The 70,578-nt window shown below is 43.9% G+C and overlaps 3 protein-coding genes and 1 non-coding gene across 6 annotated transcripts; 2 read left to right on the plus strand and 2 right to left on the minus strand.

The window, feature by feature from the left end:
- The first annotated feature begins 5,459 nt into the window (after positions 1-5,459).
- MAK16 (MAK16 homolog) lies at positions 5,460-17,441 on the plus strand. The gene is made up of 10 exons (XM_060085841.1): positions 5,460-5,527; positions 7,891-7,940; positions 8,033-8,142; positions 8,244-8,308; positions 8,495-8,646; positions 9,391-9,445; positions 12,966-13,040; positions 13,767-13,880; positions 14,638-14,703; positions 14,865-17,441. Exons 1-10 carry the CDS (start codon positions 5,513-5,515, stop codon positions 15,057-15,059), a joined length of 897 nt encoding a protein of 298 aa, XP_059941824.1. The 5' UTR covers positions 5,460-5,512; the 3' UTR covers positions 15,060-17,441.
- TTI2 (TELO2 interacting protein 2) lies at positions 15,496-29,630 on the minus strand. Of its 2 annotated transcripts, none has more exons than XM_060085840.1 (7): positions 28,599-29,630; positions 27,112-27,298; positions 26,502-26,594; positions 18,700-18,887; positions 18,481-18,624; positions 16,631-16,793; positions 15,496-15,709 (listed from the first exon to the last, which is right to left on the minus strand). In XM_060085840.1, the coding sequence occupies exons 1-7, from the start codon at positions 29,243-29,245 to the stop codon at positions 15,605-15,607; spliced, it is 1,527 nt and encodes a 508-aa protein (XP_059941823.1). In that variant the 5' UTR covers positions 29,246-29,630; the 3' UTR covers positions 15,496-15,604. The 2 variants fall into 2 exon arrangements, with proteins under 2 accessions (XP_059941823.1, XP_059941822.1); XM_060085839.1 differs by having other exon boundaries at positions 26,496-26,594.
- Positions 29,631-29,989: 359 nt separating this feature from the next.
- Positions 29,990-30,093, plus strand: LOC132481404 (small nucleolar RNA U13). Its single transcript, XR_009530825.1, has one exon. It is a non-coding gene; the product is annotated as a small nucleolar RNA U13 (small nucleolar RNA).
- Positions 30,094-44,925: 14,832 nt separating this feature from the next.
- RNF122 (ring finger protein 122) lies at positions 44,926-61,264 on the minus strand. Of its 2 annotated transcripts, none has more exons than XM_060085899.1 (6): positions 60,826-61,264; positions 53,642-53,798; positions 48,432-48,477; positions 48,072-48,113; positions 46,308-46,387; positions 44,926-46,038 (listed from the first exon to the last, which is right to left on the minus strand). In XM_060085899.1, the coding sequence occupies exons 1-6, from the start codon at positions 60,848-60,850 to the stop codon at positions 45,924-45,926; spliced, it is 465 nt and encodes a 154-aa protein (XP_059941882.1). In that variant the 5' UTR covers positions 60,851-61,264; the 3' UTR covers positions 44,926-45,923. The 2 variants fall into 2 exon arrangements, with proteins under 2 accessions (XP_059941882.1, XP_059941880.1); XM_060085897.1 differs by having other exon boundaries at positions 46,308-46,390.
- Between the last annotated feature and the right edge of the window lie 9,314 nt (positions 61,265-70,578).

A 70,578-nucleotide genomic window follows, 5' to 3' on the forward strand; every position in this document is an offset into this window, starting at 1 on the left:
ATCTTCTAAAATGTCCATGTTTATAATATACCATAAATTACATAATTTTAACTAAATTTACAATGAAAATTCCTAGGTATCAGTTTAATAATGTGTGATGGAGCACACAGTTTTCCAAAATTATTTTAGGGAGGACCCCAGAAAAAAATGTCAACATTACAGCTCTAAGGTGATCTCACCAGGTTCATGGTTTTAATGAGCTCCAAATGTATATCTATAGTGCTAGTTCTCCCCTGAATCCAGAGGTGTATACTAACTGCCTTTTCAGCATTTTCACTTGGATATCTAATTTGACATTTTGAACTTAACAAGTCCAAAACTGACCACCCACCAAATTTGCACACTTCCCAGCACACTCTGGTCACCTAGCTAGCTGCTCAGACCCCAAATGGCAGAGTCATCATTGACTCTTCGCTTTCTCTCACATTCCACATCCAATCCATCTGCAAATCTTGTGAACCATACCTTAAAAATATATCCTACTTCCTTCTAACTACCTAAATTCAACCACTGTTAACATTTGGTGCCATTTGCTTGGCCATTCTTTCTCTGTTGGTCTATGTGTGTGTTTGTGCGTATGTCTGTATACATACACACACACACACACACCCCTACACATACATATTTTTTTCTCTTTCTTTTAGATCCTTTGCATTTCCATATACACTTCACCATCAGCTTGTCAAATTCTATAAGCATCTTACTGGGATTATGATTTAGAAGGCACCAGATCTATAGATCAAACAGTGGAGAACAGATTTCTTAATGATAGTGAAACATTCAAGTCTTGAACATGATATATCTCTCCACTAAAAAAATCGTCTCGATAAAGTTTTTGAAGTAGAAATCTGGTGTCGGGATTTTTGAAAGCCTCCAGTGTGTTTTACTGTGAAAGCGAGGCTGACTACACTTGTGCCTAATTTGGCCCCAGTCTGCTCCCCAGTCTCATGTCCTTTCTCTCTCCCCTTTTCTCACCACCCTCTGGCCCACACGTTCCCCTTGCTACTCCTTGATCACTCCAAGCATCTTATCTCTGGGACTTTGCATTTGCTCTTTATTTGCCTTAACAGATATTCATATGTTTTCATATGACTTATTCCCTCACTTCACTGAGGTTCCCTAGATATCATTTCCTCCGAATCCTTCTCTGATTACCCATCCTAAAAGAGCATCACCCTTTCCATCTCTGTTCACTGACCTAGCTTTATTATTTTTTTATAACATTACCACTGCCTGACATCACATCATATAATTTGTTTATTTGCTTACTATCTGTCTCCTCGCTACCAAGTAAGCTCCATGAGGGCATAGATCCTTTTTTTTTTTTTCACTGCTGCATCTCCAGCACCTAGAACTGTATCTGGCACATAGCAGGTACTTCAAATTATTTGATGAATTAACTAAAGGCTTTTGGAAGGAGAGAAGTGAAAGAAAACATTTACTTCTCACTTAATAGGCTTTAGAAAATAAACTAGCCTGCATTCTTGTATTACTTGTAATTATTTTTTAAAAAATATTTCTCACTTTGAGGATGTTTCTACATTCTGCATTTCCATTTGAAGTCCTCACTCTTTAGGAGGAAAACTTGTTAAGAGCCATTTCTAAGGTTGGTTGCAAGTCAAGATTATTTACAAAACCGTTACAACTAAAAAACAAACTCAGTAAGTTGCAGAATACAAAATCAATATACAAAAACTTATTGCATTTCTATACACTAATAATGAACTATCAAAAAGAGAAATTAAGAAAACAATCCCATCTACAATTGCATCAAAAAGAATAAAATACCTAGGAATAAATTTAACCAAGGAAGTGAAAGATCAGTACACTAAAACTGTAAGACATTAATGAAAGAAACTGAAGAAAATGCAAATAAATGCAAAGATAGTCTGTGCTTATGTATTAGAATTAATATTGTTTAAGTGTCCATACTACCCAAAGCAATCTACAAATTCAGTGCAATCCCTATCAAAATTCCAATGGCATTTTTCAGAGAAATAGAACAATCCTAAAATTTGTATGGAACCACAAAGACCCCAAATAGCCAAAACAATCTTGAGAAAGAAGAACAATGCTGGAGGCATCATGTTCCCTGATTTCAAACTATATTATGAAGTTATAGTAAGAAAAAGACAGTATGTTATTGGCATGAAAACAAACACACAGATCATTGGAACAGAATACAAAACCCAGAAATAATCCATGCTTATACGGTCAATTAACCTACAACAAAGAGCGAAGAACATACAATGAAAAAAGGACTATCTCTTCAATAAATAGTGCTGGGAAAAACAGGACAGCCACATTCAAAAGAGTAAAACTGGACGACTATCTTACACCATACACAAAAATCAACCCAAAATGGATTAAAGACTTGAATGTAAGACCTAAAACCAAAAAGCTCCAAGAAGAAAACGTAGGTGGTAAGTTCGTTGTCATCAGTCTTGGCGATGATTTTTCAGATCTGACACCAAAAGGAAAGGTAACAGGAGCAAAAACAAACAAGTGAGACTACACTAAACTAAAAAGCTTCTGCACAGCAAAGGAAACCATCAACAAAATGAAAAGGCGGCCTACTAAATGGGAAAACATACTTGCAAATCATGTTTGATAGGGGGTTAAAATCCAAAATATATTTTAAAAAACTCATACAACTCAATAGCAAATAAAACCCACAAACAATCTGATTAAAAAATGGGCAGAAGATCTGAATAGACATTTTTCCAAAGAAGACACACAAGAAGGCCAACAGGTACATGAAAAGATGCTCAACATCACTAATCATCAGGGAAATGGAAATCAAAGCCACAATGAAATACCCTCTCACCCACACAAGTGTTGGTGAAAATGTGGAGAAAAGGGAACCCTCTTGCACTGTTGGTGGGAATGTAAATTGGTGCAGCCACTGTGGAGAACAATATGGAAGTTCCTCCAAAAATTAAAAATAGAACCACCATGTGATCCAGTAATTCCATTTCTGGGTATTTATCCAAAGAAAATGAATACACTAACTCAAAAAGATGTATGCACTCCCATATTCATTGCAGTATTGTTTACAATAGCCAAGATATGGAAACAACTGAAGTGTCTATCGATGGATGAATTTAAAAAGAAAATGTAGTATATATGTACAATGGAGTATTACTCAGCCATAAAAAATGAAACCCTACCATTTGCAACAACATGGATGGACCTTGAGAGCATTACGCTAAGTTAAATAAGTCAGAGAAAGACAAATACCCTACGATCTCACTTACATATGGAACCTCAAAACAAAACAACAGAGCCCATACAGAGAACAGATTGGTGGTGGCCAGAGGGGAGGGGTGGGATGGGGGCAAAATGCTCCAAGGGGGACAAAAGGCACAAACTTTCAGTTATAAAATAACTAAGTCATGGGGAGATTATATATATACATATGTCATGGGGATATATATATATATAACATATAATCAGCATGGTGACTGTAGTTAATCATACTGTTGCAAACTTCAAAGTTGCTGAGAGTAGTTTTTTTTAAAAAAATCAGAATTAGTCTGTATTCTAAAACACACACACACAATCTGTACCAATTAAATACAATAAAGTTGAAAGGGGATATAAGTTAGGTTTTCTTTTTTTAAACAGACAATAGTAAAATACTACAGCCAACTCACTATACACAAAAATCATGAACGGCAGCTTTGCATTAAAATCTCCAATATCTTACTCATAACATTTCATGTAATGTTATATGTCAATTACACCTCAATTTAAAAACATTATTTACGGGACTCACCTGTTGGTGGTGAGCAGGGACGGAGTGTTATGAAAATCATACTGAAAACATACACTATTTCCCCTACTTAATTTGGGGAGTGTGCTGTAGTCCAGGTGGTGAGTCTCGTCCAGTTTTTGAGTTCTTCCACATTTTCCAAACTTCCAATCAAGTTTTAAACTTGATTTTACTAACATAAAAGGGTACGGGGTATTTATAGTATGACTTTCCTCTGGTCTCTAAACCAGCCTTGCATAAGGCAGTAGGCTAGTGAGAACCATCACACTGGTTTTTTACGAAGCAATGCAAACTATGCTTTTAACATACTGTTACCAAGTCCAAGCTCCTACTGCCCGCTGCATGGCAGGCCAATGAATCAAAAGCTGAGTTACTGAAGCAAGGAAGAGCAATTTTATTCGGCAAGCCAGCAGATGGAGAAGATAGTGGCTTTCTTTACACTAAAAGGGGAAAGGGTGTGGCTGACTGCTGCAAACTTCTTGGGGCCAGAATTCTTCGTGCTTGCAGCCGTCCACTAGGTCAGGTCAGGATGCGCCTATTAGCCTCCAATAAGGCAAACGTTATTCTCTGCTCTGCAACTTTTTATCTCTGTATGAATGGGAAAGGGTTACACCTTTAAAGGTCAGAGCCTTGAGGATGGGCTCTCCCGCATATTTCAGGCTACAGGCAACATTCTTTTAGTTATTAAGGTGCAGCAAAAGCAAGAGAATTCAAAGGTGAACGTAAAAGAAGCAGATCCAATATGGAGTCACATTTATGCTTCTCTGTTACAATAATACCTGTAGTCCTTGCATGCACCCATTTTTCTAATGGGAAACAGCTTTGCTGAAGGTTGACTGACGTGCCCCAAAACATCTAGTAAACTGAAGTTTACTGAAATTTAACCTAAATTTGGCTCCCCAAACCAGTGCTAAATCAATGCGTTCTAACAGGGTGGTTCTAATGCCTAGTTTTCATCTGCATGCAACAAAATTATACTATTTATGGTATACTAAATTATTTAATGTGATATGCAAACTAAGGGCCATCCTTATTCTGGGATTGTGCCTTTCTTACTCTACTGGTATTGAAGTGGCTTTTCTTTTGAAAAACGGTATGAGCTAGTAAAGATTTTCTTCTTCCCCTGTCAAAAGAAAAAAGCGGGGGGGGGGGGAATCTATTGTTTTTGAAATATCTGACCCAGGAATTTCAAAAGTCAGGACCCAATACCATACCAAACAAGGGGTGGGGGGAGTAAGTGCGGAAGCGAGGGTCTTAAGTCTAAAAACCCCGCGTTTGAGGTCCACAGACTCGGCGAAGGAGCGAGAACACTGCAGCCCCGCCGGCGGCGGTGCGCGCCCAGCAGAGGGAAGGCCCAGCGGGCGGGGCCGGCGGTTAACACTCAGGGACCGTCAAACCGCTCGCTGGACAGGGGCGCTCCCGGCACTCCCGGCCTCCGCCCTTCGAAATGCCGCCGGCTCCTGCGCGGGCTCCCACGGGTCCTTAGCCGGGTTTACAGTCCCAAGGGGAGCCGGGGACAAAACCTAAGCGGTCCGAGCGCATGGTGACAGTCCAGTGGCGGCGGTGACCTGCCAGCGGGTGCGGAAGTTTGACCATTAAGGAGCGCCGCGTAATACCCCTTGCAGAACTCGGAACTCTCGCGATAGGCGAGACTGGGCTTCCCGGAAGTGATTCTCCGGAAGCAGTTTTGTTGCTTCCCTGCCCTGGCCAGGCTCAGCTCGCTGAACCGCTGACAAGATGCAGTCAGATGATGTGAGTCCTCTTGCGCTGTCACCCGGGTTTTATGAAGTGTGTCCCGCTCGCTTTAGGAGACTCAGAGGCCACCTACTAAGCTGGCCCATTAGCGTCGGGTGGCTCCGGAAGCGAGGCTTCCAGAGCCCTGATTTCCGAGCGTGGGGCTCTCACGTGTCTACCCGGGCCCTTCGGGGTTAAGGGGTCAGGACACCGCCACCTCAACCCCCAGGGTCGGTGTATCCAGTCCTTGGTGCCTAGCAAGGAAGGACTTTGCGTATGGTCCCCTGGGGACTCAGGAGGCGGCGGGGGCGGAGGTGGGGGGCAGCCTGGGGGACGGTACGATGAAGTTTAAACACCAAATTTAAGCATCCTTTTCAACCATGTGCGCGGTACTTTTCAACCTGCTTTTCCTGTGTTAGGTGTTTTTTTTACGTTTGCTCCACTCTCTGCCCGCGTCAAAATTTTGGAAGCATCCTAGATTTATTCGTTTAGTTATTCGTATGAGATATATTCAAGCGCCTACCGTGTGCCAAGAGTAATTACTGGAGATTTGGTTGTTATTAAGCCAGGCAAAAGACCTCTATTTTACTGGAGCTCTGGCGGGGGAGACAGTAAACACGTGAACAAATTAAATACAGTTGAACCGTGTAATACTACTATGAAAGAAACATCGGGTTGATGAAGTAGAGAGTGATGAGAGACCACTTCGGATAGGACTGATTAGGGAAGGTTTCTCTGAATAGAAGGTATCTGAGGCGAGATCTAAAAGATGAGAAGGAACCGCCACTGAGGAGAAACCGCCACAGGGGCTGAGGGAAAAGCAATCAATCTGGGCAGTAAGAACAGTAAAGTACAAAGATCTGGAGGTAAGAGAGAAGGAATGTGGTAAAGGACATTAGTGTGACCGTGTTATAGAAATCAAGGGAAGAAAGGTAGGGAGTGAAGTTGGGTATCTTTGCAGGACAAGATCATGTAGAGTCTTGGAGGAGGTGTTTTAAGGCTTTTTAAAATGAGAAGTGACATCTGATTTACGTTTGTGAAAATGTCTCTAGTTGTGTGAAAGGCTTTCGAAGGAGAGAAAGAATGAAAGCAAGGAGACTAGAGCATGATGAAAGTAGCTTCAACTAAGGTGGGAGTGGTCATGAAAAGACATGGATGAATTAGAGATCTGTTTTATCATTGTAACCAGCAAGACTTGGTTATGGATGAAATGAAGAAGGGAAAAATCAAGGGATTTTTGGATTTGAACAAACCGTTCAGTGGTGGTTTTATTTATGGAGGTGGGGAAGACTAGGGAAGGAACCCAGTATTCTTTTGAGAGGTGTGGAACTGAGAGCTCCATTTGGACCTGTGAATGTGTTTGATGCCTTTTAGACATTCAAGTGGAGATGTCAAGTAAGCAGCTGCATGTATATACAAATCTGGTGCTCTGAAGAGAAGTCTGACCAGGAGATGATAGTTTGGGAGTCATCAACCTGGAGATGATATTTAAAGCCACAAACCAGAATTAGCTCCTACTTCTCCAGTTGCATTTCCTCTTACCTGTTTCCCACCATCCCCTGCCAAACACACATCCTGTAAAATTCCAAAAATGTTGTTCCATTCTTTAACGCTTCTTTGTGTTTTTCCCTTTAACTACTTTAGAGCCTTTCCCAATTCCTCAAGGCAGCTCACTCAAAGGCTCTCATGCTGTTACACACCTCCACTGTGGCATTTAGATTGCTGCTTTGTGATGCTTTGTTTACATCTCTTTTTCTGTAGCTAGAAAGAAAAAACTTTTTAAGGATTGTACCTTCCTTCATTCAGCACGTGCCTGAGTGCCTCCTGTGTGTCAGGACTTTGAAATGTCAGTGTCTTACATAAGTATTAAGTGTACAATAAATGCTGAATGAATATAGAGCATATGAGTTAGTGGAGGATAGCAACAGAGGATCTTCCTTGTCAATGAGATAAAATCATGGTATGTGTGGTACGTATATCCAAAAATCTAGTAGTGTGTGACAACGATGCATAATGAACACATTAAGTAAAAAAAAAAAAAAAAGTCAACTACTATATATATAATCTCATATTGTTTAAAATAGACATGTAGGCATGCTAGTTGGTAGAATATACAAATTGAAATACTACGAAATTGTATCTCTGGGCAGTAAGGTTATGGTTATCGCTAATTTGTATTTACTTTTCCTACAAGAATCTGTTATTTGTGTAAAAACACAAATAAATCAGACTATTTTACAAAGCATTTCTTTGTCCTCTCATTCTTCAAAGACTCGTTTCCTCAGTAAAGCAGGGTGCTGCCCTAGCGCATGGTTCTCTTGGATTAATATGGCACCTGTTAGGTAAGAGCAGTTGAAATGGGTTTCTACTTTGTCTTGCAGGTTATCTGGGATACACTAGGAAACAAGCAATTTTGTTCCTTCAAAATAAGGTGAGCCTAGATTTTCAACTTGGATATAGATTCCGTCAGTTGCCCTCTTGGCATCCCATCTTATACTCTTTGCTCTTTTCCTCTCATTCCAGAACCAAGACTCAGAGTTTTTGCAGAAATGAATACAGCCTGACTGGACTGTGTAATCGGTCGTCCTGTCCCCTGGCAAACAGTCAGTACGCCACTATCAAAGAAGAGAAAGGTAACTCCTCGGTTTTAACTTGCAAGAGAAGTACTCAGCAGCTTTTAAAAGGATATTCTTTAGTCTCTCCGTAAATAATAATGAAACTATTTATCCTGCAGGACAGTGCTACTTGTATATGAAGGTTATAGAGCGAGCAGCTTTCCCTAGGCGTCTCTGGGAACGGGTAAGACTTAGGACATAAAATCATGACGACCACTGATCAAGAGCAGAAAGGCCACATGCTTTTCTCACTTCCTTGACCACATCTACCTTAAATTCTTGGAGCCATCCTTATTAGGCCCCATAAGTGTCGTTAACAGTGAAGACTTAATATTACCCTTGCCCTTCAAGCTTCCTTTCTGTTTAACAGGTCCGGCTGCATAAAAACTATGAGAAAGCACTGGAGCAAATAGATGAAAATCTAATTTACTGGCCCCGTTTCATTCGACACAAATGTAAGCAGAGATTCACCAAGATCACCCAGTACCTAATTCGAATTAGAAAACTTACACTAAAGCGACAGTAAGTATTGATTGTTCATTTATTTGTTTTTAAATTACCTTTCTATGCATCTTATTATGAAGCTGAGATATTGTGAAACCTCTAGTAATGTTTTCTGTTAAGTTCAACTTTGGGTAATTTTTTATGACATGCTAAGCAGAAGTAGCTTTACCACAGATTAAAGTTGTGCCCTTTAATTTTGCAGGATTTTAAAAATAGTAGAGTACAACTTGATTATCAGCTTCAGAAAATTGTCTTTTTAACCCTGAGGGAATCCTAAAATTAGGGAGTTGAAAATGATCTAAAAAATGTGAAATGGAGTGTAAGAACTTTACTCTGGGTTCACTGAAAACTTATTTTTTTAAGTGATATGAAATCCACAGAACTAATTGCATGCCATCTTTAAGGAGTGATAGGCCCCAATTCATTGTGACCTGTAGAGAAAGCTAGAGATGTCAATCTTCTGTAGAAAATTATTTTTTCCTAGCTTGCGGAAGCATTAATCTTTAACACCGTAAACACCCTCAGAAGTTTCAGGATGCCTAAAGAAACAAAAACAGCCACATATATGAACAATGTCAAATATATGTAAAAATGCCTGACTTCTTATAGCGTTAACTATCTAGAAAATTTTATGTAATCTTGCTATATTTAGCTGAGCCCTACAAAATCAATTCCAATCCTTTTTTTCTTCTATCTTTTATTTTAAAGGGACGTGTAGAACATGTACTTGGGTTTTCTGATCATGTGTTTTATTTCCCATAGGAGGAAACTTGTTCCTTTGAGTAAGAAGGTGGAACGGAGGGAAAAAAGAAGAGAGGTAACTTATTCTGATAATCATAGGTTCTGTATTTTCATTGAGGGTAGGGCTGTGTAGTCAGGGTTCATGAGAACGATTCAGTCACTGCTGTCTGTGAACTGTTTGGGCCCTAGATTATGGACAACAGTATTAGTTGCATATGCTATCTGATATTCCATATCTGAAGATTTTGACTTTCAGGGCAGGTTAAAATGTGGGTACTTTGGGGGTATGTGTAACGGAGAACAGAAAAAATACCTTAAATAGAGATCCACAACTCCTTGTCTGAAATTCTTGAGGTCAGATTTAGAATTCTGGTATGTTGCCAATCTTATGTTTTACATATTACCCTCAGCCAGCTTTGAGCATTCTCATTAAACACACTAGTAGTTGTGCAGTGAAATATAACAATGTTTCAGTAGATGAATCCACACTAGATGGAATTTAAAAAATGTTTTTTTAAGGCACCTCATGTCGGTTCAGGTCATATTAGGCATCTAAACTGGGTTTTTGGCGTTCTGAAATTGCTGGTAAGGGATTAATTGGGATAATTTGTTTCTTTGAAGTAAACTTGTCAGCTCTGTTACTGAAGTAGTGAACAGTGATGATAATATTTTGCTATTCATGGAAAATCTAGTCAGGAAATTCCAGCCTTTGTCATAGAGAGCAGTCTGCCAGTCCACCTCATGAGACCTCACTCAGGCTGAGTATTCTTATGCTTTTAAGACCCAGGAATTAGCTTTTCCTGACAAGTTCACATTTTCAGTCATTCTGGCTATTTCCTTTGCTTACCATCCTTCCACCAACAGACATTTACCTCATCATTTGTCATATCCTATCAAGGAATAGCTTTAATAATCTTGATGCTTTTGTTTCCATTAATCACATAGAGTTTTCTGTATCTCAAACCTGTTATATCATTGGTCTCCAAACTTATGTTTTGGTGCCGAAACCCGGGATTGAATCTCCAAACTTTTTTGATCGTTCACCCCATCAATAAAATTTTTGAACATATGCTCCCCAATATATTACTTGTAAATGTTATTATACATGTATATTTGCACTAATAGGTGTATTATAAGTAAAAGTTAGTGATGTAGTGAAGTGAAGGTCTGGTTCTCAGCAGTGTAAATTTGCCTTTAAGGGCTGTTGTAAGTGATAGAGCGCTCAGAGACAGAGAGAAAGGAGGGCAGTTTTGAGTGCCTGCGTTGAGTACTTGCCGTTCATTTTTCATTCTCCACCACCAATCATGCAGACGTTTTTGTTTAAATCTGGCCAGTGAGTTTTCATCCTCCCTGAGTCAAAACAGGCATTCTTGCAAACCTTTCAGAAGAAATTAAAATCTTCTATTTTTACCAAATAAGTTTGAAGTCCTCTGAAATAGATTTGGAAGATTTTTTAATGGGTTAGAAATTTCCGTTTCCAAATTTTTTAAGGGTGTGATTGCACTTTTTATAGAAGACACATGTTTTCAGCAATGTCACATACAGATGTAATCACTTTTTAAAATGTTCTAGTCACAGAACAAGTTTTTTTTGGAAAAACAATTCTTTCAAACTCACTGTTAAGAGTTTGAAAGAACAGAGTGAGTGTATTTATTTTTTAAAACTTCTGCTACAGGGGCTTCCCTGGTGGCGCAGTGGTTAAGAATCTGCCTGCCAATGCAGGGGACACAGGTTCGAACCCTGGTCTGGGAAGATCCCACATGTGGTGGAGGAACTAAGCCCGTGCGCCACAACTACTGAGCCTGTGCTCTAGAGCCTGCGAGCCACAACTACTAAGCCGGTGCGCCTAGAGCCCGTGCTCTGCAACAAGAGAAGCTACTGCAGTGAGAAGCCCGCGCACTGCAATGAACAGTAGCCCCCACTCACCACAACTAGAGAAAGCCCACGTGCAGCAACGAAGACCCAACGCAGCCAAAAAAAAAAATACTTCTGCTACATTACATACTGCTGACAGCCATCTGTCATCTTAGAAAAGGTTGACAAATCTGGAATATTTTTCTTTTTGTGAAAAATGCATGGTTCTTTAAGTTCTACAACTCTTTTTAAAGTACTAAATCATTAAATAACCATCATACATCTTTAAAACTACTCCCTATCTTATTGCAAAGTATTCAATATCATCTATAAATCCACTTAACCAAGCAAATAGCTATAGGCTGCAGTAATCTGAATAAAGGAGTGAGACCACCACTTTCAGAGTCGTTGTGCAGTATTTTCTCCCTTGGCATATCTTGCTCACTGTAATGTGACACACAACTATTTCCTTCATGGACAGAGTCAAGGCAGCTATGTGAGTGTGCATAAAAATGTGTCATAGTTAATATCTTTAAATATATATATACAAAAAGTTATGAATATTTGCTTGCTACATCTCAGTGGATCACCCCTGAGGTGTAAGCACCCGCTTTAGAGAAAAATGTAGATCACGGTAACCTTCTAACTGCTCTGTGTGCTCCCAGTCTCCCTGCATTGTAATTGGTCCTGTGTATTGTTCATCCTAACATAGCTTCAGTGTGTAACACTAACATTCTCTATGATTTTTACTCTCAAATTAATGCACAGTCTTCGGCAAGAAAGGCAGATTGAGGTTAACATTTTTATGTTTTGTTTGTGTAAAGGTTGATACCATGTATCATTTCCTACAAAAGACCACTGAAGAGATTTTTTGATCTACTTTCTATCACATGGAATCTAACACGGTTTTAGAAAACGTAAATGGGTGAAGGTCTCTGTTTCCTTTTCACAGCTTTTATGGAGTCTGCTTCAGGACTTCTAATTTTCTGAGACACTTAAATGTATGTAGACCTACTTGCTTTGTGTATCTGTCAAAGACTTTGTAGAATTTAATTTAGAAATCTATTCGTAAGGGACCTCCCTGGTGGCGCAGTGGTTAAGACTCCGTGCTCCCAACGTAGGGGGCCCAGGTTTGATCCCTGGTCCAGGAATTAGATCCCACACACGTGCCACAACTATGGAGCCCACGAGCTGCTACTGAGACCTGGTGCAACCAAATAAATAAATTTAAAAAAAATAAAAATAAATGATCAAACTATTTTAAAAAGTCTATTCATAAAACCATAGGTATTTATTTATTTATTTATTTATTTTTGGCTGTTTTGGGTCTTCATTTCTGTGTGTGGGCTTTCTCTAGTCATAGCGAGCAGGGGCCACTCTTCATTGCGGTGTGCGGGCCTCTCACTGTCGGGGACTCTCATTGCGGATCACAGGCTCCAGACACGCAGGCTCAGTAGTTGTGGCTCACGGGCCTTGTTGCTCCGCGGCATGTGGGATTTTCCCAGACCAGGGCTCAAACCCGTGTCCCCTGCATTGGCAGGCAGATTCTCAACCACTGCACCACCAGGGAAGCCCCAATTTTTTAAAAGATATATATATCTGGTTGGACAGGCAGAAGTTCCTATTACAGTAAGAGGGAAAAGGGGATTACATCTTTCACATAAAAACTTGATTTCTCCCACTTCTTCAGGCTGAAAAATGAATCTAATGAAGTAAATGGGTTTGCTCTTTTTCTCTTACAGGAAAAGGCATTAATAGCTGCTCAGCTGGACAACGCCATTGAAAAGGAATTGCTGGAGAGACTGAAACAAGATACGGTGAGAAAGCTGGGGACTTTAGGGTACAGATTTTATTTTTTAGGTGGTAATATGCTAGGAAATGTAGGAATAGTGGGAAATGTGTTTTATTTTTAAAGATGCTAGAAAGATCTTCACCTTGATTTTATTATTGGAATAAAATAAATATCATATAGGCCCTGGCTTCCTCATTTTAGTTCCTTGATCAAGCACATAAAATACTTTAGTTACTCTTGATACTTCAGTAGAGAGACCTTTCCTTTTTTGCCATTATTCCCAACTCCCTGTCCCAAACACAACAACTCCAGATCTCTCTATAAAAGCCGTACAGTTTCGATCCTCCTGCCTATTCATCCTAGTCTTTTAAGGTTCTTTAAAATGAATTATTGTCTTGAAAAATTGTCATTTACAGAAACAACATGATAAAATTTACTTTTTCCTTACTATTTCCCCTTTATCAGCAAAATTACATTTGTTCCAATCCATGGGTTTTATAGACTACTAAGTTTTAAGTGATCTGGTATCCATCCTTCATAGAAGGTGCCTGTTTGGTATTAATCACTGATTATTTAAATGTCAAATATGGGTTTTTGAAAGACACTGCTGGCTCTAGGCCTGAAAATAATATAGTAATATTGCTAATTATTCTTGTTTAATCACTGAGGAAAATAATATACTTGTTGGACAGTGGACTTCAAGCATAAGATCCAAATGTGGTTAAAGGTGACCCATGCTTATGTTTTTTAGTATGGCGACATCTACAACTTCCCCATCCATGCCTTCGACAAGGCCCTGGAACAGCAGGAGGCAGACAGTGGCTCTTCAGATGCTGAGGAAAAAGATGATGAAGAAGATAAAGAAGTAAGCTTTATGTTTTTGCTTTGTCAAGCAGTAATCTATGGGATGAGATCCATTTTTATATAATTGAGAGAGAATATCATTTTCATTTCCCTAACCAAAATAGGTATTTGGTTATTTTTTCCTATCATTTTTGATTAATTTGGTTCAGTAGTGGCTGCTTTGTTCTCCAGGTTCAGCCAACAAACTATTTATGCATTGACAATTTGATCTTATTTATTAGCATTCTAAAATTTTTCCTGCAAGATGACAAATGAAGAGTCCTTACTAGCTGAGGGAATGTAACATTAAGGAACCTACTGAAATTTACAAAGGGCTTAATTTTACTGTTAATATAGGGGAAGTATTTAAATGATAGTATTTTTAGGTAAAGGGCAAATTTAACAAGTAGGTTCACAATAGACTCACACAGGTACACAGGTGTAACCTTTCCTAGTAGTAAACTATTTTTTAATATTTGAAATTAATAGTTTTCGTTGAATGTGCAAAGAATTGTTTGTTCTTGTACTGTAAATTGATTTTAACCATTTAAAATGAGGATGTTTTATCTCTAATGATTTAAATCAGGCATGAGAATTGATATCCCTGAAGTGTTTTAAATTCATAAGTATTAAACTTGGAAATAAGTTGATTTTGGTTGCCTAGTAAGTAGACTCTCATTCTGTTTATGTTACTGATGCACTTATCAAAGAATAAAACCAGATGTCTAAGCTGAATTTTCATTATGTATCTTGAACATAACAGTTACATTTTACTTTAGGATATGGGAAAAAGAGAGTTTGTGGAAGATGATGAAGTTGATGAGAGTGACATAAGTGATTTTGAGGTGAGGTTCATGGTTAAAAATCTGTCCTTTGGCTTCAGACAAAAAAGGGGGAGGGGAGTTCTGGTCACACAGAGCAGATAAATTCTCTGGTTTTAGTTCTAAATAGGCAGTTTGGGGAATGAATCTAGTGTCTTTCCTATTTTTTTCCCTCCCCATATTAGGACATGGATAAATTGGATGCCAGCAGTGATGAAGATCAGGATGATAAATCCTCCAGTGAGGAAGAAGAAAAGGCCGTTGACACTAAACATAAAGGCAAAGCACCCTTGAAAGGACCTTTGAGGAGGAAAAAAGCATATGTAGAGATAGAGTATGAGCTGGAGACAGAGCCCGAGGCCAAGGCCAAAACCACGTGATTTCCCTTCAGACGTTTATAAACAGGACTGGGCATTTTGAACTTCTTCCCTTTTTTAATCTTAAGCACATACACACTTCTGGGTTTTGCTCTTTATCTTGTTTTTAACACAATATTTGTGTTTTTAATATTTATGCTACTTCTGTGGGGCAAAAAATCTGGGGGGGGGAGTGGAGAAAAGCCTAAATTGTGAACAGAGTATTTTTATAGCATTGTTACATGTGCTGAAGTAACAGCTTGAGCCCAAGAAACGTAACAGATGAGTTTGTGGGTGTAAATATTTCTAAATTTTAAATGCTACCCATCCGTTTCCTTGGTATCCTCCCCCTGCATTCCTCCCCCTCCCCCCTTTATTTAGAAATGTCCAGACTTCAATTTTTTCATGTTCTCTTTTCCCTACTTCTATGGGAGTAAAAAGGAAAGAAGGAAAAAGAAGATCTAAGTTATAATGTTTAATATAAATATACCTTTTTCCTGAAATAATTCCATTTAAAACAATTGGAACAGAAAGAAAATCTTTTCCTCTTCAGGAAAGTAATACAAGTCTTAAGTTGCATCGTAGGGAGCTCCTTCAGAAACCTGCTGCACTCTTCGGATATAGTTCCCCACCTTACTGTCTTCACAGCTTTGGGGGATTTTAGCCAGGAGACCCTGAAACAGCAAACCAAACGGTGTTTGTTTTTTGTTTGTTTGTTTGTTTGTTTGATATGTGTTCTCCTTTTACCTTGGTTGTTCTTTCTTGGTACCATACTCAAAGAAGGGAAGGACGGATGACACTAGGGCACAGTTCACAGAACAGGTGTAACTTTAGAAACGGAAATGTCCTACTGGAGCACAAAGAAGTAGCTTACTACCAGTCAGGGTGAATCAGATTAAATCTAGGGCTTGAAAAATGCCCAAGATTAAAAAGCCAAGATGAAATAATTTGAATAAACCATGCTACCCCTAAATACTTTTAGGATATTTTTCATGCTGCCTTATAACTTTCAACTGAAGATTTCTAAATGGGGTAAGAAATAAGACAATAATTTATAAATTATGTATACGTGGACACACAGCTATTATATGCTATGGCTTTGAGAAGTTAACTTCTGTGGAATATGAGACCAAAGGAAGAATTCCCACGTGGATAAATAAGCATGTGGAAAACACAGTTGCCTCTGAAAAACTGGAAACATTTCTGGTAACTGAATTGCTTACTCTACCTAAATTATTACTCCTTGGTGGTTTATAGCCCATTATTTCAACCTCTTTTTTTTTCATTCAGACCACTAGAACAGAACTTAAATTTTACAAATTCTTGATCGTGATCCTTTTGCCCATTCTCTGTCCTGGTTCCAGAAACATTCACTGATCCTCTTGCCTTTTGGTCTAAATAGTTCTAAATAGCTTTAAAGGAAGAATAAGGTATTAATCAAACTCCATTGAAGGCTAGAAGGCTCAGAGGTAGAGACTCGAACCCCCCACGTTCATTTACAGACTTGGTCAGGCACGTAAACGTAAATTAGAATCACAGGAATTACCTGAGGATGAAGAAGCCTGTCAGAAACCAAGTCGCAGACTGTCCCTTACCTTCACCTGTCCTTGAGAGCAGCGGTCCAGGAGAATCAGGCAGTCTGTGGCCTCTTCTAACAAGGCGCTCTTAACAGAGTCAGGTGTGAGGCTTGAATCCCTTGCTACATCACATATCAGTTTCAAGAGAGCCTTCAGTAAGACCACAAGTCTACAGGGAACTCTGGAATCAAGAAGAAAAATGATGTTCAGACTCCGAATCAGGATATTAAAACTGAAAGAGACTTCAAAGGCCATCTAGTAGAAAACCCTCATTTCATAAATGAAGGAACTGAAGTCAAAATTTAAGACCACAGAGCTGGAAGCAGAACCAGAGACCAGACTCCAGATTTCTGAACTTTAAGGCCCTTGTTTTTTTCTACAGCACGCTGCCCATATTAACATTCTGGCCTGCCGAGGAATACCTAGTTTCCCTCCAGAAGCATGGTCCTACCGTAAGGAAACAGCCCCTCCTGAAAAGGGAGAACTGGGACCTCCCTTACCAGGAGCCTATACTTTTGACCACAGAACAGGAAATGGCCCATAGTTCTTTAGCTTTGATGCGGTCTTAGGCCAGGAGATTAAAAATACAGTGAGGGAAGTAAGCTTGGCTTTTGAGACTTAACGTGTCAATTTGAGTTTTCTGTCACTATATTTCTGGATCCTAGATTACCACCAGTTAGGCCCAGTCTATTTACTTCTGCTTAGTGTTTCTAAAACTTTTTATGATGATGATTACACAAAATTGTAAATGCACTTAATGCCACTGAATTGTACACTTTAAAATGGTAAATTTTATGTATTTTTTAACCACAATAAAAAAAAAACTAAAAAGCCTTAAGGAAGCTGAAAAATAATTTAACTTGTAGTGTGAAAATATAAATATATTTCTGGGCAGAAATGTGACTGGGAGAAAAGTTTGCATCCCTCATCTTGATCTAAAAAACATTAAGTGTTTTCCTGTAACTTGTGTGCTGCTCAGCCCTCCACCTGTCATCACTCAACACACAATTTGCTGTTTCCCACTCCCCAGGCCCCGCCCCCTCCATAATTGACATTCATTTTCTGACGTCTACGTTTGCTTGCTGACCTCTTCTACTTGGACAGTATTAGTCTGATTCAATTTCATTCATGCATCTATTCCAGTCACTTTAAAAATATCTGTGTACTTAATACCAGGTTCTGAGTAAGTTCTGGAGTTCTTAGTGTACTAAAGTGGTCAGTCTTCCATCCTCCTGAAGCTTCTAGTTCAGTAGAGGAGAAAGACAGTAAGCAAATAAATGCAACCTCGTTACAAATGTGACTGTGGGGTACCTTATGAGGAGATGAGAGAATACGGCTCAGAACAGAGACACCCATGTGTTGCTGAGGCACTGGACTCGCTGAATTAAACATTGTTATTTCATGCAAGAGAGCCTTCTGCAGACCCGACATGTTTGGGTTCCAGCTTGCTGTTCGGGACAGCTACCTCGAGCCAGAGTTGGAATGCTAAGCAAATATATCCCAGATCAGTATTCTGATTACCACAGATGTTCAGTGTTGTGCTATGAGTGCTCCATTCTCAATCAGATTTAAGAAACATTAGGGTGAACAAAGTTAAGTATGTCTACTGTAGCACTGCTAAATGGCCTTTAAAATTCTAATATGCATTATAAATCCAGAGAAATGTACACCTGAAGGAACTGACTATATTATATCTTTTCAATGCCATTTTCACAGTTCAAAATCCAATTGGTATGGAAAAACAGGAGGTATTCAAATATATGGCACGTCCTTAATACTTTGTACTGAATGTACATCTGGGCAAGTTCTGAAGGGAGTATCGGCTGAGTTTTGCCCCTCTTAGCACACCTATCTGCTGGCTGTCATACCTGGGCCAAGTATACTGCATGAGGAGTTTTAGGGCCTCCAATATCTTCAATCTAGCCTCCTCCTCGGGTCCATCATAAACCTCCAGATAACCAATGATGACTCGCTCCAGCCTCTTCAAGTGCCGGACAGTTAAGATCCCCAACCTAAAAATGACAGAGAAAACGTGACCCCAAAGAGTGAAGTTGAGTATGGCCACGCCCAGCTGCCCCGGGACTCACCTCTTCACAAAAGCCGGTAGGTTTCTTGCGTAAGTCCTGCGTAAGAGAAGGCGGTGCTCTGGCTCCATGTGAATCAGGATCAGCTGCAGGACCTCGTCACAGTGTGTGGTGGGTCGGGCTGCATCTCCCTTCCAGTGCAGGGCTTTCTCCAGGATGGGGAATAAATCCAGCAGACACAGGAGCACAGCCTAGGAGGAAGTAATAGGAACTGTAGTAAACTAATTTGTATTCACAACACTCAGATTTTTCTAGCAACTTCCACTAACCTACCATCCTTGGGGTCCATGTCATAGAATTCTAAAACAGTCTAGTAATAAGTTTAATGTATATTACTTGACATTTTCAAACTTTTTATACATTCTTTTATCTCCATCGGACCGTCTCAAGTTAATACCTTCTCCTCAGGATGATTCTTTGCTAATCTATAAAATTGGAAGAATAGCAGAGCTAAGACTTTAATCCAAAACTTAGGAGTCTAAGTCTACTGTCAGTAAATTCCTGAGCCTAAGTGATATTTACAAGTATTTACAATAAAACCACTCCCAAACGAAATCTCAGATGATCCTATTTGTATCCACTTTGACAACCCTATCTGAAATTTCAGTGTCTAGGCACTCCCTTTTAGCTCTCCTGGGATCTTTGTTTTTTCTTTTATGTCTTTTTTCCTTTTTTTTTTTTTTTTTTAAATCACCATCTCAAGAGCCCTAACACCTTTCTGGCTGTTAGCACAGCCTGGGTTCTCAAAACCAAAAATAGTATTTAAAAAGGAAAGGTGACAGACTGAGGTGGGAGGAGGGAGACTAGGCATAAAATAAGAAACAAGGTAATTTCGACCTCTGATTTTATATAACTTGTTTCTTCTGTCTTCAGAATGTTCTCTGCACACCCCCCATGGCTGAAACTCTTTTTTTAACATCTTTACTGCAGTATAATTGCTTTATATTGTTGTGTTAGTTGCTGCTGTATAATAAAGTGAATCAGCTATACGTATAAATATATCCCCATATCCCCTTCCTCTTGCGTCTCCCTCCCATCTTCCCTATCCCACCCCTCTAGGTGGTCACAAAGCACCAAGCTGATCTCCCTGTGCTATGCGCCCGCTTCCCATTAGCTATCTATTTTACATTTGGTAGTGTATATATGTCCATGCCAGTCTCTCACTTCATCCCATCTTACCCTTCCCCCGCCCCGTGTCCTCAAGTCCATTCTATACGTCTGCGTCTTTACTGCTGTCCTGCCCCTAGGTTCTTCAGAACCTTTTTCTTTTTTTTTAAGATTCCATATATATGTGTTAGCATATGGTATTTCTTTCACTCTGTATGATTTACTTCACTCTGTATGACTTACTTCACTCTGTATGACAGACTCTGGGTCCATCCACCTCACTACAAAAAACTCAATCTCGTTTCTTTTTATGGCTGAGTAATATTCCATTGTATATATGTGCCACATCTTCTTTATCCATTCATCCTATGATGGACACTTAGGTTGCTTCCATGTCCTGGCTATTGTAAATAGAGCTGCAATTAAATTGTGGTACATGACTCTTTTTGAATTATGGTTTTCTCAGGGTATATGCCCAGTAGTGGGATTGCTGGGTCATATGGTAGTTCTATTATTAGTTTATTAAGGAACCTCCACACTGTTCTCCATAGTGGCTGTATCAATTTACATTCCCACCAACAGTGCAAGAGGGTTCCCTTTTCTCCACACCCTCTCCAGCATTTATTGTTTGTAGATTTTTTGATAATGGCCATTCTGACTGGTGTGAGGTGATAGCTCATTGTAGTTTTGATTTGCATTTCTCTAATGATTAGTGATGTTGAGTACCCTTTCATGTGTTTGTTGGCAATCTGTATATCTTCTTTGGAGAAATGTCTATTTAGGTCTTCTGCCCATTTTGGATTGGGTTGTTTGTTTTTTGCATATTGAGCTGCATGAGCTGCTTGTATATTTTAGAGATAAATTCTTTGTCAGTTGCTTCATTTGCAAATATTTTTTCCCATCCTGAGGGTTGTCTTTTCATCTTCTTTATGGTTTCCTTTGCTCTGCAAAAGCTTTTAAGTTTCATTAGGTCCCATTTGTTTGTTTTTGTTTTTATTTCTATTTCACTAGGAGGTGGGTCAAAAAGGATATTGCTGTGATTTATGTCATATACAGTGTTCTGCCTACGGTTTCCTCTAAGAGTTTTATAGTGTCTGGCCTTACCTTTAGGTGTTTAATCCATTTTGAGTTTATTTTTGTGTATGGTGTTTGGAAGTGTTCTAATTTATTCATTTACATGTAGCTATCCAGTTTTCCCAGCACCACTTACTGAAGAGGCTGTCTTTTCTCCATTGTATATTCTTGCTTTCTTTATCAAACATAAGGTGACCATATGTGTGTGGGTTTATCTCTGGGCTTTCTATCCTGTTCCATCGATCTATATTTCTGTTTTTGTGCCAGTACCATACTGTCTTGATTACTGCAGCTTTGTAGTATAGTCTGAAGTCTGGGAGCCTGATTCCTCCAGCTCCGTTTTTCTTTCTCAAGATTGCTTTGGCTATTCGGGGGCTTTTGTATTTCCATACAAATTGTGAAAATTTTTGTTCTGTGAAAAATGCCATTGGTAGTTTAATACAGATTGCATTGACTCTGTAGATTGCTTTGGGTAGTATAGTCATTTTCACAATGTTGATTCTTCCAATTCAAGAACATGATATATCTCTCCATCTGTTTGTACCATCTTTAATTTCTTTCATCAGTGTCTTATAGTTTTCTGCATACATGTCTTTTGTCTCCTTAGGTAGGTTTATTCCTAGGTATTTTATTCTTTTCGTTGCAATGGTAAATGGGGTGTTTCCTTAATTTTTCTTTCAAATTTTTCATCATTAGTGTTTTCTTAAATTTCTTAAATTTTCTTAAATTTACCAAGGCTTGATTTGTGACCCAAAATATGATCTATCCTGGAGAATGTTCCATGAGCACCTGAGAAGACAATGTATTCTGTTGTTTTTGGATGGAATGTCCTATAAATATCAATTAAATCAATCTTGCTTAATGTATCATTTAAAGCTTGTGTTTCCTTATTTATTTTCATTTTGGATGATCTGTCCATTGGTGAAAGTGAGGTGTTAAAGTCCCCTACTATTATTGTGTTACTGTCGATTTCCCCTTTTATGGCTATTAGCATTTGCCTTATGTATCGAGGCCCTCCTATGTTGGGTGCATAAATATTTACAATTGTTATATCTTCTTCTTGGGTTGATCCCTTGATCACTATGTAGTGTCCTTCTTTGTCTCTTGTAATAATCTTTATTTTAAAGTCTATTTTGTCTGATATGAGAATTGCTACTCCAGCTTTCTTTTGATTTCCATTTGCATGGAATATCTTTTTCCATCCCCTCACTTTCAGTCTGTATGTGTCCCTAGGTCTGAAGTGGGTCTCTTGTAGACAGCATATATATGGGTCTTGTTTTTGTATCCATTCAGCCAGTCTATGTCTTTTGGTTGGAGCATTTAATCCATATACATTTAAGGTAGTTATCAATATGTATGTTCCTTTTACCATTTTCTTAATTGTTTTGGGTTTGTTATTGTAGGTCTTTTCCTTCTCTTGTGTTTCCTGTCTAGAGAAGTTTCTTTAGCATTTGTTGTAAACCTGGTTTGGTGGTGCTGAATTCTCTTAGCTTTTGCTTGTCTGTAAAAGTTTTAATTTCTCCATTGAATCTGAATGAGATCCTTGCTGGGTAGAGTAATCTTGGTTATAGGTTTTTCCCTTTCATCAGTTTAAATATGTCCTGCCAGTCCCTTCTGGCTTGCAGTTTCTGCTGAAAGATCAGCTGTTAACCTTATGGGGATTCCCTTTTATGTTACTTGTTGTTTTTCCCTTGCTGCTTTTAATATTTTTTCTTTGTATTTAATTTTTGATAGTTTGATTAATATGTGTCTTGGCATGTTTCTCCTTGGATTTATCCTGTATGGGACTCTCTGCACTTCCTGGACTTGACTATTTCCTTTCCCATATTAGGGAAGTTTTCAACTATAATCTCTTCAAATATTTTCTCAGTCCTTTTTTTTCCTCTTCTTCTGGGACCCCTATAATTCGAACATTGGTGCGTTTAATATTGTCCCAGAGGCCTCTGAGACTGTCCTCAATTCTTTTCATTCTGTTTTTTTTATTCTGCTCTGCGGTAGTTATTTCCACTATTTTATTTTCCAGGTCACTTATCCTTTCTTCTGCCTCAGTTATTCTGCTATTGATTCCTTCTAGAGAATTTTTCATTTCATTTATTGTGTTGTTCATCATTGTTTGTTTGCTCTTCAGTTCTTCTAGTTCCTTGTTAAATGTTTCTTGTATTTTCTCCATTCTATTTCCAAGATTTTGGATCATCTTTACTCTGAATTCTTTTCAGGTAGACCGCCTATTTCCTCTTCATTTGTTTGATCTGGTGGGTTTTTACCTTGCTCCTTCATCTGCTATGTATTTCTCTGTCTTCTCATTTTGCTTAACTTACCATGTTTGGCATCTCCTTTTCGCAGACTGCAGGTTCATAGTTCCCGTTGTTTTTGGTGTCTGCCCCCAGTGGCTAAGGTTGGTTCAGTGGGTTGTGTAGGCTTTCTGGTGGAGGGGACTGGTGCCTGTGTTCTGCTGGATGAGACTGGATCTTGTCTTTCTGGTGGGCAGGACCGCATCCGGTGGTGTGTTTTGGGGTGTCTGTGAACTTAGTATGATTTTAGGCAGCCTCTCTGCTAATGGGTGCGGCTGTGTTCCTGTCTTCCTAGTTGTTTGGCATGGGATGTCCAGCACTGTAGCTTGCTGGTTGTTGAGTGGAGCTTGGTCTTAGCATTGAGATGGAGATCTCTGGGAGAGCTCTCCCTGATTGATATTACATGGGGCCAGGACGTCTCTGGTGGTCCAATGTCCTAAACTCAGCTCTCCCACCTCAGAGGCACACCCAGCCGGAGCACCAAGACCCTGTCAGCCACATGGCTCAGAAGAAAAGGGAGAGAAAAAATAAAGAAGGAAAAATAAAATAAAATAAAGTTATTAAAATAAAAAAAATTTTTTAATTGTTAAAAGTAAAAGAAAGAAAGAAGAGAGCAACCAAACCAAAAAACAAATCCATCAATGATAATAAGCATTAAAAACTATACAAAAGGGCTTCCCTGGTGGCGCAGTGTTTGAGAGTCCACCTGCCGATGCAGGGGACACGGGTTTGTGCCCCAGTCTGGGAAGATCCCACATGCCGCAGAGCAGCTGGGCCCGTGCGCCATGGCCACTGAGCCTGCGCGTCCGGAGCCTGTGCTCCGCAACAGGAGAGGCCACAACAGTGAGAGGCCCACGTACAGCAAAAAAAAAAAAAAAAAAACTATACCAAAAAAAAAAAAAAAAAGAAAAAACAGACAGACAGAACCCTAGGATAAATAGTAAAAGCAAAGTTATACAGACAAAACCACACAGAGAAGCATACACATACACACTCAGAAAAAGAGAAAAAGGAAAAAAGTATACATATATGTATATATTTTTAAAAAAAGGAAGAGAGTAACCAAATCAATAAACAAATCTACCAATGATAATAAACTCTAAATACTAAACTAAGATAAACATAAAACCAGAGACAAATTAGATGCAGAAAGCAAACCCCAAGTCTCCAGTTGCTCCCAAAGTCCACCACTTCAATTTTGGGATGATTTGTTGTCTATTCAGTTATTCCACAGATGCAGGGTACTTTGAGTTGATTGTGGAGATTTAATCCGCTGCTCCTGAGGCTGCTGGGAGAGATTTCCCTTTCTCTTCTTTGTTCGCACAGCTCCCGGGGTTCAGGTTTGGATTTGGCCCCGCCTCTGCGTGTAGGTCGCCTGAGGGCGTCTGTTCTTTGCTCAGACAGGACGGGGTTAAAGGAACAGCTGATTCGGGGGCTCTGGCTCACTCAGGCCAGGGGGAGGGAGGGGTACGGATGCAGGGCGAACCTGCGGCAGCAGAGGCCGGCATGATGTTGCAACAGCCTGGGGCGCGCTGTGTGCTCTCCCAGGGAAGTTGTCCCTGGATCACGGGACCCTGGCAGTGGCAGGCTGCACAGGCTCCTGGGAGGGGAGGTGTGGATAGTGACCTGTGCTTGCACACTGGCTTCTTGGTGGCTGCAGCAGCAGCGTTAGCATCTCATGCCGTGTCTGGGGTCCGCACTGATAGCTGCGGCTCGCACCCGTCCCTGGAGCTCGTTTAGGCAGTGCTCTGAATCCCTTCTCCTCGCGCACCCCGAACCAATGGTCTCTTGCCTCTTAGGCAGGTCCAGACTTTTTCCCGGACTCCCTCCCAGCTAGCTGTGGCACACTAGCCCCTTCAGGCTGTGTTCATGCAGCCAACCCCAGTCCTCTCCCCGGGATCTGACCGAAGCCCAAGCCTCAGCTCCCTGCCCCCGCCCGCCCTGGCGGGTGAGCAGACAAGCCTCTCAGGCTGGTGAGTGCTGGTCAGCACCGATCCTCTGTTCAGGAATCTCTCCGCTTTGCCCTCCACACCCCTGTTGCTGCGCTCTCCTCCATGGCTCCGAAGCTTCCCCCCTCCACCACCCGCAGTCTCCGCCCACGAAGGGGCTTCCTAGTGTGTGGAAACCTTTCCGCCTTCACAGCTCCCTCCCACTGGTGCAGGTCCCATCCCTATTCTTTTGTCTCTTGTTCTTCTTTTTTCTTTTGCCCTACCAAGGTACGTGGGGAGCTTCTTGCCTTTTGGGAGGTCTGAGGTCTTCTGCCAGTGTTCAGTAGGTGTTCTGTAGGAGTTGTTCCACATGTAGATGTATTTCTGATGTATTTGTGGGGAGGAAAGTGACCTCCACGTCTTACTCTTCCGCCAGCTTGAAGGTCTCGTCACAGCAGATGCTGTGCACCACAGCCTGCCCAGGACCCTATCGTTTACGTCTGTCCTGGTGTGATTCCAAACACCATGCCTGAAACTCTTATTCATCCTTTATAAGCAAATACCACCTCCTTACCCGATCCTCTTAAAACAACCCCAATACCACCAAACCTCGTTAGCTACCTACTGTTCAATACCCACTGCACTTCACAGAAAACTTTTAATAGATTTATTACTCTGTACTGTATTTACATATACAGTATATATATTTGCATAAATGTCTCTCCAAAGGATTTCTTAAAGTCAGAAACCCTGTCCGACTCATTCATTCTTGAAACCTACAATGGTTACTGGCACACAGTAGGTACTCAATGTCTACTGGATGAAAGAATAAATGACACAAAAAACCCAACATAAAAGGAGTTCCCAGAGTGTGTGTTGATGTAAAAGCATCCCAGAAGGAAGGACACCTAAATTAATAAAAATGGAACTTTTCTGGGAGTTCCCGGACATCCCAGTGGTTAGGGACTCGGTGCTTCCACCGCAGGGGGCTCGGGTTCAATCCCTGGTTACGGAACTAATATCCTGAAAGCTGTGTGTCCAAAAAGAGAAAAAAAAGAACCCATCTCTCTTTTGCTCATAAATAGGTGAGACTAAAAAAAATTGTTTAATTAAAAATAGAACTTTTTCAGACATAAAGCTGCCCCCAAGTGATATATAATTGACCCAGATGAAGACAAAACACTGGCTTTTCTGTGGAGACTCAAGAATGTGGACGCCTCTTGGTATTGAGACATTTTCACTAGTCATTTGCTACCCCCGTATTTTCAACTTGTCAATGGCTCTCAGTTATCACCTTTACCTTCCAAGAAGAGAAAAATGTGTACCAACTATTCTTATTCACATAGTGCCATCTACTCAAATTTGAGAGCTCAGACTCAGAGTTATGAACAAATCTTACCATTACCTGAATGAGGTGGTGCTCCCGTGTGTACAGGTGGTTGAAGAGGGCATGGTATAGGACTTGGGCCCTGTTGTACTGTAGCAAATCAGCAGCTGGCTGCAATCAAACAAATTACCCAATTAAAAGCTTCCCAAGGTTGGCAAAATGTTGATAATTTTTGAGATTGAACATGGTACACGGGATTCATTATACCACTCTCTCTACTTCTGTGTATATTTTAAAAGCTCCATAATACACAGTTTAAAAAAAAAAAAAGCAGTTTCCTTGACTAATAGCTTGCACATTTGGGTATAATCCCTTTCAGCTTCTGAATTTTTTGTTCCTTGAAAGTCAGTTGTTAATGACTCAAAGTCTGGTTCTTCAGTCTGACGATGGTCTATGTTTCTTATATACGTCACCTATGAGATACAACCTACTAGGTTGGCAGAGGAAAATACAGAGAGAAAAATATAAATTAGTGAATTGAGAGTCACATGACAGCATTAAAAGAAAGCCTGTTAATAAAAGATATAAACATAGGCAGCAGCAGAGCAGTGATGTCATGAACGAGGCATGGCCATGATGACTCAGCCTGCGCCATTGGTACAGATGACAGAGAATGGAGGCCACTTACCACGTTTAGCACAATGTGATGGAGGCAGTGGACACCCAGGATTTTGTTCTCCGTTTGATAGTCATCTGAGATGAGCAATGATGGGGGAAGTACCCTTTCCAGATGTTGGCTCAGCCAGGGTCGAGTGACCTTTTGCAGAGTCCATGAGAAAACATGTTTGGTGGCTGGGTTATTCTTCCAGGAGTCCCTAAATGGAAATATGAAACCACATTAATTAAGTGACATGGTGTCCAGTTCAAGCTAAATATATTTTCTTATACTTGAAAAAAAAATACATCCCACATAAGATAACTCTTGATGTTAACAACATACATTTTTAAGATTTAGATCAAAATAACTTACAGAACTTACACTAAATACATTTATCACCCAGGGCTCTGGGTCTAAAGAATATCCGATGAAAAGTAGCCAGTTATAACCACAGCTATGTAAAGAATTTGTGGTGATGGTGGTGGTTACAGTGAGAAAGTGTTGAGAAGGGAGAGAGGAGGAAAGGAAATGTCTTCAGTATCACTATTATTATTATTATTACCACATGGGAGCAAATGAATCAATATTCAAACAGCAACTTATAGCTTATAAAGTGAGTTTACACACATTACTCAACCAATCTTCAAATACGGTGTAACAGGTAATGTTATCTTTATATTGCAAATAATGAAACTGGTCCTATTCAGAAGCAATAAAAAGAAGCACCAGACATTCTCAAAACTAAGCCTTTTAGGGCTTCCCTGGTGGTGCAGTGGTTGAGAGTCCGCCTGCCGATGCAGGGGACACGGGTTCGTGCCCCGGTCCGGGAGGATCCCACATGCCGTGGAGTGGCTGGGTCCGTGAGCCATGGCCATTGAGCCTGTGCGTCCGGAGCCTGTGCTCCGCAATGGGAGAGGCCGCGACAGTGAGAAGCCCGCGTACCGCAAAAAAAAAAAAAAAAAAACTAAGCCTTTTACCTCCACGTTCCTGGTAAAAAGACAGTTATGTACTCACTTTTTTCTCATCGCTCCAGGGTCACAAACACAAATGTACAAAGTAGCAAGTGGAATCTCACAGAAAATACTTTAGCTAACAGCAATCTAAAGGACTTTTATTTTTTCATCCCAAACATGCTTCCATATCTAATAACTAGCGATGAGCTTCAAGATCCCTAAGTTTAAATTCAAATCGTAAGTTTAAATCTTCTCGAAGTTTAAATCTTCTCCGAATCCCCAACCCCACCTAACTGAAGAAAGTTAAGTCTAAATAAATGGGACAGAACTTCCAATTTCAGGGCAGTTGTCAGGACTGGAGAAAGCACTAGAAAATCAAGTCAGAAAACCTGGGTTCTAATGTAGAACTTGCCACTACCGAGTTAATGTCATCACAATCACAACCGTTCTGGGCTTACAACACCTTTTTGTCGCTGATGCAGAAACAAGACTCCTTTGAGCTCTAACCTTCTAAAACATTAGTCTGAAGCTTAAGTCGGTGGCCCTTACGGCAGAAGTACTCACTTATTCAAATCGGGTTTGAGAAGCCCCATGACCGCAGTAAATCTCCCTTTCTCATCTTCATTTTCTCCGTGGAGGAATCCAGCCACAGAACCACACTCAGTAACCTGAAGCAGTAAGGCAAGCACCTGTCCAGCGATGCCCTGAGATTTGGGGCTGGTCCATGGTTGCTCCAAGTTGTGTGTGACAGCAAAAATATAGATGGGTCCTGTCAAGTGACGGAGGCCTGCCTTCCATGCAGGGCAAACCAAGGAATTCTTAGCGGTCTCAACTTTCCTCAACAGCTTAAGGAAGAGTAACCCAACTGCTGCCGCTTTCTCGGCCACTTCGGAGTGACGATCACCTCCCCCTTCCGGCCCCTCGGGAGGAGCTGCATACTCCCCCAGGGCTTTTGCCACCTGCCCCAGCATCTCGGGCATTCCACGGAGCGAGGTGTCACTCCCCTCAAATAACTGATCACATTCTTTGGTTTCTAGTACAGCACTGAGGTCCCGAAGAGCTGCATTTCTGGCCTTGTCCCGTCGGGATTCCTGGCCGGCAAACTGGTGCAAGATCTGGGAGAAGGCCTGTCCGAGGGCGGAGGAAGGCCACCGTCCAGGAAAGGAAGAGCCCTCCTGGGGTGGGGATTCCCGAGAGCCGTCAGGCTCCATGCCTCAGACCGAAGACGAGGATGGAGGCGGGCGGGGATCCGCTAAAGAGGGAAGGAAAGATAACTCCGGGGCTGGGATTCTCTCAAAGGACAGAACTAAAATCAAATAAAACGGCGAGACGTCTTGGAGGACCGATGGAGAGTCTAGCCCGCAGAAGAGTAAAGGTATAAAGGAAAAGATGCGCGAAAGGGGGTTCTCTGGGAGTAACAGAATCTCAGATTCCCAACAGTGGAAGGGAGAAATTACTCTTGCCTCTCTGAAGACTCAAAAAAAGAGAAAAAAAGAAAACAAAAAACAAAAAATCCTAAAGAGCCTGAGAAATAAATCTCTAAGGCGTGACACTAACACTGCCGCCGTTACCTTCAGCCCTTCCGGCACGCCTGCGCCTATCAGGATCCGACTTAGCAAATGTCGTTGCCGCAAAGCACAAGGCTAGCTTCCGCCATTACCGCGGCTACGCTCCGTCATTTCACGACGTACTACCGTAAAGCAATGGCGACCCGGGTTCAAGAGAGGGTGGAGCTATGGAGAGTATATTTGCATGGATAATAGCCGCATCGCTATTTTGTTTCTGTTTTCACTTGCTGAGGTAGAAACAAAAGCAATATCAGGCAATATCGGTGATCGTGATAAAATATACAGGACTTTTTATATCAAGTATAAGTAAATATGCACTATATCTGTCACCCTTACTGTAAAGTTAGTGGGTCGTACCCGGGGCTCCTTAGCCGAGCAGGGACGTTGATCCTTTTGTAGTTCATGAGTGTGATGATTGGGTGTTCACGCGCTTGTGTGACATGTGCCTCCTTCCAACCTTGTTACGCCTGTGGCACATTACCCGTCTGACGTGAACTGTGAAGGATCCTTTTAATCTTGCGACCTTTCGATTACCGGCTGGTTGCTCCTAGTTGTTATCTTTTTGTGTCTAGTACGTAATTGCAAAGCGTGTTTGACGTCGAGTTCTGCGTTAGCTTTGGTTTTTCTCTTCCTGCAGTTAGGTTTTTAATGTTGATTGCCGTGGGTTTTTAAAAAAGAAAAAAAACGGAAGTCGCTGGTAAGCGAGGAGTTTGAAAATGGTGTGTGGCGACGGGGGTTTCGCTAGAAACGCGGCTGATACGGGTGTGGCTCGGGCTCGCCCGCGGGTGTCCGGGCGGCTCCCGGGGTTGGGGTCGTCCGCACCTCTAAGTGGCAGGGGTGGGGGCAGCGGGAGGAGCCACGGCCCCGTGCGACTTTTTGTCCGGGTCGGTCTCTTGCTGCGGGTTCCCGGACGATGGAGTTGAGAACGTTAGAACTTGGGTTCTCCGGGGGCTGCTGATAGTCCCCGGCTTTGCCTGGGCGGTTGCAGATGACTTATCATAACTTCCGTTGTGTGGTTGGTGCCCGGGGAAGCACACCGTATTTGCGCCAAGGCGTGGGCGGGAGCGCCGAGCAACGGGCGGCGGACACGGGGAGGAGTTGGAGAACGGGCGCCGCCACTGCTCGCGGAGGCGTCCGCGGCGTGCGGCCCCGCACCGCGGCTCAAACCCACCTTGTCCCGTCCACCGGCTTGGTTTCCACCCACCGTCCCGCAGGTTACCTCTGGGGTTTGGGATTTTTCTGGCCCCCGAGCCCCAAGGCGCCAAGAGCATGACTTGCGGGGCTTTCAGATCTTGGGGTGGAGGGGCCGCGCCGGGGGGCGTGTTAAGAGTAGGCTCTGGTCCCCAGGGGGCTGTGAGAGTAAAGGGAGACTTAAGGGCTTTCGTCCCGCCTTGGAGACGGCACCGCTTACAGATAGCCGATCTGCGGATCTTGACGGCGAGGGCGTCCTCGCTCCCAACCCCCCTCGCCCGTTCTGTGACCTTGATGGAAAGTTCGGCGACCTCTCCGTGCCTTAATTTTTTTCGAAGGTAAAATGTGGGTAGTAATAGTCCCTACTTCTTAGAATTGTTAAAGTTAAATATACTTAAACGGCTTAGAGCAATTTCTGGTCCGTGGTAAATTTTATACAGGTGTTAGTTTTTATTGTTAAACCACAGCTCCTGTATTAACTTACATTTTCTCTTTTCAGGGGAATGTTATGGTTAGGACCCTTCCTTTCTACGTCTTTCCCTTGGTCTTTCTTTCTCCGGCCAATTGGTGGCACTCATCATTTTCTAAGCAATTTCAAACATTGATTAAAAAGTCCTCCCTAGGGAATTCTCCCCTATCAAGATCTCCCAGATATTGACCCCTATGGGAGCAAGATGGCAATCCACAGACAGTTACTGTATCCTTCCTGTGTGGGACACTGTCTTCCCTGTTCCACGTGCCCTTTGTGCTAAGTGGATCCAAGATCTCACTCCCTTAGGAAAGCACTTGTATTGCAAGCGTTCACCCTCTCCACACTCTGAGTTTCCTGAGGCCAGACACCATGCCTTGCTCTCCAGTGCCTGGCACAATTTAGTTATGCAGTAAATGTTTGCTGAACCCACATGTCCATCCACAGAGGACTGGTTGAATAAAGCACGGTACATAAACACAATGCAGTTCTGTGCAGCCGTACAAAGGAATGAAGACCATGTCTGTGGAGGCTGTGGGACGCTAGGATATATTATTTAAGTGAAAAAAGCAAGGCTGAGGCCATGTATATGTTGCTTCTCTCCTAAGAAAGGTGTGGTGCATTTGCTCACATTTTAAAGAAGCAGCAATGGCAGACTAAATTACAAACTAATAAAAAAGGGTTATATGTAAGAAAAGAACAAGGTGAAAAAAATGGGTGTGGAAGCTAGACTTCGTTTCATATACTCTGTCTTACAGTTTTGACTTTGGTATCATGTAAGTACTTTACATAATTATTTTTTAAAAGCAAATGCAAAGTATTTCCTAAAAGAAAAAGTAAATCATGAATCAAAGTATATATTTCAAGTTACTGGCATAACCGCATGGAAAAATAAGAAACTGACTTTAAAACTCATGATTTTGACTGTATAGCCTTAGTGGGACTTATCCTAAGAACAGAAAGGAATGGGAAAGAAATCAAACTGCATTTAGTAATAGTAACTCTTAGTAATAATACCGGTATTGTTAATTAGATGCTGTCCCATGTATATTTTACACATATGTGTGTATATAAAATAGCAGGTAAGTATCTTAGTGTTGTTAGAAACCAAGGTCTGCGGTGAAAGATAAAGAGATAACAGGTATCAAATCAATGAAGTTAGATGTAACTTCTATAAGCAAAAATTTGAATTGGCAATGGTAGTATGAATTCATGATTAATTTTTCTCTATTTACAAAATACATATACCCTAGCTGTGTCCACTGAAAAGGCCAAGAAGCAATGATAATCCAATGCCTATGAGCAGCCTTAGTGTCCAAATTCATAATCTAAATGCCATTGCCCACTAAGAAGAACCAGGACTCCTTTAGGAAATGACTGATTTTAGAACGGGGGCAAGCAAGGATGGTGTAAGATGAGCTTGTGACATTTTATTATGACAGGAAGCAAAGTAGCTATCAAATACTCCTGAGGTTATGTCAAAAGAACCCAAGAGCAAGGCTGAAGGGGCACCCTTTGGCCAAAGTGGAACAGTTTGGGCTTAAAAAAAGAATAATGACTAATGGATTGAAACATAATCTAATATATACAAATCCATTAATTCATTCATAGTAATACTAAAAAAAATCATCATTCATGCTTGGATCACCTAAGGAACCAACTCTTTTTTTTTGAAAATTGGTAAAAGGAAAAAAATCAAGCATTTATTCTGCTATATATTTCAGGATATCCAAATAGTTTGTAAGGGCAACAAATGACACAGAACTAGTAGAATTAGAAAGTTACTGTTCACAGGTCCTAATGAAGCCCCGGGACTAGGCAACAAACATTCATGGCTATTAGAATTATGAAGTGGAACATTGATGGGAATCTTATAATAGCTGGATCAAGCTAACAAAACCTGAACCCACCGATTTATCTTAACATCACTAAAAGTGAGATAACCCGATACCACGTGCCCCTTGATGCAAGGCAACAGTATATACACACCATCTATGAAATACTGTTGCACAAAAATTGACCCTAAACCTAATCAAACTTCTAGATCTAACTACGAAATGGCAAGAAATAGGAAGGACACAGAGACAGATTAAGACACCAAGACAATATGATCAGCCAAGCTAAGGATACAGGAAATCCCACAAATTACCCAGTTTCTTCAATAAATAACTAGCATGAAAGAAATGGAGTGGAAGAGAGAATTGATACAGTTTTTAAAGACACCTCAATCAAATGCAATGTTGGATATTGTTTTCAATAAACATATTGTAAAGAGATATATTTAAGACAACTGGGGAAATCTGAACATAGTTCTGTTACAGGGTGTTCATATAATTTGTCATCTAAACAGGGCATATTGAGAGTTAAAGGAGACACTTTTAATAGTTATGCTGGTACAAAGGTGTAAATTGGGTGTGTCCTAGGCAAGCTTGATTACCCCGGTATCACAAAACTTTGTGAAATTATTGTTAATTCGATAGTGTTATTATGTTTATTTTTTAACATATTAGTTTCAGCTGTACGATGTAATGATTCAATATATGTATATATTGTGAAATGATCACCACAAGAAGTCTAGTTAACGTCCATCACCACACAATTAAATGTTTTTTCTTGTAATAAAAACTTTTAAGATCTACTCTCTTAGCAACTTTCAAATATACAATGCAGTGTTTATTAATTATAGTCACCATGCTGTACATTACATCCCCAGTACATATCTATTTTATAACTGGAAGTTTGTACCGTTTGACCACCTTCACCCATTTTGCCTGCATCCTTCTCCACCTCGGGCAACCACTAATCTGTCCTCTGTTTCTGTGAACTTGTTATTTACAAAAAATGCTTTCATGTTTTTTTAAAGTTATTTGTTAGAAAAACAATTCTGAAACATTTTAGCCTCAGAACCCCTTATACGCTTTAGAAATTATTGAGTCCTACAAAGATGACCAGGATCAAAAACACTGAAAATAAATTTTGGTAAGGATGTTGAGATAGTGAGACACTCATATACTGGTGGTTGAAATGTAAAATGGTGCAGCTGCTGTGGAAAACAGTTTGATGGTTTCTCAAAAAGTTGAATCTAGAGTAACATAGAGTTAATCGTATGACCCAGCAATTCTATTCTTAGGTATGTAGCCAAGAGAACTAAAAACGTATTCATACAAAACCTTAGACACTAATGTTCCTAGCAGCATTATTCATAATAGCCAAAAGTGAGAACAACCTAAAAGTCCACCAACTGATGCATGGATAAACAAAATGTGGTATATAGGTACAATGGAATATTATTCAACCATAAAAAAGAATGAGGTTTTGATATCTGCTGCAATATAGGTGAACTTTAAAGGCACTATGTTAAGTGAAATAAGCCAGACACAAAATATTTCATTTATATGAAATGTCCAGGATAGACAAATCAGTGGAGTCAGAAAGGGGCTGAGGAGAGGGAAGAATTTACAGTGACTATTATTAACAGGTATGGGGCTTCTTTTTAGGGTGGTAAGAATGTTCAGGAATTAGCTAGTGGTAATGGTTGCCCAACCTGTAAATATACTAAAGCCTACCGAATTATACTGTGAAGTGGTGAATCCTATGCTATGTGAAGAATTAAATATCAGTTTAAAAACTAATTTAAAAAAGTATTGAGGATCCCAAAGAGCTTTCTTTACATTAGATAAATATTTTGATAGATATATTTTTTCTACATTAGAAAATAAAACTGACAAATTTTTAATATATCCACTTAATTATTTTAAATATAGCAATAATGAACCCATTACCTGTTAACTAAAACTTATTTTTATGAAAAGTGATTATATTTTTCAAGACAAAACAAAAATAGAGAAGAGTAGCATTGTTTTACATTTTTGTAAACAGATCGGTAAAAATTTGCAACTCTCATATCTGGTTTAAATAGGAGAAAGCTGGATTCTCAGATCTGTTGCTGCATTCAGTCTGTGTTGGAAAACACCATACATTCATGAGAGAATGAGAATGAAAAAGACAAACAATATATTAATATTATTATAAAAATAATTTTGACCTGGCAGACCTCCTGATAGGGTGTTGAAAACCCTCAGGGTTCTCCAGATCACACTTTGAGAACTGCAACTGAAAATTTACACAAATATTTAACAATTGATATCATGTGATATCTGGGATTCACTTTAAAATACTCCATAAAGAGGGCTGGTGGGAAGGAGTGACCAAGAGATGAATGAAAAAATCTGGTCAGGATTTCCCTGGTGGTCCAGTGGTTAGAATTCCCTGCTTTCATTGCTGAGGGCCTGGGTTTGATCCCTGGTTGGGGAACTAAGATCCCACAAGCCACAAGGCAGAGCCAAAAAAAAAAAAAAAAAAGCAAAAAAAACAAAAGGTTATCCACGTGTTGACAATGTTGAATGTGGGAGTGGATCATGGGTGTTCTTTATATTAGTGTCTCTATCACCGTGGAAGTCTGATATTTTCCATAATAAAAGAATTGTTGTTCTTCCTCTCATTTTTAATCAATGCTGGTTTAACTGAGCAAAAGACCTTAAGGTAGTTGGTAGAAGGGAAAACCAAGTGAGGATATATATATCCATCTGGATATATAAAGATGCAACGAGGGGACTTCCCTGGTGGTCCAGTGGTAAAGATTCTGAGCTTGCACTGTGGGGGTCGTGGGTTCCATCCCTGGTTGGGGAACTAAGATCATGCCACGCAGCTGGGGGTGGGGGGAAAATGCAGCTATGAATTCGATGCAGTTCTTGCCTTCAACAAGTTTTCATCTGCTGGGGGGAAGAGATATAATGAAGGCATCTGAGAAAAAGTGGCACCTGTAAGGAGCACCAGGCACTCTGCTCAGGGCCTCAAGTCCGTTGCTTCCTCTTCACAGCCACCCTAGGAGGCTGGCATCATTATCTCCATCCTGCGGATGAGGAAACTGAAGCTCTGAGAAGTTGAGAAACTTGCCCAAGATCTCACAGTGGAAAGTGGTAAAGGTGCAATTAAAGCTGAGTCCGTTGGACTTCCAAGGCTTTTTTTTTTTTTTTTTTTTTTTTTTTTTTTTGCGGTACCTGGGCCTCTCACTGTTGTGGCCTCTCCCGTTGCGGAGCACAGGCTCCAGACGCGCAGGCTCAGCGGCCACGGCTCACGGGCCCAGCCGCTCCGCGGCATGTGGGATCTTCCCAGACCGGGGCATGAACCCGTGTCCCCTGCATCGGCAGGCGGACTCTCAACCACTGCGCCACCAGGGAAGCCCTCAGTGGGCACTTTGATATCCCTCTTACCTGGTCTCTAGGAAACATCTGGCTCTTGACCTTCCTGTCCTTAACACTGTCTCTTCTGCTTGTGGTCAGCCCACCCCTCCTGGTTGTCCTTCCATCTCTCTGTCACTCCTCCTCTCCTGGATCCTCTGCTTTCTCCTGGTCTTGAAAGCTTCTAGTTCCTCAGATCTTGTCAGGGATCTTTCTTTCATTGCCAACCCTCTCTCCTGAGGTGAACTCATGCTTCCCACGGCCTTCAACACCACTGATGTGTCCAAACCCCACTGTGGACGTCTAGCCCATACCCGTCACTGAGCTTCAGAATCACACATTCAAATCTCCACCTCTATCTCCTTTTGTAGTTCTCATGGGTAAATTTAACATTTCTTGTTTTTTCTTTTTTCTTCTTTTTTTTTTTTTTTTTTTTGGCCGCGCTGTGCTGCATGCAGGATCTTAGTTCCCCGACCAGGGATCGAACTCATGCCCCCTGCAGTGGAAGTACAGAGTCCTAACCACTGGACCACCAGGGAATTCCCTAAATTTAACATTTCTGAACTGAAATTTGAACCTTCGCCTCCAAAGCGTTTCTTTCTATAATCTCATTCCTATTGAATAACTCTTCCATCCACCAAGTCACTTAGCCAAAAACCTGACTGTCACCCTGGTTATTCTCTCCCTTCCAGCTGGCCTGTGGCTTTCACTCTTATCCACCACCCCATCTCCATTAAACAGCTAACTCAGACAATGTCACTTCTGTTCTTAAATCCCATTATCATAAATTAAAACTCCTCACCATGGCCCTTACATGATCTGACCCCTGTGTCCCTTCAACCTCATTTTGTACTGCCTTCCTCCCCTCATTAAGCTCCAACCAAATGGAATTTGTTTTCCAATAAGCCAAGCTCTATTTTGCCTCAAAGTTCTCACATATGCTCTTCTGGCTGGTCTTTCCCCAACTCTTGCCATTCTTCTGGTCTCAGCTTAAATGCTTCTTGCTCAGAAAGGCCTTTCCTGGACTCACCTCCACACCCCCTCCCAGTTTAATTCAGGAAAGCACTGCATACTTTTTCATGGTTGGTACATGTATATGTTAACGTTTGTTTAGTCTCTGTCTCTCCTGTTACACCATACGTGTCTTAGAAATAAGGACCATGTTGGTTTTTGTGTGTTGGCACAGGGAACAGTGGCTGGCACATGGTAGGCATTCAATTAATAGGCGCTGGCAGTTGAATAAATAGGAAAAATTTGAAATCTATACTTTTCAACATTTGACTCTAAGTATAATTATCCGTATCAGACTTCTCTACAAATGGCATGTTCAATAGGTATCAGCTATGCCCAGTGAAGTAAAGCAAATCCTTTTTATGCAAAATGAATGCAGCACCTGCAACATAGTATATGCTCCATAAAGGATGCTGTATTCATTAGGACGACTAGGGGAAATACACAGGCTTTCTTATTTCTGATAGACCTACCATTTAGTCCCCTTATTTTTGGAGACTTGACTTTAGAAACAAAAAGAGCTTATATTTGAGAATGACTGAGGCTTTATTACACATTCTTTTTTTGAATTTTATTTAATTAATTTTTTTATACAGCAGGTTCTTATTATTATCTATTTTATACATATTAGTGTATATATTGTCAATCCCAATCTCCCAATTTATGCATTCTTTTATGTACTCTTCCTGACCACACTCTGAGGCAGTTACTATGATCTCCATTTTACAGAGAAGAAAAGCGAGGCTTAAAGAGAGTAAGAAACAAAGCCAGGGCCTCCCAGCTAATTAGAGGTAGAGCTGGGTTTAAAACCCATTCTTTGGATTCCAATGCTGGCTTTGTTTATTCCACTCTACAAATGAGCCTCATAATGAGGAACAGAAGGGAGAGGACCCGTGATTTCCTAAAACACAGCCCCAGTTCATCACTGACTCTTACCAGTGAATCTTTTGTTTCTCAACTACCGAGCCCTTACCCCTTTTAGAATGAATAACTATGGACAAAAATTGTTCATTCACAATGGCTCTTTCTTGATCCGTGCTAGCTACATGCATTGCTCTTTGTAAACCAGACGTTAAAGAAATTCCTTTGAATTTATTTTATTCTATAGGCACGGCTCACTTTAAAAAAAAAAACAGATTTTATATGAAGATTTTCGTGTTTCAAAGTATATAAATGAAAAAGTGAGAGTCCTTAGATCTCATTTTAAAGACTTTTTTAGTCATTAAAAACTCAGAATTCCTTTTATAATGAAATCCACCTGGCACAGTTAAGGCAATTTTTCAATTCAGTGTGCACCGTGGCCAGAACACACAAAGCCTGGAATGCATGGCCTGTTTCTCAATCTGAATGTATAAGTTCTTAATCGTACACACCTGTAATGAATTTGCTGGGGACTGTCTTTGCTCTATCCTCAGCATACAATAGAGGAGTCTGCTTCTTTGCAGAATTAAATGGAGGCCATTGCATCCTAACCACAAGGAAATGCAGATTGCCCCCTCCTCAGCGTCTTCCTTTCGAAAAGGTTGCTTCAAGTGGCGTTTAAAAGATAATTCTAGCTTGCTAAATTTAGGGTGTGGAAAGAGTCCAAAATGAGAATATTCCATGGGTAACTGTGCAAGAAATGTTAATATGTGCAGTAGGAGGAGGATGTCTTACACTTTTGATGCACTTCTCTGTCTCTCTCACCCTCTCTCTCTTTTTGCCTTGACACCCAACATATAATTTAGCAAGGTGAGACGTTACCTGAGGCAGTGAAGGATGCTTTTCCACCACGACCGCATTGTCAGTATAAAATGATTTCATATCTGAGTTATTTCTCAAACCAGCCTGAGTCGGAGCCACTCATCAAAATTTATCCACAAGTTATCAGAAAATGCTTATCTTCTTCATATTCGAGGTAGATTTCCAGTTATACTCAGTTCACTTGTTTAAAAAAATAGTTAGCTGTACAATTTAAGTTACCTGTACAAGAAATGTACTGGTATCTGAAGCTTGCTTTGAAATGCATTGAAAAGTACCTGGATTAAGGCTAGATGGATAGACAGGGGATAAAACAAATATAGCAAAACGTTCATTTTAGAATGCAGGTGTTCACTCTACAACTAACACTTCAATCTGAAAAGGATAAAGGTGGGCGGTCCCCATGGATTCTGCTAAACATCCTACAAGGCAGCCCGACAAGAAAGAACCAGTCCCAAATGTCACTTGTTCTGATGTTGAAAAAGCCCTGAACTAGAAAATCTTAACATAGATTAATAGTAAGACTTTTAATTAGCCAGTAACTGGAGAGAACAGGCATGAATAAATGGAAAGCTAAGAATGAAAATAAAATGTTGTCGGTCTAAGATTTATATGGGATTCCCTGAAATCACTCTAGATGATTAAATTCATATCTACTAGCAAATAATAATTTGACTTGGAATTTTGTCACTGTGATTTGAGACTTTCTGCCTTTCAATCTGTAAACATATTTTCAATACTGTGAATAATATATCTGAATACATTCTTGGAAAAAAAAATTTTAAAGGTGGCCGGTCCCAAGGTTAGTAGGAATCTGCATCTTATCTCCTAGGTAGCACCCAGGAGATGTTGCCGGTGGAGGCAGCTGTGTGGGACAGGGACAAACTGGGCCCTTGACATCACAGCAAACTTCCCATACTGCAAACTGGGTATGAAACCAGTGATAGAGGCAGGGTCTCTGGGGACCAGCAAACAGACCTCTCCATGGTTAAATAGTGTTTTCAGAAGGATGGAGGGAGAGGGTTGATCTGTGTAAGACTCTGACTCATGAATAATTTGGGGAGGAAGGCAAGCACTGCAGATGGGGAGGAAGTCTGTGACTCAGGGTCAAAGACAACTTAAAGAAAACTATACATTTCTGGAACGTCTGAGTTTGTGATGGAGATGCATGCTTATAGCATAATGTTGAAGGTCACCACTAAGTTCTTGCCCCTTGGTCTTTATCCATCCACACTTAAAATACTCCAGCTTCTTTCTCATGGTACTTTTTATAGCTTCTGCTTTCTTGCAGACATAAAATCTGAGCAAAATAATCCCATAGAGATCTGCTCAATACTGAAGAAGGCCAGGAGGATGACTCCCTGGCTGGGTATAGTCGTACTATTGCATTTTGGATTTGTTTGGATTTTTTTCTGACTTATGTCCAACTTGACAGCCACTGTGCTTCCAGATCCATTTCTCCCACTCATGCAAACCTGGTTTTTCCTTCTTTGGGGTTTGGATTTTTTAGCCTCTCTCACATTGATTGCATCGTGTCCTTAATGTATCAGCATCACCATGGATTCTATTTCTGCCTTTGAGGATATCAGTCACCTGCTTGAGACTTAATGAACATATATAATATTAAATATATAGAAACTCAGAGGTGGTCCCTGGGGTTGCTTACACAATCATTTGGGTTTACACCCTTTGGAACTGGTGTTTCTTTTGAACCATTCATGACAATGATGGCCTGTCAGGAGGACTCTGCAATGGCTTTGGGGCTCTCCTTCGTATCAGAGAATAGGCTGGGATGAAACAAAAGAGGGGAAAGAGAGGAAGAGGGAGAAAAAAGGAATGAGAGAAGAGAGAGGATGGATAAGAAAAATGTGCTGGGACTTCCCTGGCGGTCCAGTGGTTAGGACTCCACACTTTCACTGCTGAGAGCCCGGGTTTGATCCCTGGTCAGGGAACTAAGATCCTGCAAGCCGAGAGGTGTGGCCAAAAAAAGAAAAAAGAGAAAGAAAAATGTGCTGAGTTGCAGCACCAGTGGAGAGGTGATAGATTGTGCTGAACAGTCAGAAGCTGTCAAACACGTTTTCTTGGGCTTCCTGGTGCTGTTAGCTTCCCCTTTGTCTGCAGAGCACAGGCCCTAGTTTACAGCTGAGCCTGTCACATGGAGACAGGATCCAGGGCCATGACAATGCACGAAGGTGACATCGGTGACATCCTCCCTGTCCACAGAGTCTGCCAGTTTATCAGGGAAGGAGCTAAATGCCCACGATGCCTTTTAGACTCGGATCAGTAGGAATCCAATGCCATTGTTGGCCTGGGGCATGGTAAACAGCTAGTCTCTTTTCCCATGAATGGCTTTGTTGCACAAGCTTGCATGATGGGTCATCAGTTTGTCCTTCTTGACTCCAGTTTGGTCACATCTGGCCCTCTGGATCTGTGTGTATGGCTTTAACAGAAGATTCACCTGTGAGTGATAAGGTCAAGGGCACTCCAGATGTTATTCCGATGCCCAGGGAGATAGGAGAGGGTGGTAGAATGGAAGTCAGAGGATGGGTTCGACTTATGGGGAGAACATGGCACAACTGAGGAGGCATCAAAGGCCCTAGTGAGAAGGGGGAAAAGCCCCAGTGGGGATGGAAGAATTGGTGGGAGAAAGGGGGCATGGGAGGGCACAATTCTTCAACATCAGTTGTCCCATTCTCTCCAAGTCAGTGATTTTCAAATTCTGCTCTGAGTTCTCACCCCACTTTAATTAACCATGCTGTCAATGGTAGATCCACATAAGATTTCTTTAAAAGAAGCAACCCACGGCAGAGTTTTAAAAAATCTGTAATCGTGCAGAATGGCAAGCACAAATCCTTTGAGTTACCTGGGTTTCCTGTCCTCCACGATGGCATCAGCCCAGGAACTAAAAACACCTGCTACTTTGAGTATCTTCATAGTGAGCAATCTGCTGCCAGAGCTATGTGGGGCATGGAAGCCCATGATGCTTAGATCTGCACGATCGGAGTTTGTGCCTTGGTTCTGATGCTTATGTCTGTGTAATTATGAGTAAGCCATTTATTTGCTTTCCAACACTCTTTTCCTGATCCCAGACTCAGAGGGATATACATAGAAAGGAAAGCAAAATGTATTTTGTGAAAGAACTTGGTAGGCAAGTGCTTATCTTTTGATTGATTCATGGTGTTTGCTTGCCATAGATAAGCTCATTGAAGTCGGAATCCTGGTCTGTATGATTATCACTCAGCTTCTTTCCGTTTTTTACCCTTTGAAACATGTCTAGAGTCAAATTTTTCAGTAACGGGAATAGTACTAAGCACAGTAGTTGCCCATGAATATTGTGTGCACGGATAAGATCATTGGCTTTGCTCCCAACTGATGTGCAGGGGTTTTTTTTTGTTGTTGTTTTGTTTTTTTGTTTTGCAGTACGCGGGCCTCTCACTGCTGTGGCCTCTCCCATTGCGGAGCACAGGCTCCGGACGCGCAGGCTCCGCGGCATGTGGGATCTTCCCGGACCGGGGCACGATCCCGTGTCCCCTGCATCAGCAGGCAGACTCTCAACCACTGCGCCACCAGGGAAGCCCTGATGTGCAGGTTTTAAAGAAACTTTAGGATTCTCACCCTGTCAAGTCCCAGGTTCCTTGCACTATGCAGAACTCTCTAACCCCCAAGCCTTCCACGCTCCCACTTCACATGAATTCTTTGCCCTCTCTGGCACCCACGGCGGTTCATCCTTGTGCCTTTTTCTCCATGTTACTCTCTCAAGCTCCAGCTCTCGTAATGTTTCCTTGTAGGCACCCCTGCTGTCACTTCCACGCCAGGTGAGCTAAGAGTCTCTCTACCGTATGAGCTTCTCACCCAAATTAGTGTGCTGATGCCCTTTCCCAAGGCAAGGGCTGTCCTGTCTTCCAGCACCTGGCACAGTGCCTGGCCCAGGCAGCAGATGCTCTAGAAACTCTGAACTGAGTAACAAGACCACATTGATGACTATAAAATTGGGACGTGCGACTATTTAACTTGTGATCAGCTATTGATCAAATTCCACCTGATCAGCCAAAAAATGCCCAGTGTTCCTGTCTCTGTGTGCTGTAACACCATTCTACCAAGCTGGGTTGAAGCCTCAAAGGTAACACAAGGCATTCTTACTATCGTTTTGACGTCAGGACAGTGCTATTCAAATTTGCAACACAGACATTCTGGTGCCAACATTTTACTCAGAATACACCAACACTTTTGAGTTTTCCTTGAGATAGAGGTAAGTGGTAAGGGAGGAGCTGGAAAGGTTGAGGGCCCACCTGGAGACCACCTGTTTCCCACCTCATTCCCGTGATGCATCCACCAGGAGGCCGCGGCAGGAGCTAGAGGGAGGGCTCTTTGTTTTGCCTGGGAAATGCATTGCATTCCCTGCACTGAAGCAAGCAGGCCCGCCTGGAGAGGAGGAACTGGTGCTCTCGGGGAAGAGATCCGACCCTGCAGGGTTGGCAGCGACGAGCAGCGGGTAGAGGCTCCGAGGAGCAGCAGTTACTTCTCAGCGTGTGAAGAGGTGGCAAGAACAGGCGCACCGTGGGGCAAAGGACGCCACCAAGACAGGTAGCGACAACCTCACCAGGACTGTCAGACGCCCAAGTGGCATCTCGGGTCTGCCCTGCCATGAGCACCAACTGTGCCAACAGGCTCCATGGCTCAACTGCAGGGCTGGGAGGGCATCAGACCTAACCTGTAGGTCTGGCTCCTCTGGAAGCATAAGCATCTCTTGTATGTCTGTGACCCACCACTACACTAGACTTTGCTCAAAACATGCCGGGAAGTGGAAGGTGTGTTCCCTAAGCAGCATAGTTGGGGAAACACGAGTTTGTGTTTTACTGCAGCATTGATTTTTTTTTTTTTCTGTTAAAGACAAACAATAATGCATTCTGCTTCTGAGATATTGTCTCAAATGACTTTTTTAAAAAGAAAATAAAATCTTGGAAGTATGAGGAAAAAAAAAAAGAGATGCTGGGATGACCATTGGCCCTGCCCTGTCCCACTGAGTGGGGGCCAACCACAGCCCAGCTGCTCCCTGCTTGTGATGGCCACAAAAATTGTTCCTGGCTCTCTCCATCCATTTTGCAAACCCACGATCAACTCAGCACCCCTTTAAGACGTTGACAGAGCACAGTTGGAGGGCATGGGTGCCAGATCTGAATGCAGCTGGGAGCATAAAAAGTCAACAATACTTGTAGACGTAGTACACAGGGTAGGATGAGTCAGTGATTGTCAGCTAGTGGGTAAGAAAAAAAAAGTCTAATCAGAGAAAGAAATCAAGCCTCTGTGGTAGCAATGTGGACCTTTCCTGAGTTAAGAGCTCAATGGCTTGAATTACAAGGAGAATTCTATGAATGACAAGTCTTGGTAGCTGGAATGCTGTGGTGCCATACATCAGCTTTCTTTAAAAATATTCTAGAAATCATGTGAATGAGCCTGGCTCAGTCAGGTCTTCAAGCATACTGATGTGAGTCCTAGCCTATGCTGAACAGGTAATAATTAATACGAATTCTTCTTGTCAAGGATCAGGAAACTTTGTGCACATGTATGTCTGCTCTGAGCATGGGAAAGTGAGAAGACACAGTTCGAGAACCTTGTTCCCTCTGTTGGCAGAAAAGGGCCAACAGACACAAGCCACAACCACAGGCAAAAGGTTAGAGAAACTTGTTATTAAATTTAATTTGCTTTAAATACATACCTTTTTCCCACCCTCACCCACTTGGGGGAGGAACAGAAAACCCCTACCCCTCCCATTTGGGGGATTCCATGTATAAAGCCTGAGATGGTAAGGATGAAGTATAAAAATACTATTTACAAAGGGGAAGAGGGTGTCCACCGTGACCTTAAGATCCAGACGCCCCGATCCCCAGGCCCCCTTTTTGCTCCTTTAGAAAAAACCCCTGGGAATCCATTTGGGTGTAGACCAAGCCCTTCTTCTGGGGCGGTGGATACTCAAACCCCAACACAGAATAGGAAGCTCTGAGATCAACCGAGAAACAGGGAACGGATAGCACCTCAGATCTAGGCGGGGCCGGGGGCTGCCCTCCACCCCTCTGTAGTCAGCAGGCCGGCCGGCCAGCCTTTGTTTCCATAGGTCCCATGTAAACATTGACGTTTCTTCTGTGCATCCCTGCTCTTCCCCATTTCCTACAGAGCCTCCCTCGCTTCCACTGGAGGCACTTGGCTCCTCCATCTTTCCTTCCTTCCCTTCTAACCTTCCTCTGGAAGGAGTGGGGAGGGGGCGGGGAGGTCACAGGTGAGGCACAGCCCATCTCATCCCTTCTTCTAGGTCAGGGCAGCTTGTCCTCCTCAGGGGAACCCTCAAGGGGGTGTGCTCCAAGTTCTTGGCCAAATAGGAACGGATTTCTTTTCCCAGAGCAGGGACAAGGCAGGCAGATAGTCCAGTACCAGGATACAGTGGTCCTGATGGGCAAGACCATCAGAACTGAGTAGCAGGGAAGCAGGCTTCAGGAAGCAGAGAGGTGGGCAAGTCTAGTCTCACCCTGAGGCTGGAAGACCAGCCCGGCACCCCCGTCCCTCCAGGTGAGCATGCCCATCACCACCCAACAGTCTTGTTCACTGCAGCTTCGTGGAAGGACCAGGCACCAGTGAGGCTAGAGGTCTTCTCCAGGCCTTGGTATGGAGGCAGCGCTCACACCAGCTCATCCAATAGGATCCCGATGCTCTGGGTGGCCTCTGAGGGACCAGCAATGGGCTTGTTACACATGGGGCAGACACAGCGCACTTCCAGCCACTTCACCAGACACCTGCGGGCAACAGATGACCTGTTTTTCCCTAAGAAGATACCAATCTGCTCCAGCTGTCTTTTCATGGAGCCCAGCTGCTTCTCAGGACAAGAACCTCTCTATCCTCACCCCGGTCTAACCCCTCTGGCTTGCTTGGCGTCCAGACAGGATGAAGGGCATATCGGCAAAGGGTAGATGGGAGGGGTCGGGATTGGAGGCTCTGGAAGATGCTCCTTGCTTATTTCTTTCAAAGCCACCCCGGGACCCACATCCCCACGGTGGACACTTACTTGCGGTGAAAGGCGTGTTGGCATGAGAGCACCCCCAGCTCATCCTTCCCCTTGAAGTCTTCCAGACAGACTGCACAGGTCTGCTGTGGGAAGAAAGGGGCCGCGTGAGAGGAGATGGGGGAGAGCCTCACTCCTCCAGCCTGAACACCCAGCACCTCACCCTCACCCAAGAGAGCTTACCCTGACAGGGCGGTAGCCAGGAACCACAGGGGACTGCTTTAGATTTAAGTCGACCCGAATAAGATGAAATTCAACATTTAGATCCTCAGTCACACTAGCCACATTTCAAGTGCTCAACAGCTGAGAAGTGGCAAGTGGTCCCCACACCAGATGGTCAGATAGAGAGCATTTTCTACCCTCAGATTTCCACTGGGCAGTGCTGTTATAGAGGATTTTTTTTTAAACTGAAGTATAGTTGAATTACAATGTTGTGTTAATTTCTGCTGTACAGCAAAGTGACTCAGTTATACATATATGTTTTTTCATATTCTTTTCCATTATGGTTTATTATAGGATATTGAATATAATAGTTCCCTGTGCTATACAATAGGACCTTGTTGTTTATCCATTCTATATATCATAGTTTGCACCTGCTAATCCCAAACTCCCAATGCGTCCCTCCCCTACCCCGCTTCCCCTTGGCAAGCACAGGTCTGTTCTTTATGTCTGTGAATCTGTTTCTGTTTTGTAGATAGGTTCATTTGTGAACCTAGGTTCATTTTAGACTGTAGATAGGTTCATTTTAGATTCCACATATAAGTGATATCACATGGTGTTTCTCTTTCTGACTTACCTCATTTAGGAGGATAATCTCTAGGTCCACCCACGTTGCTGTAAAGAGCATTATTTCATTCTTTTTTACGGCTGAGTAGTTATGATTTTTAAGCCTTTCTAGCCTAGGACCTTTGGTGAGGGGGCACTTATCAATAACTAAAGGAGGGGGGTCTGGTGTACGGTTTACATTCTTTAAGTCCAGCCTTACATCCCAATATATTATAACCCCACAATCCCAGCTGAATTACTCTTCTGGAGGAGAGCTAAAGAAACATGGGAACTTGTGGACATCATGACAGTGGACCCCAAAAAGAGGGATGAAATGAGGCCATGTCCAGGCAGAGTCTTGTGTATAGTGAGACCTGGATTCTCCCCACTCAAGACAACCACACACACGCTCTCTGCAGGAGTGTCCATGGTTATGGAAGGAAGTCTTGGGAAATGAGTTAGGGGACCCCAAAGGCATAGGTGGGAAAGGAAGAGGAAATGGTGTAGTCCTCAAGGAGTCAAGAGTTGAGGGGCCCCAGGGAGTGGGTATGATGTGGGAGGGGAGGGGAATGGAGGGAAACAGGGAAGAACCTCAGGGCTGGACACACGCATCAGATCCACAGTCACTAGGACAGAGCATACACAAAGGTGACCTCTTTCAGACCAAGACCTGGGGTCTGAGCAGGGGAAAGTTACTGAAATCTGGCATGGAATGGTCTTACCGTCTTCCCCATTAAGATTATGCCTAGTGGGCTTCCTGGGGCCATGGGTCACACCATGTATCCAAACCCTTTTGTGATCCTTTTGTTTTCTGCCTGCGCTGGTTCAGTTCCAGACATAACGGATTCTGCATATTGATCACCTCCTGGGATGAGTTTTATTTGGCCCAAGGACATAGGAAGGTGGGGACTAAAAAGGTTCCTGAAAAGGTCAGGCTGAGATTGCTGGAGAAGGTCTGCCTTACCCACTGGGCACTCCCGCGACCTGTCCCAATGCACTCACCCCATATAACTGTAACTTCTTGGCATCACCTTTCAGCACCACCTGGGGAAAAAAGTGGAGGCCTGGTATCAGGAGCAATCAAACACAGGGGTCAGGTGGTATCAGCCGCCAAGGAAGGGAGTGAGTCTCTGGCCCCACACAGGAGTGCCCCCGTGACCCTCCCGTGAAGGAGGAGGGCTTTGGGCCCTCCCTGGGCCCAGCCAGACTTGAGGACGGGGAAAGGAGTTAGCCTCAGAGGGGGCCAGAGGTGAGGCCAAGGAGGAGGCCAGGCCAGCTTAAACCTGCTCTCTCCCCACACCCCCTCCCCAAGCAGGGCTAATAGTGGATGAAGTCTCGGGGCAACACGTAGACTTTATTTACCTCTTTGTACCCGTATCGTTCGCTCTGTGCCTGGTTCCGGAGTTTGCTGGGGAAGCAAGAAAGAGGGGAGAGAAGAGGTCATTATGTCTTTGCACAAACAGCCATTCAGAGCAGGAGAGGCCGGCCGGCTGCTTGGGGCGTCCTTCTGGGGGTGGGGAGGTGTGTTTCCCATAGACACATGGAGTAGGCACGGGACCCTCTGCAGGTGACCAGAGTGGGTTAAGGACTCAAGACTCTTACTCAGGTTCACCTGCCTCAAAACCCACTGCCAGCTCCCCCAGATTGGGGGCGTCTCTGCAGAGTACCCTAATCCTGAGCTGGCCAAGAAGTTCGTTCGGGGCTTTCGGAAAACCCGAACGAACTTATGGGCCAACCCATAGTTCATTCACCCTCCCTATTGTCTCTGGTAGGTCACTTCCTTCAGGCTCCCCAAATATACAGATCAACCATCTGCTTGCTGACTGTACGGAAGTCAGATTTTTTTTTTTTTTTTTTGGCCGTGCCACGCAGCTTGCAGGATCTCAGTTCCCTGATCAGGGACTGAACCCACGTCCTCGGCAGTGAAAGCACGGCGTCCTAATCACTGGACCATGAGGGAATTCCCAGAAGTTAGATATTCTTAAGAGGGGACATTTCCACCAAGCCAGGGCAGCAGGATAAAGTCTGCTGAGCCTGGGGAATTTTCCACTCAGAGAACACAAGTATTCTGGAACCAGAGCACACGCCTGTCCCACTTCACAGCGCCAGGCCAACACAGGCAGTCCCTTCTTTGTTTTCCTCTTTTTGTTTCAAGCTGGTGGCCCGTATACAACTGGACCCTCAATGGCCAAAACACAATGGCCAGAACACGCCGTTACTAATGGCAGGAACATAATTGTGCTGGAGGATTTGCTACGCCTGACGTCTGCACCAATTCTAAACAACTTCCAGAGGGAGAGACGTCCCTTTTTGCAGATGAGGAACACGGCGTCCAAAGAAGTTAAGTAACTTGCCTAAATGCCAGAGCTGGCTGGCAGAAGAGTCTGGATTTGAATCAAAGTTGATCTGATGACAGAGGCCAAGCTCTTCAACACACACTGTGGCCTGCTTCACCAATTAGGTGGCACATACCACGGTCCTGAGAATATGAGATGGTTTTGGGAAACGCCCTTTCATCAACAAGCCTCCGACTCTGAATGGCTTACCATGCAGATGGCTGGGACCATGATCACACATGGATCATAATTATTATTTTTTTGTTTGTTTTATTTTCAGTGAGGGAAACCTTCTGAATTATGCAGGGAGCTCTATGTCCTCCTGTATTTGGGAACTAGATGGGGCTTTCTCTCCCACAGATCATTTCTACCAAAGAGCTGCGTTATTGGAAGGAAACATCAGAAAACCACCAGGTTAGGCAAGACGGGGTAGCAAACCACGGCCTCCTGAGAGCCAAATCCAGCGGACTGCTTGTTTCATAGGGCCTAGAAGCTAAGAACGGTACTTATTCTTAAATGGCTGAAAGCCGGAATCAAAAGAATATTTCATGCCATGTTAAACTTATATGAAACTCAAGTTCAACGCCTATAAAATTTTACTGGAGCAGAGCCACGTTATATTGGGTTGGCCCAAAAGTTCATCCGGGGGTTTCCACAACATCTTATGGAAAAACCCGAACGATCTTTTCTTGGCCAACCCAATAGCTTATGTACCGTCTATGGCTGCTTCTGCACAGTAGGGATGGGTGGTTCAGACAGAGATCATTTGACCCGCAAAACCTATAAGATCTGGCCTTTTGCAGAAAAAGATTGCTGGCCTGAGTTAGAGGAAGAGAATCTCCAATCGCGAGCCTCCGTCAAAGGGAGCGAGGTAAGATGCCCCAAGAGCAACACCGAGATGCTGGAACCAGAGCGGAGCGGGGGTGCAGAAGGTCTGGAAGAGCCGTGCCTGATGCACAGCCAGGGCACAGATTAAGATCGGGCTGCCGCCACCTCCATGGCTCCTAATAGGAGGTCAGGGGACAGGTGGGGCAGGTGTCCCCCTGCCTTGGTCTGAGGGTGGCGTTGGACAGTTTCTGGTCATTGGAGGGTTGGGCTGAGGGCCTAACCAGGGCTTGCACTGTTCCACCCTTACCTTTGTACTACTTTCATATATACACTGTGTCCCCGCTTCCAAACGAGAGGGGCGGGGAAGGATGTACCCAAAGCTTAAAGGATCAAGTGCGACCTGCCTGATACTGGGTTAATCTGGGGAAGAAAGAAAGTGATCTCATCGCCGGGGTGCTCACAGCCGCCTTCTGAGGGAGACGCTGTTGCTCTGTTAGCAGGTATGTACAGAGTAAATAAGGAAGTGCTGAGGAGTCTGCTTCCTGACTCAGAACAAGGGGTTGTCCATCTCTTAAGCCTCGCCTGCCTCGCCTGCAACACGGCTACACTTACAGAGTACGTGCAGGGCCTTTCTGCGTGCTGTGTCGTAGGGTACCTGGAGTGCCCTCCTCCTCCACCCTCGGCCCTTCCATCTGCCTGGCTCCCTTTAATGGTCTCACCTGAGGATCCTCCAAAAGCCTGACTCTTAGAGCAGTCAAGGCTTCAGAGCCACATTCTATATTCACTCTGCATGTAGATTTCCATATCAGGAAGGTATAGCTTGTGATGAAATGGGGCCAAAAGGGTTGCAAGGGAAACAAAGCAAAAAGCAGAGATCCTGGGCCATCCCAGCAGGGGACGGAGTGCCAACAACTCTGGACAGGTGGCCTTCTCAGCTGTTGGGTGAGCAAAGCAACTAAAAATACCCTGAATTCAATGAGACCATTTCTAGCCGCTGCCAGTGGGCTCTCCCCAGCTTTTCCCTTTTGCAACAAACAATGCAGCCAGGTCCTGAAAATAATGGTTCCTTTCCTGCCCAGTTGTACTTCACGGGCCCCTCCATCCTGCGTAGGGCAGAGATCAGCTCCTGCGGTCGGGGGGTGGGAGTCAGGGAGACAGAGATGGGGGGAGCAAAGGCTGGCCTTGGCCGATGAGCTCACCAGGTCAGGAGGGGGGTCACGGGCCTATTTTGGCTGAGGAGGAAACCGAGAAGCAGGGAGAGGAAGTGGCTTCTGTGCTTGTGTGTCTTTCTATATATAGACACTCCCAGGCTGCCACATGCCAGCAAGCCAGGGTCAAACTGGCTTCGGGCAGGCTGCAGGACAGAGGGCAGGGTGGCAAAGGGGCAGATTACTGCAGGAGGAACAGGTGGCGCCGAGCAGCCCCGCAGTGGGGAAAGCTTCTGGTATCATGTGGTTGCAGCTCTGTTCTTTAACTCCAGCCAAACAAAAAATAAATCAGCCATACCCAGAGCTCCCAGCCCGTCCTTCTGCAGGACCACAATCTCTAGCTTCAAGGGAGTGGCCATGGATGGCACAGCTGTTCCCACTCAAGGAAGAGGAATCAGAGAAGACCAACATCTAGAATCTGAAAGACTCTCCCTAATCGTCATCAGACTAGCCCACCTCTCCATCTTCCTGGATATAGGACCTTCGGCAGATCTTTTACTGTCTGAGCATGCATTTCCTCATTTATGAAGCAGAAGCAGGCCGATACCGAAACTGGAGGCAAGTTCTGAGGACTAAGTAAGCTAAATGTTTTACAAAATGCTGACCATGATGCCTGGCCCACAGAAGGTACCTGGTAAAGAGCAGCTAAAACCCTAAGATCACACCTATTAGTGGCAGCGTCAGGAAATGAAGCCCGGTCACCCACATACTGGCTCAGAGTGATTTTGTAGATTTTCTTCTCTTGACCACGTTTGCAGCCTGGCATGGGTGTGCCTCTGTGTGTGTGCGTGCAGGGGCCAAACAGAGTTGGTTTTACAGCCTCCTGCCAGCGTCACACAAAAATCTTTGCTATGTCTCCATCTTCCGTCTCTGGGGAGTTGCAGAAATTGCTTCATACGGGGAGAGCGCAGTGGTTGGCGGTCAGGAAGACGAAAGGGTTTGCAGAAGAAAACTTAGGCTTGGGGGAAGGGGAGGGGTGGTGAGATATAGGAAACCTACCCTCACTTACTAATTAGATGCAAATTTTAGACTTTACCTCTTCTGCAAAGACTTGTAAGTGGAAAATTCCAGTGCTGGGGACTTTTTAAAGTCCCGAGAAAGAAGGAGCCCGAGCTAGTGGATGGCGAGCACAAGAGAGCAGGGCCCACGGGCACCTCCCCTTCTTAAGAGGGAGCTCCTCCAGCCCTAAGAATCCGGACAAGTATCTACTTTCCCTCTAGCCTCCTGCCAGGTGAAGCACTCAAACCCACTGGGACGTCTCAGTGGGGAACAGGAACTCCTTCTTCCTTCATCTTAATTGAATCTTCTTAGGTGATTTGATCAGACACCAGCCTAGACCCCAGCTGACATCCGTCTACCCAGGCGTTGGGTGATCACGTGTTTGTGTATGGGGGGTTGTGTGGCTTGGTTATCACAATGGCTCTCAGGACCATTAGCACATTCTAATGGTCAGGGGTGTCCAGTGTTCCCCAAAGCACAAGACAGTCCCATACAATGAGGAATTGTTAATACCAATAGGGCACCCTAGTCAGAAACACTACTGTATTTTCCACTCTGAATACCAGGCATGCTCCACATTTTTTTTTTTCCTGCCCCACATTTTTGATAGAAAACAGTCACCAGTTCCCTTGTCTGCAAGTGAAAAAAACAGTTCCCGGAGCTTGGCTAGCACTGCCACGCTCAAGAAGTGATGGTTTCCAGTTTTTTCTCTCTCAAACATAAGAGCTTACAAGGCAGAACCAATAAGCAGCTCTGCAGACACCAGCTTGCTAATATTAGCATCTGGAGGGATGGCAGCAGGATTTCCCAGGAGGGCGGAGGATCATGACGTTGGTGTAATGATGCCCCCCATCCCTGGCCATCCAGAGAGTGTGAATGGGCGGAGAGAGACAGCTAGGGACCACTGATGATATTACTTGGACAGTCATTCTAGGCAACCCGAGAATAACTGGCCAAAGGGTGGGAATGCAGCCTGGCCTATGCTGACCTTATAGGCTCTCCAACAACTTGACAGGCTGATGTAAATAGAAACACCAGGCCTCAGGGGCCCAGCCAAGGGCAGGACTAAGTCCTGTCCTCAAAGCAGCGGCCCCGGCTGGAGGCTGGTGACTCCGTGACTGGAGCCTCCCTCAGCTCACCCTACCCATGGCCGCCGCCTCCTAGACTCCCCCAACCCCAGGTCAGCCAGCAAGCCACCCACCTGATAAAATAGCAGCAGAAGATGAGGCTGAGCATGAAGACGAAGATGCCTGTGCCGAAGATGACCATGTAGATGTTGAGGGGAAGGTCCTGGAAACTGATGGGTGGCATCGAGCAGGACTTGTTGGTGCTCACCAGTCCCAGGCCGCAGAAACACCCTGCAAAGAACCGGGAGGGAAAGTATTACGATAGTGGGAAATTTACCATTGGGGCCACTCTGTGTGAGCAAGGATGCAGGGAGAAATGGCAAACCTCTCTGACTCGGGGGCTTACTTATTTATTTATTTTCTTTTTAAATTGGAGTATAGTTGATTTACAATGTTGTGTTAGTTGCTGGTGTACAGCAAAGTGATTCAGTTATACATATACATAGATATATTCTTTTTCATATTCTTGTCTGTGATGGTTTATTACAGAATATTGAATATAGTTCCCTGTGCTATACAGTAGGTGCTTGTTGTTTATTATTTTATATACAGTAGTTTGTATCTGTTAATCCCAAACTCCTAATTTACCCTTCCCTGATTGCGTTTCCCCTTTGGTAACCATAAGTTTGTTTTCTATGTCTGTGAGTCTGTTTCTGTTTTGTAAATAAGTTCACTTGTATCATAGTTTAGATTCCACACACAGGTGATATCATATGATATTTGTCTTTCTCTGACTTACTTCACTTAGTATGATAATCTCTAGGTCTATCCATGTTGCTGAAAATAGTGTTATTTCATTCTTTTTTATGGCTGAGTAATATCCACTATGTATATATATATACCACATCTTCTTGATATCCATTCATCTGTGGATGGACACTTGGGTTGCTTCCATGCCTTGGCTATTGTAAGTACTGCTGCTATGAACATTAGGGTGCATGAATCTTTTTGAATTAGAGTTTTCTCCAGATATATGTCCAGGAGTGGGATTGCTGGATCATATGGCTATTTTTAGTTTTTTAAGGAACCTCCATACTGTTTTCTGTAGTGGCTGCACCAATTTACATTCCAGGGGCTTATATCTGTACCCTAGTTCCAACACTTACTAGCTACATGATCTTGGGTAAATTATTTAACCAATCTACGAAATGGGATCCTACACACAGTACTTAAACCAGCATCCCCATCTAGCGGATCAAGGATTCAGGCAATGGGCGGAAAATGGAAAACTCACTTCCATCAGGGAGAAGCCTATACAGTGCAGTAGCAAAATGAAGAGCCTTAGATGAGGAAAGGTACGCTTGGGCTCCAATCCTACCTCTCCCTAGCTATGTGACCTTTAGGAAATTACCTCGCTAAGCTCCACTTTGTCACAGGAAAACAAGCAATGTGCAGAGAAGACCGAAAACGATGGTGTAAGAAATATGCTTTGTAAATTGCAAAGTGCAGTTGCAAAGGTCATTTGTCATTATTAAGCTACCTGCTCCAGAAGCCAAACTGCACCAGGACCAGAATAGAAATTGCTCACTCTGAGGCTGGGCCAGCATTCCAGAAAGGGGCGGGGGGTGAGGGCAGGGAGCTACAGCTAACTTTTACTGGCCACCTTCCCCCTTTCTACTCAAAGCCTTGCCGTGCAATCCTCTAATGGCAGTGGCATCCCCAGAGCTCATCAGAAATGCAGACTCTCGGGCCCACCCCCACTGAAAGGAATCAGAATCTATTACAGTTTAACAAGGTCCCTTCAGCTTGGGTAGCACCGGTGGCCACTGGATGCTTCCCTTTCTCACATGACTCAGGGGTAAATTCTGATTGGTCCAAAGGTGGTAATCACCTTGCCCTTGCCAGGGGTTTGGTTTTGGGGTAGGTATGTGACAGAGTTCTGGCTGAAGAATCAAAGAGCAGATCTGTTGGAAAAGACAAGATTTTCTTTTTTGGGGGGTGTGTCACATCTCCCCAAAACACCTGGAAGGGTGGCAGCCAAGTTATAGCTGGAAAGAGAGAAGTTCAATATCAAGCTGGTGGCAGAGAGGACAAGGAAAGAAGAAAGATGTTGTCAGTTGAGCTGCTGGATTAAGCAATCCTAGAGCCACTATCTTGGGACTACTGGTTCTGAGAATTAGTAAATTTTCTATCATGTTTATAAAGAAAAAAAAAAGATAGGATTTAACCACAAGCCAGTTGAGTGTTTTTTCCTGTTTGCAGGCAAAAAATATCAATGATCTGAAAGGTAAGCCTGAAACTCTTGGATTTCAGAAAGTGCTGGGACAAGAAGGCTAGACTTTACCATACACCTGCTATCACCCAAGCACATTCTCAAGCTATAACTTAGCCTTTGTAATAAGGCCACTGTGAAATGTTACTCCCCACGCCGCCATGGGGAAAAAAGACTCAATCATCATTGAACAATGTGTCTACAGTCAAACAGCTAAGAAGGCTTGGCTTCAAAGCCCTCTGGGGAATTCCCTGGTGGTTCAGTGGTTAGGACTCCATGCTTTCACTGCCGAGGGCACGGGTTCCATACCTGGTCAAGGAACTGAGATCCTGCAAGGTGTGCGGGGGTGGGTGAACCTCTCTAGACTCAAGCCCTCAATGTGGGTTTTAAGTACTTTCCTGACATCGTGGTTAGGAGCCAGATCACCATTAATACACTTTGGAATCCTACACCATAATTAGTGAAGCAACCCCACCTCAGCAGAAGACTGGCTTGAAAGACTGGAGTCATCTTTGACCTCATACATCTCAGCCCTCTTCATCCCCGAGATCAATCTAGTGATCGATATAATGAACCTCCCTCCAAACCTCTTTCAGATTGTGTGCCAACTGTACTGCCAAGTCTCTATTCCAGAGAGACTTGGAGCCCAATTCTACCCCAAGTGCCTATTAATTGATGTCTAGTCCATCCTCTAATTTAGCTCACATGTCTGACATTTCCTTCCACTTGGTTTCTAGCATGTATTTCCCAAACTCATGACTGGCTTCAAGTCCTCCTAAACACGTGTGCGTTGGGTCCCCTCTTTACCTCCCCGACTCAGTATCCTCCTGCATCACCCCATCTCTAATTCTTGCCCATCTCTGTCTTCACCTGCCTCCACACCTTTGTTCATGAAGCTTTCTCTGCCTGAAATTCCCTCTCCTTCCCCAAAGTCCCCCAAACCTGGTCTTTGTGATATTCCAGGGACTCCCCACCCCGAAATCTATAGTGCTCACAGCTTGTATCACGTGTTCCGGCTCTGGCACACTCCGTAACTGTCTTATGTTGCCCCACTGTTTCTAGAATCAACTTCATTTAACTCGAACAGGCATTAAGCAGTGATTACATGACAAGTACCACAACAGACACTGAAGATAAAAAAGCAAAGAAGAAAGACAAGATGATTTTATCGTCTAGGGAAGAAGACAGACACAAAGGTTTTCACCATACAAAGTGAGGCCCTAGTAGAGGTGTGATTATATACAATCCTGAGATCAGAGATGAGGAGTTCTAACAAGCCTGAGTGCTCCTAGGTCTGAGGACAGCGACGTGGACTTTTGTACATTCTCCAGCGCCTACCCTCATGTTTGGCTTGTTTTCAATAACGGGTTAACATAAATAACTCCTGATTCTTCTCAAGACGATCTGGTCATCTTGGCAAAAGCTCCCACTTCAAGGACACTGAAGTTTGGGAAAATTGCCCAGAAACTGCCCTCAGCTAACAGATGACCAGTCAACCAACAAGTACTACTGCTGGCTTGATTTATACACTGACCTAGACACTGTGGGGAAACAAAAAGTAAAAGTAGTTCTTATCCTGAAAAGACTTTTTGGTTAAGGTTGGAAAAAAATTAATTAGCTAATAAACTTTGTTCAGCCCTTGCTTCTGAGCCTCCAGCTTGGGTTAGAAAGTTTTCACCACCCCTTCACCCTCCACTTAAATATTTGATCTCTGTGGGCCAAAAGAGATCAATTTTCCATGAAGACATCATGGTGGACTGGCCAGGGAGGGACAGTTTTCTGTCTACTCTGGAAAGGGGCCTTTGGGCTTCTCTTCCATGGAACTCTGTCGTCAACGCCAAGAGGGCTTCTTCCCCACCAGGCACCAGGCACATCTCCCTAACCCTGTCTCATCACTTGTTGATGCTGTAAGAGGGTCTCACCCTCAACCTGCCTTTGCTCTCCACGCACCTTTTATGAGCTGGATCCTGGCATCTCTAGGGTCCCAAAGAACTTCACTGGGTTCCCTGTTCTGAGAACTTGCACAGCAATGGCCATAGCGAATGCAGAGGGTTTACATGTATTCACTCTGGAGGCACTCTGGCCTCAGCACTTTATCAGTTTACCTTTTTTTTTTTTTTTTTTTTTGCAGTGCGAGGACCTCTCACTGCTGTGGCCTCTCCCGTTGCAGAGCACAGGCTCTGGACGCGCAGGCTCAGCGGCCACGGCTCACGGGCCCAGCTGCTCTGCGGTATGTGGAATCTTTCTGGACTGGGGCACGAACCCCTGTCCCCTGCATTGGCAGGCGGACTCTCAACCACTGCGCCACCAGGGAAGCCCTATCAGTTTATCTTGACCATGTTATCTTGCTGAGAGAAGCTTCCCCTGGGGCTCCAGGATTGAGTCAGTGAGTTTGGGACTTTCTGTGATAAAGAAGTATGGGGGAGAAGAGCTTCATAGCTGAGAAGAGATGGTCCATTTGCTTGCATTCTGATTAAAAAGAAGTGAGGAGGGCCTCCCTGGTGGCGCAAGTGGTTGAGAGTCCGCCTGCCGATGCAGGGGATACGGGTTCGTGCCCCGGTCTGGGAGGATCCCATATGCCGCGGAGCGGCTGGGCCCGTGAGCCATGGCCGCTGAGCCCGCGCGTCCGGAGCCTGTGCTCCGCGACGGGGGAGGCCACAACAGTGAGAGGCCCGCATACTGAAAAAAAAAAAAAAAAAAAAAAAAAAAAAAGAAGTGAGGAAAGTATACCTTGGGCTAAAACCTGACAGTGGAGTCGTTTTTCCTCTAAACTTATAAGGACACAATACCAACCCCAGGAAAGAGGGGCTTTAGATATTTCTCACGAAGGTGTGGGGAGAAGGATTGCTTCTTCACTGGAGATCAGAACAGTCATCTCTCTGTCACTTTAAGAAGTGACAAGAGGGACTTCCCTGGTGGCGCAGTGGTTAAGAATCCGCCTGCCAGTGCAGGGGACACGGGTTTGAGCCCTGGTCCGGGAGGATCCCACATGCCGCAGAGCAACTAAGCCCGTGCCCCACAACTACTGAGGCTGCGCTCTAGAGCCTGTGAGCCACAACTGCTGAGCCTGCGCTGTACAGCCTGCGTGCTTAGAGCCCGTGCTCTACAACAAGAGAAGCCACCGCAATGAGAAGCCCGGGCACCGCAACTAGAGAAAGCCTGCACGCGGCAACGAAGAACCAATGCAGCCAAAAATAAATTAATTAATTAAAGAAAAAAACTATTAAAAAAAAAAGAAATGACAAGAACAGGGAACTATATTCAGTATCCTGTGATAAACCGTAATGGCAAAGAATATAAAAAAAGAATGTCTATATGCGTCATAACTGAGTCACTTTGCTGTAGAGCAGAGATGGACAGAGCATTGTAAATCAGCTACACTTCAGTAAACAAAAACAATTGAAAAAAAGAAGTGAAAAGAAACACAACACTGTAAATCAACTATACTTCAATAAAAATTAAATTAAAAAAAAGAAAAGAAGTGAAAAGATAAAGCAGCAAGTCCTCTGCTGGTCTAATCCCTCACAGGAAAGGGGGCTGCCCAGAAGAAAGGCTAGTGTTAGTGACAGCCACCTTGGTTCTTCTCCTGAAGTCTGTTCCATTGTTTCCCCCGACCTATGAAAGCCTTGACATCAGAATGTTTCATATCTGAGCAGCGGGCTGGAGTGACGTCAAGAGAAGGGCTGGCCGAGAAAGACCAGTGGATCTGGGAAACGCTTCTCCTTCCCAGCCAACAGGAATCTTTCCCAGATGCTGGGATGCACCGTCCCCCCTCACCCCACCCCCTCGTCCTCACTCAGGCAATGCTGCCTATCACACACACAGCTGGGTTCATTTTCAGGAAATTAGATCCTACCAGCAAGAGGAAGAGGGGGATGGGGGCCCCCTTATACACATGCTGCCCAAACCCTGCCTTAAAACAAAAGCCTCTTGAAATAATTAATGCAAGATCTGGCAAGAGTCTGCTCTCAAGAATGGATTTCCCACCCCCCCCAACTAGCCAGCCTACCCTACTGAGAGATAAGGCCAGCTGCTTTGGTCCCCCCGGTCCCCTTCCCCCTTTCACCAGAAGTGCCTCCGCCGCGCTCCCCCCTTTCACCAAAAACTCTCCAAGCTTTAGAACAACGCAGTCAAGATCCTAGGGCCACTGGAAGGTATTAGGAGCCAAAGTTTTGAACTGACCCGCCCAGAAGAGCCCTCTCTTCAGGTAGCCTGGGCGAGGAACCCGACCCAAGCCCAACCTCTGTGCATCACCTGAACCGCTAAAAGCCTCAGGTGGGATGAATTTAGCATCACCCAGGCCGGGGTGGGAGGGGTGGGAGGGGTGATCGGGTCTGGAGGCGCGGCCACCGCCGAGGCACAGAAGCTAGTACCGTGGTCTGGCCTTGGGGGCCCGTGAGCATAGCTCTCCAGGCAAGCCCTGCTCTCAAGGGTAGCGGGGCGCCGAAAACTCTGCAAGGCTTTATCAATCCAATAAAGCCACGCTCATTAGTCCGACGTCTTCCACCGTAACAAAGCCCCCCTCCGCCGCCGGTGCGAAGCCAACAAAGGCGCAGAGGAAGCCGCCCCGGCGCGCCGCCCCGCACGCCGCACTGTATACATATTTAAAATAGCCTGAAAAGTTTCAGGCCAGGAACTTGAGCTCCCTCTAGGAGATCCGAGCCCGAGCGCGGATTTAATGCTCCTCCGACAACCACAACAAAGAGCAGAGTTTGAGCGCACAAAGGCAAGGGAAGGGGGTAGGAGTGCGAAGCCGCCACACAAAGGCCGGGAACCCCTCGGCTCCCACGCCCCCCCCGCCCCGCCCGCCCGCCGCCCACTCAAGAGATCCTTCCCAGCCCTGGAGTTAAACCTGAATTCATCCCCCCCCCCCAAATTCCGCGGTGTGCAGAGCAGAGTCGGGCGCCAGGATGCCTCCCCGCCGGTCCCGTTTCAGGAAAAACTTGGCTCGAGAGGGAGAACGAGCCCTCGGATCTGAAGCCTGGCGCCCCGCTCTCCGCGTCTCCGGCCCGCTCCGCGCCCCTCGCCCCCCGGCCAGGGACTCACCGTTACACCACTGGAATGGGTGCATCAATGAACTCTCGGCTGGCTTCCTCGGGCGAACGAACGCAGGCGGCGGGTCTGGCAGGCGGGGTGGGCGCGCAGGCTGGCGGGGTCGCAGGAGGGGCGGATGCGGTGCGCGGCAGCCGCCTTCCACTGCAAGTCGAACTCCCTCCGCAGCGGGGGGCTTCGGCGAGGTGGGTTTTAGAGCAACAAAGAGGAAAGAAGAGAAAACAAACAGAAGGGCCCCCGGATCAAAGCACCGCGGAGGAAAAGCAGGAAGGGCCCCGGGGCTGGTGGGGGGCGGGGAGCTGCGGGGCGCCGCAGGGCCGGGTGGAGGCGCCCGGTGGGCAGAGGAGGGAAAAGCCTTAGCCTGAGGCGCGATCCAGTTGCCTGGGCGCAGAGGGTAGAAGCCAGGGACTTCGAAACTGACACGGTGCTTGCACGCCCCCCTCCCTTATACTCCCCCGCCCACAGCCCCGGGAAACTCCGCCCCCTTGCCGTCACCCGCCCTCTGGCCAATGGGAGCCTTCCTCTGGTCCCCGGGCATTATTTGCAGGTCTGTCCGGATCGTAGGGTGGGGAGCATCTTTGCTCCTCGGGCGCTTCCCCGCTTCACCTTCCCAGTCCTGGGATACTTGAGTCGAGAAAGAAGCGCGCGGCGCGGTGGGATGGCCGGAGCAGCCAGGGCCAGCCTCCCCCGCTAGGAAAGCGGAGGAAACGGAACAATTAGTGCCACATTGTTTTCTGCCTCCAGATCTGTTACTGTTTAGCATTTCTATAGCTCTTTGAGAAGCCAGCTCCGGGGAGTGGTTACATTTCTGCCCAGAGGGCAAGAACTTGGTCCTAGGTGGCGGCTCGCACGTTCCTTTGCTCGCTTCCAAAGAGGGAACTTTGCAGCAACAAGGTTGGACCAAGAGATTATCATGCTAAGTAAAGTAAGTCAGATAGAGAAAGACAAATATCGTATGATAAACCTTATATGTGGAATCTAAAAATAACTGTACAAATGAACTTATTTACAAAACAGAAATAGACTCACAGACAGAAAACAAAGTTATGGTTGGTTACCAAAGGGGAGAGGGAGGGATAAATTAAAAGTTTGGAATTAACAGATACACACTACTATAGATAAAATAGATAAACAACAAGGACCTACTGTACAGCACAGGGAACTATATTCAACATCTTGTAATAACCTATAATGGAAAAGAATCTGAAAATGAATATCTGAATCACTTTGCTGTACACCTGAAAGTAACAACATTGTAAATCAACTACACTTCAATAAAATAAGTAAATAAATTAATAATAAAATGAAATAAATAAAATTGCTAAACAGAATTCCATTGTATGACTATAACAAAACTTCTTTGTTCACCAGTTGTTGGATATTTGAGTTATTTCCAGTTTTATTAAAAATAAAGGTCTTCAGAACAAAACAAACAAACAAAAAAGAGGGAACTGAAGCCAGGATTTGAAGCAGATGAATTAGGAAGGTGAGATCTGGAAAGTGCTTTAGCTGTCTTCTTATTTTTGGAGAGCCGTCACCCCACCACCCACCCCCAGTTTTATAAATAAGGACCTAAGGCCTGAAGCTTAAGCTTAAGGTAGACTTATCAGGGCTCTAAGCTCCCGAGCAGCAGAATCAAACCCAGACATCCACATTGGCAATACCATAAGGGCAGCATCTTCAGCATCTAGCACCACACAGGTGTTGAAGAAATAGTAGTTGGAAGAAAGGCTGAATCGCTTAATTTCCTGTCCAATGTGATGATTTCTTTTACCTGACATTGCATGGTTTCTTTCTGTCTCTCTTTCTTTCCTTTTCTTCCTGCCTTTCTTTCTTTATCTCCCTTCCTCCCTCCTTTCTCTTCCTTCCTTCCTTCCTCTTTCTTTCTTTCTTCCTTCCTTCCTTTCTTTTCTTTCTTTCTTCCTTCCTTCCTTTCTTTTCTTTCTTTCTCTCTCCCTTCCTTCCTTTCTTTTCTTTCTTTCTCTCTCCTTTTTCTATCTTCCTTTCCTTCTCCCTTCCTCCCTCCTTTCTCTTCCTTCCTTCCTCTTTCTTTCTTTCTTTCTTTCATTCTTTCTTCTTTCTTTCTTTCTTTTCTTTCTCTCTCCCTTCCTTCCTTCCTTTCTTTTCTTTCTCTCTCTCTCCCTTCCTTCCTTCCTTTCTTTCTTTCTCTCTCTCTCTCTCTCCCTTCCTTCCTTCCTTTCTTTCCTTTATTTCTCTCTCCTTTTTCTATCTTCCTTTCCTTCTCCCTCCCTCCCTCTGTCCCTTCATTTGTCTCTTCCTCTGCCTCCTTTTTCCTTACTTTGTCTTTCTGTCTTTAATTTTTTCAGAACATTTTCACTGCGAGCCTCCTTTATGCCAAGAACTGTTTCACTGGAGACCCATCAATGTCCTCAAGCCTGCTCTCCTGGGATTTACATTGCATGAGGAGGTAAACAGAAAGCAAGCAAGAAAACAAATAAGAATGACTCAATCTAATCTTCCTATTAGACTTAATGTCTTAATTGAAGGTAAGTACCTTCCCTGACTCTTGAGAGTTTGTAATACTCAGATAAGACTATGAGAATCAGTACTTTGTCATTTAAAAGCATGATGGTTAATGTATCAAATGACTTGGCCAAGATCACTTAGCAATCTGCAAAAATAGTTTAGCACTTACATAATTGTCTGAAAACAACTGTTTTTCTTTATGAGCTACTCTGGAAGGGCATCATGGACAGATCCAACTAATTTCATCTCCTAATTGGACAATTACAAAAGCTTCCTAATTGGTCTCTCTGTCTCTAGTCTATGTCTTAGACTTTAGAGCCTGCAAGAATCACCGTTATGTGAGAGATGTTACATATGCAGTCTCCCGGGTCTCAAGCGTGGAGATTCTGATTCAGTAGTTAAAGATGGTCCCCAGAAGTGTTCATTTACCATGCCTTCCCCGCTCCACCACCAAATTCTCATTCAGTTATACTGAAAGAAATAATACTCTGATCTTACTCTCAAATCCATCCTCTCTGCTGGCCCTAGAGTTATCTTTCTAAAACGTAAGTCTCATCATTTCTTTCCCTTGCTTAACAACGTCTATTGGTTCCTGGTGTTTACAGGACAAAGTTAAACTCTAGAGTGTGCCATTCAAATCATTTATTTATTTATTTTTTCTGCACCGCATGGCTTGCGGGGATCTTATAGTTCCCCGACCAGGGATTGAACCCGCCTGCTTGGCAATGAAAGTGTGGAGTCCTAATCACTGGACCACCAGGGAATTCCCTCAAATCATTTCAGTCTGGCCTTTGCTTGTCACCCTAATGCCAAATGCACCCTCTCCCTCTCCATACACTTAATCAGCCACGAAGCTTCTACTGTTGTTCCTTGAATATATTCTTTCTTGACTGCGATTTTGTCCATGGTAGTGCTTATGTTTGGAATGCTCTTTTTCTTTCTGTGCCTGACATTTTGTAAGATTCGCTAAAAATTCACCTCTTCTGTGGCCCACCATTGTCAGCTTTCCCCTCTCTACGTCTCTTTGAACACTTTTCATGTACAATGTAGTATGTAGTGGGATTATCAAAATAATTATATGATTTCCTGAATTTGATCCCTTCATGAGCTCTCCTCATAAGAGATTTTTCAAGGGCATGAATCATTTTTGTGGTGGTTCCAGTGTCTGGTTCAATAACTTTTTTTGGAATGTATGTGCGTGTGAGTATCTAAATTACCATACAATTTGAGCCATATTCTCAGCACACTATAGAGGATTAAAACAACCACAACAGTAGAGTTGTTCCTCATTCAATAGTTCTATTTATTGGCTCAGGGGAAAGGTGTTGAGAGGTGAGTCAGATGGTATTAAGGAATTCCTGCTAGGTGCCTCTAGGGCACACCTGTGAAAGAGGGCAAGCCTTTGAAGCGAAAATTGACAGGAAGTGAGGAATACCTCTTCCCTGCCTTAGGCTAAGGAACCCAGGTGGGAAGACACTCTAAAGGTAAGAATAGTGGAAATTCTCATGGAGACACAGCTGGTCAATTAGGGCAGTGGACATGGGCCATGAGTACAGTCATCAGAAAGTTCTTTAACAATTCATGTGTTAAGCCTGACATTTTAAGCATTCACTAAGGTCTTCTGAGGCATTCAAGGACTCTAATTTAGGAAACCCAATGCATCCCTTCCCAATCTCCCACCCTCATCCCTCCTGGCCATTGTGGCCTTAGGGCAGTGCCCCAAATAATGGCTTAGATTGGGAGATATAGGTTGAAGGAAGGGCTTTGGTCTTGAGCATCCTTGGTCCAGTGGTTAGGGCTCCAGGCATCCACTGCTGGGGGGGCATGGGTTCAATCCCTGGTTGGGGAACTTAAGTTCCCACATGCTGTGTGGTATGGCCAAAAAACAAACAAACAAACAAAAGGTTGGTTCAGTCCAGCATTTTCTTGGACTAAAGGGCTGTATCAAAAAGAAGTTGATTTCTCACACCATGTCAATACAATTTAGATAAGTCACCTTCCCCCCAACCTCAACAAATGATGCTTCATATGCCCAGCTTCTTGCAAATCAGGAAGACAAGTCTGGTTGTTTTGTGAGGAAGAAACGGAAACAGTAAAGAAGATGATGGATTCTACATCCAAAGCCAAAGCCACTTGAGAAGTCTGAAGTAGAATTATGTTTCTAAATCTAACGTGGCAAGAGAGAAAAGTAATACTAAACCTCCAGAAAAACTTCTAAGGAGTCAGGAACTCTCTTCATTTTCAAGGCCGCATCTCAACATCCTCTTATACACCCCAAAGCCCCCTCATTTTAAGGGCTCGTTAGCACTAGAGAAACGTATTTCAGAGAGAGAGTTAATTCTGTGGAAGAGCGTTGAGACCAGAAACCTTAATCCCATCATTTTACCTTTACTAAGAAACTCTCTATTCCATGGGCCTCCAAAAGCAGCCCTAAAATATGGAAGAGAATACTATCCCTGGTTGGTTGTAAAAAGTAATAATTAACCCCAAATAATCATGTCATACTTCAAAATTAGACAAACTGTCACATTTCCCCAAGCTTTTTCATTTCTTAAGAGAACAATTTTCAGAGGAACATGCAATTCTGCAATTCTTTAAAGGGGTTTAGAGTTGTTCATTTTATATTTGGGCAAATGAGGCCCTTCACTCACTTTTCTTTTTTAATTTTATTTATTTATTTTTGGCTGCTTTGGGTCTTTGCTGCTGTTCATGAGCTTTCTCTAGTTGTGACGAGTGGGAGTTACTCTTCGTTGTGGTGCATGGGCTTCTCATTGCGGTGGCTTCTCTTGTTGTGGGGCGCGGGCTCTAGGCACATGGGCTTCAGTAGTTGTGGCACATGGGCTCAGTAGTTGTGGCGCATGGACTTTGTTCCTCTGCGGCATGTGGGATCTTACCAGACCAGGGCTCAAACCCATGTCCCCTGCATTGGCAGGCAGATTCTTAACCACTGTGCCACCAGGGAAATCCCACCTTTCACTCAGTTTATTCTTAAAAGATCTGGCCTTCCTCTGTCCAGATACCCTGGAGGTCTCAGTACTAGGATGATTGTAGGGGGTGATTGATGCAACTCTTTTTTTTGTTTGTTTTATATTGGAGTATAGTTGATTAACAATGTTGTATTAGTTTCAGGTATATAGCAAAGTGATTCAGTTATACATATACATATATTCATTCTTTTTCAGATTCTTTTCTCATATAGGTTATCAGAGAATATTGAGCAGAGTTCCCTGTGCTATACAGTAGGTCCTTATTGGTTATCTATTTTAAATATAGCAGTGTGTACATGTCAATCCCAAACTCCCACTCTATCCCTCTCCTGCACCCTTCCCCCCTGGTAACCATAAGTTCATTACCTAAGTCTGTGCGTCTGTTTCTGTTTTGCAAATAAATTCATTTGTATGATGAATTTGGCCCAAGGTGTTCATAATTTTCCCAGCAAAGCCCAGGTCCTGTCTGTGGTTCTCTAGGGAAGTGAAACAGCAATTTCCCCACCCCCGCCCCCAGCTCCCGACCCACCTGGGAAATCCAATAGGAGAATAAGGCTTTCATGTGACCCTGGAGGCAAATCTTCCTTTCTCTCCCCCAGAGGCTCATCAGTTCTGGGGTGATGGCCCAGGCTTTTCCCCAGGTATCTCTTAAGCATCCCTGATGATCATCCTAAGTACCAGGGGAGTCCAGAAGGAAACAGAAGCTATGGGGTTCAAGCTAACCTGGTTTCCCAGGAATCCTGCATGTCTTTGGATTTCTGGAATGAAGACAATACTCTAGGCCAGAGCTGAGCCATCATCCCATGTGTGAGAGTGGAGATTGGAGAATAAAGCAGAGGAGGAGAGAAAAACGCCTTTGATTGACCATCTACTGCATGCCAAGCCCTGTGTTCAGTGCTTCACATATTTTCATGGATTCCTCACCAGAACCCTCGGGGTATGATTATTTTCTACTTTCTTATGAGATAAAATAGAAGCCCAAGAAGGTTAGGTTTCCCCCCTAATCACATAAGTGTTGTTGACAGAATTCCAACTGAACTTGTTCTCCATGAAACATGCTCTTTCCCTAAACACTTAACTGTAATGAAAGCTCTGGAATCTGGCGTGGTATTAACTTATTTTCTCCCCTGGAAGATTAGGGCTTGTCATAACTCCACCACAGAGGGTCATATGAGAAAAAAAATGTTTGATGAGAGGGTCATACGAGAAGCAACATGTTTGAAAAATGCTTCGCAAGTACCTGGTCCATAAAAAGCCCCCAATAAATGTTCATTATTATTATCATCGAACTATATCATGAAGCATCATGGCTCAGAAGTCGCACTGGGCCAGGAGCCAGTACCTGTAGTGTATTAATTAGGATGCAGGCTAAGCTACTGTGGTGGGTTTGAAAATATGTCCACACATTTTTAGATACTCCTCCCTTCAAAATGGGGAGCCTACTTCCCATTCTCTTTAATGAGAAGAGATTGGGCTGGACTTGCGGACCCTTCTAACAAGCTGAGTGAAGTGGAGGTGGCAGTGGTTGATTTTGGAGACTGGGTCATTAAAAATGCATTGTGGTTTCCTTCTCTCTCTCTCCCTCCCTGCCCCCACCCCTCGATCAGTCACTTGCTCTGGGGAAGCCAGGAGCCATGTCACAAGGACACTCACCTGTGAAGTCACACAGCAGGGAGCTGAGGTCTCTGCTAGCAGCCGTGTGAGTGGAAGTCTGGCTTTAGTCAAGCCTGGAATGGCGGCATCCTCTTGAGAGGCCCTGAGGCAAAACCACACAGTTCAGCTGCGCTTGAATTCTTGACCCACAGGAGCTAGGAGACAACCAGTGTTTGCTGTCCTAAGCCACTGAGTCTGCGGGTAATTTGCTATTGAGCCATAGATAAACACTATAGTCACTGTCACAAAGAGACAGAGAAGTACAGAGATGAGACTCCCCTGGTGGTCCAGTGGTTAAGACTCTGCGCTTCCAATACAGGGGGTGCGGGTTCGATCCCTGGTGGGGGAACTAAGATTTCACATGCCGTGCAGTGTGGGAAAAATAAAAAAAAAGGACAGGGGCTCCAACCATCTAGTTTATTTCTGTCTCATGAATATTCCAAAGAAAGGATGTAGGTTCTGCTTCACGAGGCCACCAGAGACCCGGGTTCCTTTCTCTTGCTGTTTGGCCACGTCCTAAGATATGTTCCTTGTTCATATGGGGAAGCTGACTTACCAGTTACACAGCTGATGTTTTAACCCCAAGGGAGGGGATGAAAGAGTGGAAAGACAGCATTTTCCTCGTAGGAATTCAAGTTTTAACTTTTGTTCCCATTCCATTGGTGAGAGCTTAGTCACAGGGTCACACCTATTTGCAAAGAAGCCTGAAGAATGGAGGCTCCCGCTGGACAGTCAGTCGGGCTGAAGCTCGGGCAGGTCTGTGATAACAGGAGGAAGTGGAGGATGGAATGCGGTGGATGGAGGCCTAGCAACATCCCCATCCCCAGTCCCAGTGTTGGCACCTTCTCTGTGGCTTGCAGTGACACTTTTCCAGGGCTCAGTTTTCTCCTTTATAAAATGAAGGATTGGGGACTTCCCTGGCTGTCCAGTGGTTCAGACTCCACGCTTCCATTGTGGAGGGCTCAGGTTCAGTCCCTGTTTGGGGAATTAAGATCCTGCGGGTTTCCCTGGTGGCGCAGTGGTTGCGAGTCCACCTGCCAATGCAGGGGACACGAGTTTGTGCCCCGGTTCGGGAGGATCCCACATGCCGCGGAGTGGCTGGGCCCGTGAACCATGGCCGCTGAGCCTGCGCGTCCGGAGCTTGTGCTCTGCAACGGGAGAGGCCACAACAGTGAGAGGCCCGCGTACCGAAAAAAAAAAAAAAAAAAAGGTCCTGCATGGTGCCGCCAAAATAAATAAATTTAAAAAAAAAAGATTACTACACATGATGTTTCTAACCTACTTTATTATTATTATTTTACTTTTCATTTTATGTTGGAGCATAGTTGATTAACAATGTTGTGTTAGTTTCAGGTGTACAACAAAGTGATTCAGATACCCATAGACAGGTATCTATTCGTTTTCAAATTCTTTTCCCAATTAGCTAACCTACTTTAAAAAAAATTTTAAATACAATGAAGGATTGGATAAGCTTGGTGGTTTTCAATTTTGTGTGTGTGTGGCAGAATGTTGTTTATTAAATAATATTTAAAAACAGACACTGCATGGATTAGAGACATAAAAGCAGAGCTGATCTGTTTGAATCATGTGGGGTTTCTCCACTCCCCTCACCCCATCAGTGGCCCCATGGAAAGCTATTTCAAGCACTAGAGCTCTGTGAGGCAAGACCAGGCTCACCAAGTGAGAAGTTCTCCTGGCTTCCTTCCAGTTCTGGTATTTTTGAGACTCTGAGCACTCACCTGTGTTCCCTGCCCTGGGCTGGTGCACAGCCCTGTCTTGCTTGGCAGCTGGGGGCTTGTACCCGGCATGTACTGGCGGAGGAAGACGGAATGAGCCCTTACCCTGGGTCTCCAGCCTCACCTCATTTCCTTTCATCCCTTTTCGGATCTTGCAACATATCTCTCCTTTCTCCTAAGGCAAGTGAGGGTCCCCTGTCCCTGGACCAGGGGTCTAGGTGCCCGCCGTGGAGCTCAGAAGGCGTTCCGAGGTGCCGGTACACCACCGTAGGTGGCCTCGTGCTCCACCCCTTGGATGGGGACTTGGAAATTCTCAGAGCACACGGGCTCCCTCCTCAGGCTAATACTTTTGCTAACCCTCGCGTCTCTTCTGGGCTGCCATTGGCCTCACCTGGATTAGGAGCTCAGGCTCTGTCAAGGTTATAGACCGAGAATGTGAACTTGCTCAGCCCTGACCAAGTTTGTGAGTGACCCCCAGGGACCAAAAGGGGACACGCCTCCCCCCTCTCATTTTTCCCTACCTCAGTTATCCTCAGAATTCTCAAGAATACAGACTGCCATAGGGAAAGTTACCTAGGGGGACAAGAGTTCCTTTTTTTTTTTTTTTTTGCGGTACGCGGGCCTCTCACAGTTGTGGCCTCTCCCGCCGCGGAGCACAGGCTCTGGACGCGCAGGCTCAGCGGCCATGGCTCACGGGCCCAGCCGCTCCGCGGCATGTGGGATCTTCCCGGACCGGGGCATGAACCTGTGTCCCCTGCATCGGCAGGCGGACTCTCAACCACTGCGGCACCAGGGAAGCCCGAGAGTTCCTTTCTTTTAGTTCATGACCATCAGAAGCTGGCTTCTTCACAGATAAACATTTCCCTCCCTGCTTCCTGAGGTTC

This window comes from Mesoplodon densirostris, chromosome 20 (genome assembly GCF_025265405.1).
Source record: "Mesoplodon densirostris isolate mMesDen1 chromosome 20, mMesDen1 primary haplotype, whole genome shotgun sequence".
NCBI classification, from domain to species: domain Eukaryota; kingdom Metazoa; phylum Chordata; class Mammalia; order Artiodactyla; family Ziphiidae; genus Mesoplodon; species Mesoplodon densirostris.

Excerpts from the sequence above, each read along its gene's own strand:
- MAK16 (XM_060085841.1), top strand. Across the intron at positions 7,941-8,032 it reads TTTTGTTCCTTCAAAATAAG|AACCAAGACTCAGAGTTTTT; the intron begins GTGAGCCTAGAT and ends CTCTCATTCCAG. Across the intron at positions 13,881-14,637 it reads ATGATGAAGAAGATAAAGAA|GATATGGGAAAAAGAGAGTT; the intron begins GTAAGCTTTATG and ends ATTTTACTTTAG.
- TTI2 (XM_060085839.1), bottom strand. The coding sequence starts at position 29,245 with ATGGAGCCTGACGGCTCTCGGGAATCCCCACCCCAGGAGGGCTCTTCC. Across the intron at positions 18,888-26,495 it reads ACCACCTCATTCAGGTAATG|GCTGTGCTCCTGTGTCTGCT; the intron begins GTAAGATTTGTT and ends ACTTCCTCCTAG. Across the intron at positions 18,625-18,699 it reads CTACCGGCTTTTGTGAAGAG|GTTGGGGATCTTAACTGTCC; the intron begins GTGAGTCCCGGG and ends TGTCATTTTTAG.
- RNF122 (XM_060085897.1), bottom strand. The coding sequence starts at position 60,850 with ATGCACCCATTCCAGTGGTGTAACG. Across the intron at positions 48,114-48,431 it reads AACGATACGGGTACAAAGAG|GTGGTGCTGAAAGGTGATGC; the intron begins GTAAATAAAGTC and ends TTTTTTCCCCAG. Across the intron at positions 46,391-48,071 it reads AGAAGTTACAGTTATATGGG|CAGACCTGTGCAGTCTGTCT; the intron begins GTGAGTGCATTG and ends TTCTTCCCACAG.